Here is a 72,089-nt window from a genome sequence, read left to right as displayed (position 1 = left end):
GTGTAAAAAGATGAATCCATATGTTTTTGTATGAAGTTGATATATATATATATATATATACTATGTCATAAATGGTACCATTGTGTGACAAATGTAACCATGCATGAGTTGGGTGAGATGTGGTGTCCGGCTATGTGCACGATGTGGTGGGATGCACATGAGCTGGGTGAGATGTGGTGTCCGGCTATGTGCACGATGTGGTGGGATGCATATGAGTTGGGTGCGACGTGGTGTCCGGCTATGTGCACTATGTGGTGGGATGCACATGAGCTGGGTGAGATAAAATGTTTTCTTGAAATTTCCTCTCTTTTCGATTTCATGCTAAATACGGTTCCTTCATTATGAAATGATTTAATAACCAGGGGTTTGATGGAGGGATTTTAATAAGAACGTGAACTAAGTTGCATTGTTTTCAAAGATGTGCATCATGATTTCTAAACATTCCTTAACATTGCTTGTTCCCTTCCTATGTTCACTCACTGAGTTTGTACTCACGTTTTTAAAATTTATGTTTTAGGTTTTTCTGAGTCAAAGGTGATTAGATCCTAGGATGAGGTGCTCCTCCCTATCTATTGCTCTGTAAGTTTACCATGACATTAAATGTTAGCAACCATGCCTAGAGTCACTCCGCTGACGGTCAAGTTCTAATTACGTGTATATGACTACTTGTTGTGAAATGCTGAGATTCACTTGTCAAATTATATGTATGTATATAATGGTTGATGATGCCATTATGAATACATGACTGGGTTTTATGAGTTGTTTTCAAAGGAATTGTAATTGGGCATTATGAATTTCGGATTCTAAAGGAATATGGATTAACGTATAAGATCATGTAAGTAGGCTTGCTTGGGCTTGGTGGGCTGAGCTCATTGGTCCCTTGCGTCGGTCATGGCCCGAAAATAGGGCTGTGACAGTGATTCACTTCAAGGGAATGATAAGTCTCAAATCATCGAAATGGTTGACTTCGAGTAATGACACTATAACATAAAATGGAATCATGTGAGAATCAAATTTAAGTTTAACCATTACTCAAACTTGATCTCACACTTATGCATTTGCTTATAATAGAACCAAAATCCTGATGGATAGTGGACTCATGTTTAATCTCCTTATAATCTTTGATATACCATGAGCATGATCATCATAAAATGTTGACCTAGACTCCATATGTTGAGATTATAATCGAGATGAACATTTGGGAACATATATCCAAATAGTGGAGTTCATAGCATTAACATCACTTCTAGTGATTTTAGGAAGATTGGTGATTAATCTGGGCCAAGTGGATTGATGAATTAGCTACTCATCACATTTGGATACTCAAAAGATTATATCTAGAGTATTGAATCACTAATTGGAAGAAATTTGAGACTAAGGGACAAAATTGACATAAATGGTAAAATGGTAATTTCACCTTTTGTCATTGGATGGTTATGAGGGTTCACAATATAAGGTTTGGACAACTAATAATTAATATCAAGTATTGAATCATTTCTTGTAATTATAGTTAATCCAAGAGTGTAACCATGAATCTATGATGGAGTGATTTCATGGTTAATAAGCTTGAATTATCTTAATGAGATTAAGAATAATTCTAAGTTTATTGGAGTTTGGAATATCTGTCCAAAGAGATTCCCCATTTAGCTTCGTAGAATTCAACTTGTTTATGTTGGAATGCATGTTTTATTTGATTAATTAAATTGTGTATAAAAATGAAAACTTTAAAAGGTTTTGTCTTAATTTAGACAAGAAAACATGTTTGTCTTAATTTAAACAAGATAACATGTTATGTCTTAATGTAGACAAGAAAACATGTTTGTCTTAATTTAGACAAGAAAAACATGTTTGTCTTAATTTGGACAAGAAAACATGTTTGTCTTAATTTGGACAAGAAAACATATTTTGTCTTAATACAAACTAGAAAACATATTTGTCTCAGAAGATAACATATTTTTGTCTTAATTAAAGACAAGAGTTGTCTTAAATTAAGATAATGCTAGGAGGATTCTTGTAAAATGAATCTAGACATCTATGTTGATAAAAGGAAACTCCATGTTTGAGTATCAATTTTTATTTATTATTAATTATTTTTTAAATAAAGAAGGATAATAATAAAATAAGAGTTATTATTTAACAAGAAATTTTATTTTGTCAAGAAGTCTAAATGATAATTAAAGAATTAAATTATTTATTTTTTAATTTTAATTTTGATAATTATGGAGCATATTTGATTCTTCGTAACTCTATATGGATGGTCAAGATTGATTCAAAGGTATTTGATTTTGATTAAACTTTTGAGTCAAGAGTTTTAATAAAAGGAGAAGAGATTGAAAGAAAAAAAACGTACGTGCCTTTCTTGAAAAAGTTTCAACCATCACTTCTGTCCTCCTCTTCCTAACTTTGCAATATCTCTCTTCCTCTTTCCCATTCTTGGTTAATTTCTTAAAAGAAAAATAGGCATTAATTTTTAGGAAGAAAAGAGAGACAAAATCGATTGCCATCTTGTAGCCTAGCATTCCAGACCTTGTCCTTACAAGGTTCAAGTTGAAGCATTCTTGAAAAGTAAATGGTAAACTTGTTTGGTCGAGAAATGAATTGTTGGTGTGGTGGCATTCTAAAATAAGAATCTCAAAATAAAAGGTATGTTTTATCTTACTTAATAAATTTTTATTTTTTAGGATGTGACTATGTTATTTGCAATAAGAATAATGTGTTTTTTCTCTTGTGTAACTGGATTGCTTGCTTCCTTTATAAAAGAAATTTTTTTAAATCTATTCTTTACACAATCACATCAATCCTCTTATATCCAACTCCATCATCAAGTGACTTTTCATCATTTTTCTCAATTGCCTTAAGAGTAATGCCTTTCTTCTTATCTCTTTGACAACTTCATCCCTTTCTTCTTCATGTTTTAGAGCCATCTCATATGTAAGCAAGGATCTTAAGAGATCCAGCTTTAGAGCATTTAAGTCCTTAGCTTCCTCTATGGCAGTGACTTTAGGTCTCCATGACCTTGGTAAGCAGTGAAGAATTTTCTTCAATATTTGTGCATTTAAAAACTCTATTCCTAAAACTTTTAATCCTTCAATAATTTTGGTGAACCTCTCAAATATCTCTTTGATGGACTCCTAATGTTTCATTTTAAATAACTCATAGTCAAGTATAAGCATATTCATCTTTGATTCCTTAACTTGACTAGTGCCCTTAAAATAGTTTTCTAAAATATCCCAAATCTCTTTTGTTGTAGGGCACATAATTGCTGGAATTCGGCCTCATGCTCAAACATGGAAATAATCAAGAAATAAAAGTATAATGCAACGAAAAAGGAAAATAAACATTTAATAAATGAAAGAACCAAATCCCACAAGATCAATGTTTGTGTTTTTCATGTAATTTTCAAATTAATTATGAACATTCAAATTAATTATGATGAGCCTCTTAGTGCAATACGATCCTTTCATCAAATATCCTGGATATGTCATAAAGCATGGCTCAATGTCTGCTTATGACATTCCATATTAGTTCTCATAATTCATGACTAACCTTAAGAATTTAGGAAACTAACTTTCCTTAAATTCATCATGCTTTAGCTAAAGACTTTATACAAGTTAATCAAGAATTGAGAACAAGTGAGATACATCCCCTCATATCGCTTGTAACAACCCGTACGCTCATATAGAAGCCAATAAGACCCTATCGAATAAGACAAAGGGTCAGTTGACATAAATTTAAGTGTCAAAGAACGGTAACAGGTGAAAAGAATACTTTGAAATAAAATATTATTTTATTAATAAAATAATATTAAAATATTAATATTTTATTTATTATTGAGATTAGTTATGGAGAAGGATTATATGACTAATCTAAGTGGGAAAGAAGAAGTAAGAAAGAATTTGGAAGAAAAATGACATTTGTGGGGCTCGCATGTCTTTATTAAATAAAGTTATAATGGGTAAGTATATATTTAAATATTATGGTGATACCTTGGTGAAGTGAAAATTTTATATTTTGTTTGCACATGTGTAAAGGAAGGAAAATAGGAGGAAATTGAAATTAAAGAAAGGTTGGAAGGACCAAATTGTAAAGGATGAAAAGTTTAGAGGGGCACATGGTAAATAAGGAAAAGTTTGAAGACTTATGTGCAATTTCAATATTTGAAGTTAAATGGACATTTACTAACCAAGGGAAATTAGATTATGTGGGATATGAAATGTACATGTGACTTCACTATTACATGCAAATTATAGCATGCAAAAAGGAGAAGTTAGTGGGGAACATGTGGGACCCCCACCACGTGAAGTAAAAAGAAGGATAAGACTAGGTTTATTTGCATGTAATGAGATTGGTGCATTAGGTGGCCAAATAAGGAAGGATAAATATGGGATGCATGTGACTTGAATGGTTTAACAAATGGCTAATTAAAATACAAGTAAAGCTTGTGCATGAAATATGATTGAAGGGGTAAGGTGGTGCATGGAATAAAGAAATGAAGAAAGAATGGAAAGTGAAGGTGGAGGTTGGAAAGGTTTCAAAAGCCTTTTTACCTTGTGATTTTAACCACATAAAAGAAAAAGGAAAATGCCAAAATAACCAAGCTTTGGGCAATCCGCCCATGAAAGTAAAGGAAAGGAAAAGAAAGCTTTCACAAGGCCATTTCAAGTTCTTCCTTGTGATATCCGCCTATGGCAAAGAAAGAGAAAACAAAATGGCCTTGCCTTGAGGAAACCGAACCTTTGATAAAGAAAGAGAGGATCAGCTTGGAAGCAAAAAGAGAAAGGAAGAAAGGAGAAAGAAGAAAAGAGGAAGAAAAAAAGAGAAAGGAAGGTTCGACCTAGTGAACTCGAGACAAAAAAGGTAAAAAGATTGTCATTTTTGTTGAAATGCTTACTTTGTAAATCAATTGTAATGTAGGATTTTGTTTGTGGTAGCAAGAATCTAGAAAGATTCAAAGAACCCGAGGCATGCATGTAGGTAGATCTTGGAATGCATGGTGATTTTGGAGCTAAATAAGCAACGGGTAAGTGTTTTAGTCTTGAAATCACAAGTAGAAAGGAAAAATGAGATGTATATTGATTATCTATGTTTGTGGCAGCCATGGTGACTGAAGATGTGAGGAAGTTGTGAATCATGTGTGGAACTCAAGCTTAAACTGAAAGGTAAGCATGTAATGTGACTACATTGTGTTGTGTTGGCTTTAATTAGTTGATAGTATATGGATTGTTTGTGAAATGATTGTGAGTAAGGTTGATGAAAACTATGAGATTAGGTTAAGGATTTATTGATTGATGTGCTGCCCGTATTTTAGTACAATTAATTGTGCTGAGTTGAATGGTTGCTAGGAAGTGTATAAGTAAGGAAAGTTTACCGTGGTGGTGTGCTGGAGGAGGTAACGGATGACCGAGAAGTAAAATTAGCTAGATACACACTCAAATTAATAGCGACGTAGCGTCCCATTATTATAGGGTGAGTAGGGGGTGTCTAGTTCAAAACGATTTCGTAACATAAAATAACGTTTTATATACTACTATTTGTGATCGATTTATAAACTGTTATCGTGGAAAGCATAAGCTAGTAGAAATGCTAGGCAATTGTGTATGCCATAATGTTTAAAATTGTTTTCACTTATATAAGTTACATATGTAAAGGATTTTAAAAATCGGGAAACAAGAGTTTTACTACGATTTATGTCAAAATGTGCCTTATTGATTGTGCGATATGCATTCATGAATGAATTTCATATTCACCATGCTAATTTGGCATCTAAACCTCATGCAAAGGTTTTACATTGCGAGTTTTACTAAAAAGGGGTTTTTACATTGCTACCATGTTGAATATTCTAGAAGTGGTTTTGAAATGAGTTTTTGAGAACCCAACTTGATTTTTTAAATGGTTTGTCAAACTGAGAGATTCGAGAGAAGGCCGAATCTTACATCGAGATGGTGTGATCCTTGTGCACAAGTGAGCTCTAGCTAGAGAATCTTTGGGTTACCAATGAGCTGTTAGACATGGCTGGGGCCACACGGTCAGTGATTATACATGGCTAGGCCACAAGTGATAAATGCGGTTGTGACCGCTTGAATTCTCTAATGTCGACCAACATTGTCGAGACTACCATAGCTGTGGGATCCAGTGGAGCGGAGCTCTCGGATGTTATTTCGTGGAAGTGCATCCACTGGTTGTTATTTACGATTACCTACTCGATAGTGATATTGTCACGACCCAAATTTCGGGCAATGACCGGTGCATGGGCCTAATGGACGCAGTCCACTAAGCCCAAGCAAGCCTAATAGTCCGATGTGTTCACCATTCCATCATAAAACTGCTAAGTCATTTTTCAAAACTTAAAATCAAAATAGTAATAGACATTGCCAACTCGTATTGGCATTTCTCATTTATTATATACATACATTGTCTACAACATGTATTCCAATAATGTACATTAGGTTCGCCTATACATCTCAAAAAGAAGACTTGACCTCCAACGGAGGGACTCGATGAATGTACAGCTACTGAATGCCGAGACACCTACCAAAATATGGACACAGGTCTACAAGGATACCTCGTCCTAGTTACCGGCTGCCTCGTGATCTGAAAATATGAATTTGAAATGGTGAGTATAAACCCAGTGAGTGAACAAGGAAAGGAACAAGCAACAACAAAGGAAAATTTAAAATCATGATGCACTAGTTTCAAAACAATGCAATTTGGTTCATTCCTAATAAAACCCCTTATCGAGCCCTTAAGTGATTAATCATTTGAAAATCATGAACCCATACATAGCGAATCATTTGAAGAATGAAAGCTTCAATATTTCATAAGCAAGTCAAATACAACAACAAATCTTCGCTGCAGCGGAAAGGCATTCTCGCTGTAGCGTAGCTGCAGCGAGAATGAATTTTCGTTGCAGCGACGTTGGAATTTAGTTATTAACCGAATGAGGGTTTCTCACTAAACCTCCTCATTTTAAACTTAACTCTTTTAATCCTTAATATTGGAAGTCCATGCTCCCATATGGTAGCAAAGAAGTGAAAGATAGGGCAGCAATTGGACAAGATAAGAGACCAAAACAGAAAGCTTTTCACTGCAGCGAGATTGAGCGAAATTTTTACCCAGAAACAGAATGTTTCTCACTGCAGCGAAATTACAACCCAAAAAACAAAAAGTTTCTAGCTGCAACAAGAATGCATTTCGCTGCAGCGAGAAGCCACAGTTTCATTCTCGCTGCAGTGAAAATGCATCCTCACTGCAGCGAGTTTCCAGCCAGTGTACCCCTCCAAACCCGAGAGTTTCTCGTTGTAGCGAGAATCATTCTCGCTGCAGCGAAATACAGGGCATCAATGCAAAATTTACCCTTCTCCCAAAGGAAAAACCACCCTGTTTGAAATGTTCAAAACCAATATGAAACACATAACAATTTCTCAAGGTTTAACATGTCAAGTTTCACATGCATTACAACCATAAACCATTATCCATCAATTTCTTATAACACACATATTTACATATATATATACATATATACCCATCATCATCATCACACCATACCATCATCATCATCACCAGCTCATGCGCACTCCCTACTCGCACATGGTTGGGTCATCACCAGGTTATACGCACTCCCTACTCGTACATAACCGGGTCATCCTCGGCTTATGCGCACTCCCTACTCACACATAGCCGAGTCAATATAATTACACAACATTATACTCAAACATATATGTATATCAACATAATGCAGCCACATAGAAATCCATAATAATCACATTTCATAACATAAACCTTTTCTCAAAAGCTTGTTCCCAAGGCATTCATTTTCATGAAAAATTGTATAAAATCATTCAAACACTTTGTCAAATCCATCATATTCCCAAAATCAGTTTTGAAGGTAGTCCACTCACCAATTGATTGTAGAACTTTTAATTGACTCAAATTCCCTTAATGATCCAATTGGAATGATGGTGCTTCCTTAAAAACCTAGGATCACATTAACATAAACAATAGATTAATTTACACACTATGAAATCTAAAAGCTATCTCTTAGCTAGTTTTCAATTGCCACTTTAAATGGCTATCTATGTTCACTATCTTAATCACTAAAAAGTAATGAACATACTAAACAATAAAACAGCTCATAAATCACAATTACTAGCCATTTTCTGCAGCTAAAAATCAAACTTGGTGCATCACTCACCCTAGGGTTCCTTTGTAGTTCGATTCTCTTCAATAGCTTCCAAATCAATAGAGTGATTCTCTCTCTCTCTAGAATGCCCAGCTAGTGAGAGAAAGTATGAAAACAAGATATTTCAAGGTTTTTGAAGTGAGAAGATGAAATAGCACAAGGGTTTATAGAAGGGTGCACCAAAAGCATGAAAATTAGAGCTAGAGAGAGAAAGTTGTGGAAGTTTGAAAATCAAGCTTCTACGGAGTTTGAAGAAACACGAGAGAGGAGAAGAAGAAGAAGAAGACCAGCTACTGGAAATTCAAGAAGGTGCTGAAAATTTCTAGATATTTATAGGCCAACTTATCCATTCCCATAAAATTATGAAAATGCCCTTCCACCAATTAACTTATTCTCCTCCAATCTTTTATGCAATCTTTTTGCTCTTTTAACACTGGGACAAGATCCATAATGGTCTAAACATACTCAGGTTCATAAAAACATAAAATTTTAACCCGAGGTGAAAAATGACCATTTTGCCCCTGTTATGAAAATTCTTGAAACTTCTAGTTTTCTTCATGTTTTCATCAGCACACATCATTTATACTGTCTTATGCCTATTTAGGCCTTAAAATATCATAAAACTTTCTTCTGGAAGCTTATTAGAGAAAATGATGAAACTACCCCTAGCTCATATTATTACATCTATACTTAGCTACAAGCCTATAGAGGTTGGGGTATCACAAATATCTCTTTGGGGTTTTCAATACGTATTCTTTCGTATGGTAAGAACTATAAGATTTTTCACAGCTCCCCTATTTATACTATGATGTTGGATTTAACTCCTCATGTATGTGGCGATTTGCAAATTATGTATAGGCTTTGATAATACTTGATTTCACAGGAGCATGCATGTTTATGTTAGATTGATTTGAGTAATGTTGTTGAATGATTTCAAAGATAGGAAATCTTATACCTATACTGTTTTGGATACATTTATTGTTAAATAATTACGTTGCACTAAAATTCTTGGTTTTACCAATAAGGCATAAATGCATCATTTTATTTTAATTGGTTTATGCATACTCTTATGTTTTAACATTCAAATCTTCTAGCCTTAGCTTGTTTCCCATCTACACCCTGCTCATGGAGTTGATGATCACTGAATCTATGAGACTTACCTCTTTATCTTCTTTTTGCAGATAAGTAATCAGCTCAAGCGTATTGCTCAGCACATCAAGATTTGCTGCAACGTAGGTAATGGCATCTCTTAGACTTCCACTCCGAGTTGCTCCGCGGCATAGGGGTCGTGTCGTGTAAAAGTGTTAGACTTATAAAACTTATTAGTCTATCAAAAATGTATTTACTAAAACTTTGAGGTTGTGTAACGAATACCACGTGTGATGTTGAAATTTATTTGGAGTTTATTAAGTCTGGTTATTAGTATCTAGATGTTACTTCTTAAATATCGTTGTTAATTTGGTTTAAGTAAACGATAGTATTAATATTGCCAGTTGATTTTTAATTATCCGAAATCTCAACTAAGGCTTGTTCGGGATTTGACGGGTTTACTCTCAAGTCTCAAACGCTAGTAACGATCAGGGAGAAGGTCTTTACAGATCACTTAGGGTGATGAATCCTTTCTTGACCACTCATCCACTTTGCATCCTTCATGGCATACCCAAAAACACCCTGTTTAGGCATTTGGTCACCTCTAGACCCATAAAGGTTGAATCAAAGTATGTCTTTGTCACGATCCAAATTTCGGGCCATGACCGGTGCATGGGCCCAATGGACGTAGTCCACTAAGCCCAAGCAAGCCTATTTATATGACCTGTTCACCATTCCATCAAAAGTTACTAAGTTACATTCCATAACTTTGAATCAAAATAATACTAAGCATTGCTAACTCATAGTGGCACACCAATCAAAATGTACATATATTGTCAAAACGTGCAATTTAATAATTTACATCACTTATATATATTTACAACAAAATGACTCTGGGCTTCTAGCGGAGTGACCACAGTGAAGGTGTAGCTACTGAATGCAATTGATACTTACCAAAGATACGAATCTACAAGGACACCTTAACCTAGCTACCGACTGCCTCTTGATCTGAAAATATGAAGTTGAAAACGGTGAGTATAAACCCAGTGAGTGAACAAGAAGGGAACAAGTAATCAATAACGAATGTTTACGAAATCATGATGCATTCATTTTTCAAAACAATGCAATTTGTTTTAGTTCTTATTAAAGCCCCTCATGTAAACCCGACATGAGTAAATCACTTTATGAAAAAGGTCTATGCTCAACAAAGGATTTGGAGAGTGAAAACTTTAATAGCAATCATGCGAATCAAGTCAAATAAATGACTGGTCCTCGCTACAGCGGAAAGGCATTCTCGCTGCAACGTAGCTGCAGTGAGAATGAATTTTCACTGTAGCGAAGTTAGGATTCAAGTTATTAACTGGCCGAGGGTTTCTCACCAAACCTCCTCATTTCAAACTTAACTAATTAATTTCTTAAAGTTAAAAGTCCATGCTCAACTATGGTACCGAAGAAGTGGAAAATAGGACAACAACCAAATAAAATAAGGAGCAAAACAGAAAGTTTTTCGCTATAGCAAGAATGATTCTCGCTGCAGCGAAATTTCAGCCATAAACAGAAAGTTTTTCACTACAGTGAGAATCATTCTCGCTGCAGTAAAATGCTACAATAACGTTCTCGCTGCAGCTAGATTTTGACCAGCGTTACCCCTCTATACTCGAGAGTTTCTCACTGCAGCAAGAATCAGAGCACCAAGAAAAAAGTTTCCATTCCCCTCAAGAAAAAGCCATCCTGCTGAAATAACAAAATCAACATGAAATACATAAAGATTTCCAAAGTTCAACATGCCAAATTCATATGCATTTCAACCATAAACCATATTTATGAGTTTTTATTCTCTAAACATATATACATCTACATACATGGATAAATACCAATACCACTATCATCTCATCCAACTCATGTGCATCCCCTCACATCGTGCACATAACTAGAGTCATCGTGTGTATTCCCCCACATCGTGCACAATTAGTGCCATCGTGTACATCCCCCCACATCGTGCACACGGGCACTTTCATCATCCAACACCCTCACCACTATCATCACCGGCATGTGTATCCCCCCACATCGTGCACACGCACGGTTATCATTATCACACAATGTTAGCCATCAATGCACAACATACAACATATATGTATATCAACACAATGACATAGAACAAGAATCCATAACAGCCACATGTCATATATAAAGACAATAATCAAAAGCTTGTTCCTAAGGTACCATTTTAAGAAAAGTTCAATAAACTCACTCAAAGGCATTGTGCAAATACATTCACATTGCCAAAACAGTTTTGAAATGCAAGTTCACTAACCGGTATCTTGTTGAACCTTTAGTCGACTCTACTTCTCTAATTGTCCAAATGGGGCGATGGGGCTTCGTTGGAACCTATTATCACATTAACATCACAATTAACTCAATTCTCATAATTACAAGTTCTACAAGCTATCACCTACTAGTTTCCAAGTGCCATTAAATGGCTATCCATTTCCACTATCCTAATCACTCCAAAGTGAATTTACAACCTCAACTACCAAAACACCCACAAGTCTAAACACTAATCATTTTCAACACTAAAAATCAATTCTAGTTCACTACTCACCTTGGTATCTTTGTGCTTGAAAGTCTTTCCAAAAACTTTCAAGCTATTATTGAAACTTTCTCTTTCTCTCTCTAAAACACCTTACTAGAGAGAGACTATGGAAATAAGATTTTCTTCAAGGGTTTTAAAGAGAGAGTAGAAGAGCACAATGGTTTATAAAAAAGTGCACCAAAAGCATGAAAAGTGGAGCTATTTTGAGGGAGGTTATGGAGGTTTGTATCAAGCTTCCATGGAGGTTGGAAGCAAAGTGAAAGAGAAGAAGGAAGAAGAAGAAGAAGCTGCTGGAAAATGGGAGAAGAAGCTGCTGGAAGAAAGAGATATTTATAGCCCAAGCTTATCCACTCCACTTAAATTACCAAAATGCCCTCACAAGTTAACTTGTTCTCCTCCAATCCTTTATGCAATCTTTTTACTCTTTTGACGCTGGGACCAGGTCCATAATGGTCTAGAAATGCTCGAGTTCATGAAAACTTAAAAATTTTTACCCGAGGTGAAAAATGACCATTTTTCCCCTACCATGAAAATCATCACCATTTTTATTTCCTTCATCATTTTACCGATATTTTCATCATTCATTTATGCCATAGGCCTACTTAGGCCTTAATATTGTTTAAAACTTACTTTTAGTGGCTTACTAAGGAAATGACAAAATTACCCCTAGCTTGTGTTATTGCGTCTATGCCTAGTTACGAGCCTTTAGAGGTCGAGGTCTCACAGTCCTTACCCATACAAGATGACCTGATGTCTCAAGTTCGAGGACTAGTTGCACGACTATCACAGAAAACATATTCCATCAACATTTGAGTGAAACACCAAATGGAGTTCTCATAGTAAGTCATGTTCAACGAACTTGTGCTCTAACAAGCACCCATTTGCCATCTTCAAGTATCCCATACACTTCAATCTATGAGATCAATTGCTTACTTTCCAAGTAAGGAGGCTTAACATGTACCAATCTTTGAGCATTGTTAATGCCCTATCTTGACAATACAATGACCAAAAACTATTTTAGGAACATGGCTTTGATGCATAGAGATCTCATAATTGTAATAACTATACAATTCTCTTACAAAGCCTTTATGTTTCATGGGCTTCATCCAATTAGTACGTAATAACTCTTTATTATTGTACTAACATGAAGGAAAACCTCTATCACATAATGTTATGCGATTAAGTATGTATTAAATGAGACTTTATCCCTTGATCAATCTAATTGACTCTAGGGCATATACCAATAATTTTCCATTTACACTTGAGTCAATGGTTAACATATCCAATACCAAACTCTTTCGCTAAGCAAATGTTTCTCTAGTAGCACAACTCAAATTGCAATATTTGGGAGTATGTTAATTTATATGTTTGACAATCTCCATTACCATAATCGAAATACTAATTTAGATCACAATGAGACCTTGATTCCATTATTATGGCTCTTGTTGTTACTTTAATAACTCGGAATTGTTTATTGGTTTGTTAAACCAATGATCCAAATATCTCTCCTTTTGTAGCCTAAACAAAAGGTTTGTATCCAATTAGATATAACCATGCGGTTAGCCTTTGTTTTGGAACCATTCCAATACAATTGCCCAATCATGACTTTTTCCAATTTAGCATAAGATTCTCTCTATGTTAAACTCCTTTAACATGCCATCCTAAATTCTTTTATTGAGTTGCCTTTTAGGCTCTAACTCTTTAGTCTTATTATGTTTTTCTTAGATTGGCAAATGTATTTTGTACACTTTTAATGAGTAACTTATCTTACTCCCACAAACCTTATGATTTGCACGAAACTTGTTTGTCTCATTTAGTGTATGCAACTACTTTGAATTTATCCCACTGAATAGAGATTATTATCCAATCATTCATGTTGGATCATTTAGTTGACTCATCTTATATGAGCGGTGCACCAATATGCATCCTACTAGTAGTTTGTATTTAATAGATCCATCTCACGATTTATGCATCCTTATGCATCCCATTAAATCAATCTTTGTGTATAGATCTTATCTATTGGATTTCATAATTTCATGACCTTTAATCTTTAAAATGTCATTAGCTCTCACTATTTCTATCATATATAGAAATCTTTCCATGTAAACTTATTTACTTTCCTTTGGTGCGTTATATCCATAACTTTTATGTATATTTACATAAAATAAGTCATTCATCATTGGTTATAAGAGGAAATCCTCTCAAAGGTTAGTTCATGTGATTAATTAGGTTTGGAATGCTTTGTGATTCATCTCTTATGAATTCAATATGATAATCAATTTTTATTTAGTTCTAAGCATTCTAAATTTAGATCTTTTACCTTAATAAAAATGCTCCTTAACTAAATGTGTTCATAATCCTATTATGAATTCATTGAGTTTAGACTCAATTTTATTTAAGTCATCTCATTAATTTCCTTTTTGATTCATAATCAAAAGAAAAAAAATCTCACAATGATCTTATGACTTAATATTGGTTATTATTTATGCAAGGTTATACTTAAGGATAACTAATTTATAACAATTCCAAAATCAAATGAGATGTAATGTAAATATAAATATATAAGCTAAGCATCTTGTGCTAGCAAAATTTAAATCTATGTTTCCCAAACATAAAATAAAATATTCAGCCTTAAGCCCAAAACAAAACATCTCATCGCCATGAAAACATTCAATGTTCAAAAATTATTTATTGTTCCACAATCTAATCTAGGCCAACAAGCTTGATCACCATCGACTGAGGTTCCCACCTTCATTGTCTTATTATTCACTGCTCCTTGTCATTAATTCCTACAATATGTTATACATATTAGAACCATTAATAAAGAGTAAGGTATCATATACCGAGTAGTGAAAAATAAATCATCATATTATTCATACCTGAAATGGAAGCTTCCTTTTTGTTTCTTCCCTTTGATGGATTCAAGTAAATCCTTGCAATTGTGCCTTTAATTCCCTAGTTTGTTGCAAAAATGACATTTATCATTGTCCTTGTCCTTCTTCACTACTCTACTAGGCTTCATACTTTTTGAAGTTGATACCTTTTCACCTTTGTCTTTCTTAGAAAATTTTCTTTTCTTATTTTTATTTTTCTTTTCTTTTCTTAATTAAAAACATGATTTGGAAAGGTAGGACACTCAAAATCGGGAGGTTGTTCAAAATATACTTCTTCGTTTATGAGTCTATTTAGAAGGACACTCTTTACATCCATTTGATATAGTTTGAAATTCATGTAACATGCAAAGGCTAAAAGCATTCTAATGGCCTCTAGTCTAGCTACCGGAGCATAAGTTTCATCATAATCTATTCCTTCCTCTTGACTATATCCTTTAGCAACTAATCTAGTGTTGTCTCTAGTTATGGTTCCATTTTCATCCATTTTATTCCTAAAAACCCATTTAATACCTACAATTGGATAATCATTTGGCCTTGGAACTAATTCCCATACTTGACATCTTTCAAATTGATTTAATTCTTCTTACATAGCTAGTATCCAATAATCATCATCTAAGGCTTCGTCAATATTTTTTAGTTCAATTTGAGAAATAAAGGCTAAATATTCACAAACATTTGGAACTTTAGCTATAGTTTTTACCCCTTGATTAGGATCACCATTGATTTTACTTTTATCAACCTCTTTTCTTACCATTGGATGACTAGGCTCACCTTTTTCAACAATTTGTTTAATTTGTTGCTCTTTTTTAGTGTTTCTTCTTCATTCACTTTGGATCTTTCAACGTTGAGATCAAGTTCCTCAATTTGTTCTTGAAAGATACCTACATCATCATCATAATTTTCCTCTCTAGGAGGAGGGTTAAAATCATCAAATAAAACATGAATAAATTCTTCAACAATTAATGTCCTCTTCTTGAACACTCTATAAGCTTTACAAGTCAAAGAATATTGTAGAAAGATTCCTTCATCAATTTTAGCATCAAATTTACCAAGATTGTCTTTTCCATTGTTCAATACATAGCATTTACAACCAAATGTATGAAAATAAGCAATGTTAGGTTTTTTCCTTTGTAAAGTTCGTAAGGAGATTTCTTCAATGTTGGTCTAACCATTGCCCTATTTACAATATAACATGAAGTATTAACTGCCTCATCCCAAAAGTACCTAGGTATATTGTTTTCACATAGCATGGTTCTAGCCATCTTTTTTAGAGTCTTATTTTTTCTTTCCACTACTCCATTTTGTTGTGGAGTCCTAGGAGCCAAAAAATTATGGCTATACCCATTTTCATCACAAAGTTGCTCAAAACCTAGGTTTTCAAATTCTTTTCTATGGTCACTCCTAACATTTGTTATTTTGTAAAGTTTTTCATTCTTAACTCTTTTGCAAAAAGAGGTGAAGATTTTTAAAGCTTCATCTTTGTAAGTAAGAAAGAAAACCTAAGAAAACCTAGTATAGTCATCCATAATTACAAAACCATAATTCTTTCCACCTAAGCTAGTGATCCTAGTTGGTCTAAAAATATTTATATGAAGTAATTGTAAGGCTTTAATAGTAGTTACATCATTTTTGGATTTAAATGAACTTCTTCTATATTTGCCTTTAGCACAAGCATCACAAAGTTGATCATTTTCAAAGTTTAATTTAAAGAGCCCTATTAGAGGGTCTAAAGATAATATTTTTGAAATGATATTCATACTAGCATGTCTTAGTTTCCTATGCCATAACCAACTATCCTCATTCTTCCTAGCCATGAAACATACATTGTAAGAAGATAAATCATCCAAGAAAACAACATATGTATTACCTTGTCTATAACCAACAAAGAGAGTTTCATTGGTTGTAATATCAACAACATGACAAGTCAATGATTTAAATATGACTCTAAAGCCCTTGTCACAAAGTTGACTAACACTCAACAAATTATGCTTAAAACCATTTACAAATAAAACATTTTCAATTTGAGAGGAGGAATTTTTACCAATGGTACCAATACCTTCAATGTGACATTTTGAGCTGTCACCAAATGTTACATTTCCTCCTTTCTTTGGCCTTGATTCCTTGAAAGACTCCTTGGTTTCAATCATGTGTCTAGAGCATCACCTATCAAGATACCATTTTCCTTTTTCTTGTGCCCTTGACTTTAAACAAATGAATTCCTCTTACAAAAACAAAATTCAAACATTTGACTTTGGTACCCAAATTTTTTTGTGTCCATATGAGTTAGTGTCTTTAGTTCCTTTTAGAACCCACTCCAATTTTATCACCTTACCATGTACGGGTTTGGTTCCTTTTGGAAGCCATACACTTTTGAATTTCTTAGCTCTATAAGTGGTAGTTCTCAAATGGCAAGAATGAGTAGAATTTCCTACTTTGTGATAATAAATACATCTAGTGAATGAGCAATGTTTTTCATTTCCTTTACCAAAGAAATTCTTAAACTGGGTTTCCTTTTTAGTACCATCATAGCCTATTCCTTCTTTATCACAGAATGTTCTTTGTGTTTCTAGCATGTCATACAATTTTTGTTGACTCATGTTTAATTTTGAAAATGTGATATGCAAGTTCTCTTTTTTCTTTTTCAGCTCATTTCTCTCAATTTTCAAGTCTTTGATTATGTTTTCTAGTTTTATTTTTTTCTTGACTAAGAATTCATTTTTGTAACACCCTGTACTTGGATACATTGGCTAATAAGGCTTATCGGATGCCAATTAAGGTTAATTAGAGTGTTTAAAAGTGACAAAAGGTGAAAGGCATGGTTTGGAATAAAATATTTCGCACACGAGAAAATAGTAATTAAGTAATAATATTTTTATCAAGGACAAATTAATGATATAAAAAGTGATTTGGAAGTGAATCAGGGCATAATAAGACATTTTGGGTGCCAAAGAGACAAATGAAAAATTTTGAAATAAAATCATATTTTATAAATAAAATAATATTAAAATATTAATATTTTATTCAGCGTCGAAATTTTTCACAAAAAGGACTATATGGTCAATCTAAGTGGGGGAAAAAGAGAAGAAGGAAATTTCGAAGAAAAATAACATTAATGGGACCCGCGTGTCTTTATTAAACAAAGCTAGCACGGGTAAGTAAATATTTAAATATTACGGTGATATCGCGTTGAAACATAAACTTGATATTTTATTGATACAAGTGTTAAGGAGGAAAAATGGAAAGAAATTGGAATTAAAAGATTGTGGGAGGATACTATTAAAAAGGGTGAAAACCTTAGAGGGTAAAATGGTAATTTTACCATTAATTGGTCAAAGCTTCCATGACTATTCATTCTTATCACATGACTGGTTCTTATCTCCAGCCACAAGATATTTTTCTCTTCTCCTCTATGCTCCACGCCATTTTCATGCTCCCACACCATTTCACCTTGCCACCATGCATTTGAAAAGAAAAATAGCTTTGTTTTACAAGGAAAACCATACTCTTGAAAAGAAAATAGATGATATCAGTTGGAAGAAAGGAGAAAGGAATGAAAGAAATAAAGGAGAAAGAAAAAGAGAGAAAGGAAGAGTAAGCTTGGTTTTGGTGATTCAAGCAAGGAAAGGTAAGGATTCTTGTTTTTGGCTTGAGTAATCTTTGAAAATGAGTTAGTGACTAAGAGAAATGTCTTGTGGCATCAAAGATTGGCTTGATTGGAGAAAAATTGGTGACATACAAGCCAATAAACCCGTGGGTACATGATGGACTCAAAGTGGAAAAAGAAAGCGGTAAGCTTAACACTATGTTTTAAAGCCTACAGTTAGTTGAATATTGTGAGGAATTATGGTTGTTGAAAGGATCTATTTGCATAAGCTAGTTGAAAATTGTTAAGTTTGTATGGCATGTTGTTTGAAAGAAATGAAAAAAAAAAGGAATATTGTAGATGGAGGATTGAGAAACAACTTATTGAAAGTTAGATAGATAAGGATGCATGTAAACTTCGAAATAATTGAATGAAAGTGGGAATGATTATTACCGCCATATATGTGGGTTATGTGTGAAAATATAAGACGAATTTGAATGAAAATGGCTGGAAAAGGTTAATATAGGTGCTAGAGTCATAAATAAGTTACCGGTAATTATAATTTAAAGAATTATGCAAGCGAAGGATAAAGGCAACTTTGGTAAAAATGTGTCAAGATGTATATGAATATGCAATGTTAATTAAGGAAAAGTGGCGATTCTAGCATAGTATGAGTTATTAACATGATGGTAATGTTTGAATAAGGAGGAAAATGGGAATGATAAACACTAAGATTATTAGATTTGGTTTATTGCTAGGAAGTGTGCAAATGGAAAATGGACACCGTGGTGATCAAATAAAGGAGAAAACGTACCCGGATAAGTGGCGAAGTGATATCCCTCCATTGTAAGGTGAGTGGGGGGTGCCTATTTAAAAAAAATTCCATAGCTATATAATGTTATACGTTTTATAAACATTGTCGGATTTCATTAAATGCAATTGTGGAAAGCATGAGCTATTAGCCTCGATAAGAGATTTCTAAATGGATTTACAATGATTTATTCATTGTTATTGTGGAAAGCATGAGCTAGTAGAACTCGTAGGAAATTGTGGATGCAAGTTGTTTTGAAAATTGTTTTGGATATATCTATAGATGAGCTTAATACGTAAAGTGTTTTAGAAACTGAGAAACAAGCCTTTTATACTGTTTTGCCTTCAAAATCTGTGCCTTGTATTTGTGGGTGATATGCATAGTTTAAATGATATAGTTAAATGATTTAAAATGCAAGTTTTGAGCATCGGTTTTAGTTTGATCTTTGAATAAGAGAATACACCATGCCTTTTTATGTGAAAAGTTGAAAGGTTATTGAACCTTGGTTTCAAATAGTTTTAAGCGAAAGACTTGGAAACCTTAATATGATTTTTGAAAATGGTTTTGATAAACCAAGTGCGTCGAGAGTAGGCCAACTGTCACTTCAGTTAATTGTGACCCTCGTGCACGAATGAGCTCTAGCTAGAGAACCTTTGGGTCGCTGACAGGCGGTTAGGCGTGGCAAGGGCCACGACCTGTGATATGTATACGTGGCTAGGCCACAAGTCACCCCAGTTGAGTAAGACTCTCGGATGTGCGCGGTAGCGACCGCTTGATTCTCTGATGTTGGCCAACATTGTGGAGACTGCCATGGTTATGGGAATCCGGTGGAGTAAGACTCCCAGATTGTTATAACGTGGAAATGGGTCCACGTGTTGATATTATACTTTCCTACTCGAGAGCCTTGTGAGTTTTCAACTCGTGCTCTCTTGCATGGTGGAGAGTTAAGATTTTCTCTACAACTCCCATTGTTTAAATAAAAGCTTTCAATGTTTAAATAAAAGCTTTCAATGCTTACTTAACAAACATGAGTTGATTTAGGTGGTCGTACACTTGATTTCTTTACATGCCACACATTTTGAAAGCGTGCTTACCTTTATACTATGTTTCATATTTAGATGGAAATGATGTTTTCGGTAATTGAAACTCTTTCTGTTACACTTATTTTCGACACTGTTTTGCCGAAGAAACCATTGTGTTATGATTTTAAGATATTATTTTTACAAGGCACAAATATCCTTCTTGTTGTTTGGTTTATAAAATTAGCATTTTATATTGTGGTTTTATCATTCAAATGATCTGTTTATTGCTTGTTTCCCATCTACTCCCTTCTCACGGAGCTGATGATCACTGAGACTATGAGACTCACCCCCTTATTTCTCTTTTGCAGATACTGATAGGCCTAGCGTGCAATCATCGACACTTATGGTCCATCGCAGATAGGTAAAGGCATCTCATAGCATTTCATTCCAAGTCACTCCACTGCTAGAGGTCGAGTCATAACACTTTTTTTATTTAATTGTAAATGGATAATGGCCTTGGTATAAGTATTAAATTGGAGATTTTAGACTTCATTGTATATACTTATGAGTATATGTTCTAAAGATTGAATTGATTATTGTAATTATGGTTCAAGTTATGATACAAAAATATATGGTTTGAGCACTAATATGGATTGGTGAACGAATATAATGCATTATCGGGAATCTTTAAAAAGGCTTGCTTAGGTCTGGTGGGCTATGCCTATTAGGCCCATGCGCTAGTCATGGCTCAAGATGTGGGCTGTGACAATTTTTTACCTTAAGCTTGGATATGATGTTTTTGTATTTCAATGTATTTTCTTCATATTTAATGTCAAGCCCAGTCCTAAATTATCTACCATGTTACACAGGAGACTGATAGAGTGATTGTATATTTGAACAGTCTCGGAAGAATATTTAAAAGTCGATATTGTGCTTAAAAGTACAAGTAAGTCGATTTATACCTCGAACTAATTAAAATAGGGATTTTAAGGTGAAATTAAGAGTTTCACAGTCCAAGGATGACTCAAAATGGTAATTCGGAGTTCGATGATCAATTTAGAGTCAAATTGGAATTTTCACTATCTAGGGGCACAATGGTCATTTGCCACTTAAGGACAAAATGGAAATTTTAGAAAATATTTTTTTGGCCCCATTTGACTTATTGGAGTATGATTTGAGTATTGGAGTATGATTTGAGGTTTAGAAGTGAAAAATTTTCAATTCTCGTTATTTCTGGAGTGTAGGGGCAAAACGGTAATTTTGCCATACCGAGGGCAAAATGGTAATTTTGCACCACCAACACTTGTCAAATTTGTGGAATTTAATTATGGTGGGAATGGATAAAGATGGAATAAAGGTGTGGTGGAAAATTAAAATGAAAAGTCAAAATTAAAAAAAAAACGAGCCAATGACATGATGCCACGTGTCATGCTTTTAATAATTTATTATTTTTTCTTTTAAAAAGGCACAAAAACCAGCCCATCTTCCACCCCATGGTCGGCCAAACCAGCAAGAAGAGAGAGAAAATAAAAACCAAACCCTAGAGAGAGAAAATCAAAGAAAAAGTGTGAATTTTCAAGGAAATTAAGTGAAAAAGGTAAGATTTTTTCTATGAAGCTTGAATTTTCTTATTCCCAAGCATTTCTCCTTATTTTCCATGATTAAATTGCATGTTTTCATGCTGATTTCATGGCTGGTCATATGGGTCTAGAGAGAGAAAATTGTTGGATTGATTTGATTTTGATATATGTTAGTGGTTAGCATGTTAGTAAACAAAATATGTAGAAAAACATTCATTTTTCCCATTACCTAGCCTTAGCTGAATTTTCAAGTCAATGGTCAGGAAGAATGTGATGTTATTTTAGGTTATTTGATTATGAAATCATGGTTTTTGATATGGAAATTAATGAATTATGGAAAGAAAATCAAGTAGGAAATATTGTGACAATGATGCACCATTTTGGCCAAATTTTTCCAAGAAGGAATATGAATGTGGCTTTGCTGATTTTTGGGTTATTTGGCTGGACATTAGTGATTTGAAGCATTAGAAAAAGAAAGAGGATCAATTGGAGCTAAATTGGATGCGTATTTCAATTTATCGGGTAAAAGACCGAAATAGGTCAATACGGTGTTTAGGCAAAATTTAGACCTTTTGCATTTCATACCATGCATTAGTGATCTAAATTAGTTATTTCAATTTAAGGGCAACATAGTAAATTCCTTGATTTTATACTGTGTCAAGGTGGTGTGCCCTTTGACAAAGGCAAGGAAATTACGCTTAGGGATCACTAAGCTGAGTACACCCGAAATCTGACCTTTTGAAACCTGTGAGTAAACCTATTATCGTCTGAATTATCTAGAGTAGTTTTTATTCAATTTTGTGATTTGTGAAAATTATTTTAAATGATGAATTTCTTGTTTTATGAGAAAAATATGAATTTATAAAATAAATGGAATTATAAAATAAATTGAATTTTTATAAATTGATTTAAAAATAGAATGTTGGATTGGAAAATTTGAGTAATTGGAGACCATGTGATTTATTGTAAATTATGATTTGAATTAAATGGCTTGTGATAAATTGGCATGATTGGCTGAATTTATACTTGTATTGAAAAATATGAATTGTTTGTTTTGCCTTGATAAATTGGTTAGTAATGTAATTGCCATGATATGCCATTAAGATTTAATCAATTGGTGGATTAAAGATTAGCTACTGTAATGGTGGGGCTTCGTGGACCAGCCTATTAAAGGGGCACGGTAAACTCCTTTATATTCTCACCTCGATCATAGAGGCGCGTAGGGTATCTCCTGAGGTGGGCTTTTTGAGTGCACTTCACGTTAACCACCACGTGAAGTGAGACTCAGTCAACGCCAAGGAACAATTGCTTTTTTTTTCAAAATAAAAACAAGTTTTATGATTATATAAAATTTTTTCACAACCTTGGCGGACTCGGTTGGATACCCCTGGTCCAGGTGTCCCCGAGTACAGGATTTGGCATGAGCCAAGTTTTGAGAAATTCACGAGCCATATTGATTATTTGGTTGAAATGAATATTCGTGTTATGAAAAATTTGCTGAAATGAATTATTTTTAATTGTCTCCCTTTACTCGCCTTTAGATTATTTAGATGGTGTTTGTTTACTCACTGATATTTTATAATCTCACCCTTTTTTTTTATCCCATCATTTCAGGCCGGGTTAGCCTGTAGATAGCAGACATCGTCGAGAACTATAGTTGGTCATACTACTTCAAAAACTGTAGGTTTACTGTCTTTACTACTTTTGTTCATTTGTGGGCCCACGTAGCAGTGTAAATTAAATTTCATACTTTGGTTTTTCGTATTATAGTTTGTATAAATATATTTAACTTTTACGCTACTAAAAATCATTTTCAAAATACTCTATAAATATTAATTTGTAAGAAAATAGAATATTTTGTCGAATATTTTTATTTTATTTAAATGGTTATAATTCCATTTTAAATCACGTTTTAGACATTTGAATTTAATTTCGATTTCGAAAGATGCATTTCTTGCTTAAGTACTACATTTTGGTCGAATTTGAAATTTTTGATGAAAAATGACCAAAATACCCTTATGAAGTGAAATTTATTTTTCCACTGTTTTAAATCGAAAAAAGGTTTAAAAGCCCCTAAAATATGACATTTTGCAATGATTAATCACAGGGGAGATAAGTAACTGATACGAAAGCCTTGCGAGGTCTCGATATGATTTTCGGGGGATGAGTACCTATCGGGACATCGTAGCGATTGTCACGGACTCAAGGATGGTTTCGGGTCATGACATTTAAATACTAAGTCATCACATGCATCTAGTAGTTCATCAAATGAATATGAGTTTTGGTGTAAAGTGCATGAACTAGAATTATGAAAGGTAGAGCGTACCTTAATGTCCTCAAGTGCCATGAAGTAAAGGTTAGTAACTTCATCTTCTTCATCTTGTCCTCAAGTGCCATGAAGTAAAGGTTAGTAACTTCATCTTCTTCATCTTGAGAGTCGTCACTATCACTCCCAATGGCAACCATGGCTTTCTTCTTGAAATTCTTTAAGGCACTCATCTTGTTTGGGCACTCATATTTAACGTGTCTCATTTTCTGCATTCATAGCATATCAAGTGGTCCTTACTATGTTCTCCCTTTGGCATATCTCTTCTAAAGGGTCTCCTACATCTATAGTTTCTTCTTAAAAAATTACTAAACCTCTATGCTAGCACGGCTATGTCCTCATCTTCTTCACTCTCATATCTTGTGTTCCTCTTTTCTTCTTCAATTTTGACTTTTAAGGCTATCCCTTTCTCCTTAATGTCCTTCTTCTTTTCATCATTTAAAGCACTTTCATGTTTTAGAGTCATCATATAGGTAAGTAGGGATCTTATAAGCTCTTCAAGCTTAAAGTCATTTAGGTTTCTTGCTTCCTCTATGGCTGTCACTTTTGGTCTCCATGACTTGAGAAGACTATAAAGTATCTTTTTAACTAATTGGGCATTTGGGAAATCTTTTCCTAAGGCATTCAATCCTCCAACTATGCTTGTAAATCTCTCATACATTTGGTTTATAGTCTCACTTTCTTTCATCCTAAATAGCTCATAGTCATGTGTGAAAAGTCATATTTTAGATTCCTTAACTTGGTTTGTTCCCTCATAAGTTGTTTTTAAACTATCCTAAATTTGCTTAGCGATTTTACACATGGATACTCTATTAAATTCACTAGCACTTAAAGAACAAAGGAGTGTATTAAGGGCCTTGCAATTTGTTTGTATCATCTTCTTTTCTTTGTCATCCCACTTTTTACTAGTTTTTACAATTGTTTTTCCATCTACTTCCTTGGTGGGGAAATAAGGACTATCAAAGATAACATTTCACACAACAAGATCTACTAATTGAATAAACATCTCCATTTTTTGTTGGTCCCAAGTAAATGTGCTAGAGGGGGGTGAATAGCAGTTTTTGGCTCTTGGCAAGATGAGGAACTAATTTGAAAAGCAATGAAAATAAAAACAGAGTAGATAATGCGTAGAAATTTAGAGTGGTTCAGTCCAAGACCTACATCCACTACCTTGATTGTTAAACCAAGGATTTTGCAAACAACCCACTAAGAACGGTGAAATTCACAAGCTTTCACCAAGCTTTTACAATGACTTTTACCAAGCTTAGCCAAAACCTTTCACAATAGTTTTTACGGGTATCAACTAAAATCCAACACCTAACTTTTCAAGGCTAAGTTAGAACCTATACTCATTCAAGCAATCTTAGCTTGAATCAATCCCTTAGAGTGACTCACTCACTCTAAGAATACAAGAAGAGAAGTGATAAGAGTGTACCTATGGTCACACAGTTGATCTAAGTGGTACAAAGTGAAGTGCATATTACAATTACAAAGATAGGAGTTGAGTGTAGTCAATGAGAGAGAGTATTTGTAGGTTTTTCAACTCTTTTGTGTTCTTGGAAGCCTTCAAATTACATTTCTAGCCATTAATGCCCTTTTTTATACTAGGAAAATCAGCTATGAAGTGAGTTAGATAGTTTTTTACCATTGGAAATAGTTTTGTTGCAGTTCTGGCAGTTAATCTGTCTTATGGTGCATAATTCAAATTTTCTGGCAGAATGCTCTTAGTCAACTAACCGATATCTTAGTCGACTAAGTCGTCTCTGTCTTCTGATCCCAATTTTTGGCAATGTGCACTTAGTCGACTAACTTACTTCTTGGTCGACTAAGTTGGTTCTGTCTCTCAATACTCTTCAGCCCGCTAACTTTTGATTTGAATTTTAGCTGACTAACTCCTCATTAATCGACTAAAGGGCTTCTATCTTTTTGATCAATTGTGACTTCCTTATTCCTTTGCTCTTTGATATGTGCATTTGAATGATTTATAAATTATTTGCATACAATTTTTGTCCTGCACACTCAAGTAGAGATATTAGACACAAATGAATGAAAATGTTTTATTATCATAAAAAACTAATGGAGCCAACATTTTTTTCTTCCAATAAGGGTAATTCGTACCTGAAAAGAATGGAAGTATTTGAGTTGAGTGTCCTTCAGCAAGAACAACTGAGGTGGATTCCACCTTGAAGTTGAGCTTTGCTTTTGGATCACTCAAGATTGTTAGACCAACAAAATTGAGCCCTAACTCTGATACCAATTGTTAGTATAATAAGCTCAATGTGAATAATTCAAAGAGGGGGTGAATTTGAATATTTCTATAATTTAGAAGATTCCTTTTCAATTTTGAAAAAATAGAATTCTCTTAAGTCAATTCCCAATTTGAAAATAAGCAAGAGACTTGATTTCTTGCAGAGTGAGAGAGGTTGGAAATACAAGTGAAATTAAAGGAGTAAAAAGAAAAAAGAATCAACACATTAATTTTTACAAAGGTTCAACCTCTTTGCCTACGTCTTCTCCTTAGATTCAATAAAGAGTATAAAATCCACTATTGAAATAGAATTCAATACAATGCCCTTTATGGATCAAGCACAACCTTTCAATACACTGCCTTATATGGTTAAAGCACAACCACTCTACCTTTTATCTTGGTTAAGCTATAACCTTTTGAGTAAATATAATGAGAGGAATGTAAGTGTAGCTACAAAGCCTCTTGAAGGCTGAATAACAAATTAAGTACAATGTTTGGTGAGGAAAAGAACAAGCAATGAAGGCTCAATAAATGCTACAATAGAAGGCGTAAAAGCTAGAAAAAGTGTACAAAGAGGAATGAATGATTTTTGCTGAATTATTCTCTTTGGAGTTGTATTTCAAAGTCTTCCAACCTTCATAAATGTTATGAGAGCTTGAATTTATAGTTTTTAAAGCTTCATAGGTAGTTGAGGATGCATTAATTGTGGAAATAGTTGTTCAACACACTATCTAAGTGTCACGACCCAAATTTTGGGCCATGACCGGCGCATGGGCCCAATAGGTATAGCCCACTAAGCCCAAGCAAGCCTATTTATATGACCTGCTCATCATTCCATCAAAAGTTCCTAAAGTCACATTTCATAATTTCAATTCAAAATAATGCTAACCATTGCCAACTCATAGTGGCATTACCAATCAAAATATACATATATTGTCTAAAACATACATCTTAATAATTTACATCTGGTTTGTCTATACACAACAAAAGGGATACTCAATTTTCAGCGAAGAGACCCGGGTGAAAATACAACTATTGAATGCCGAGATACCTACCAAGGAGACGAATCTACGAGGACACCTTGACCTAGTTACCGACTGCCTCCTGATCTGAAAACATGAAGTTGAAAACAGTGAGTATAAACCAGTGAGTGAACAAAGGAAGGGAACAAGCAAACGATAAGATAAGTTTAAGAAATCATGATGCATTTATTTTCAAAACAATGCAATTTTGTTTAATTCTTATTAAAACCCCTCATTAAACCCTTAATTGGTTAATCACTTGATGATGAAGGATCCATACAGAACAAAAAAATTTTAGAGTGAAAACTTTAGTAGCATGCAAGCAAGTCAAGTGAAATGACGGGTCCTCGCTTTAGCGGAAAGGCATTCTCATTGAGGGTTTCTCAAATTATCAGCTAGCCGAGGGTTTCTCACTAAAACCCCTCATTTCAAACTTAATTAATTAATTCCTCAATATTGGAAGTCCATGATCAACTATGGTGCTAAAGAAGTGGAAAATAAGGCAGCAACCAAACAAGGTAGCAAGCACAACAGAAGGTTTCTCACTGCAGAGAAATTTCCTGTAAACATCTCGCTGCAGCGAGAATGTATTCTCACTACAGCGAGTTACAAGGCTGCAACCAACCTCCCAACCCGAGAGTTTCTCAATGTAGCAAGAAATAGAAAACCAAGAAAAAGTTTTCATTATATCAAGGAAAGGCCATTCTCTTTTCAAAAAAACAAAAGGCCTGATAATTCTATTTTATAGAATTATTTTACTCCAATTTTGTTATTAAATTTAACTAAGTCCTCAATTTTCAATTATTATTTTATTTATTTTTAGTAGTTTTTATAATTAGGGTACTTTAAGTTGGTTATTTTAATTTTATGTTTTTCTTGTTAATTTCGTTATTATTTATTGGTTTTTATTTCTTTTGTAGGATTAAAGGTGATTGAGCTTAATTTTGGAAAGTAAGGTGTAGACAGACCCAAAATCTGCTTGCATATACTTTGGTATTTTGGCCATATCTCAAGCTACAGAACTCCAAATGATGTAATTCTTGAACCAGAGGAAAAATAAGAGACAGAGCTACAACTTTTGTGCAGATTACTTTGCCCATTTTTGCTTCGAAGATTGACAAAATCGTGTTGGAAAATGGCTGGACGTACTGTGCCGGGAATGGAAATTTGTAAAGACTGATAATTGATTTTTGAGCCTTTCATTACACTTTTAAGCCCAATTAAACCCTAGGTCAGCTGAAGGAACTTTAGGTTAAGTCTTAGTACAAATAGGATATGTTTAACAACATTAGGAAAGAACCTTTGAGAGATTCAAGAAACTAGAAGTTGAGGCTGAAACTTGGAGATTAAGTCGGCAATAATTGTTTTGTGTTCTTCCTTAGCTTTTAATTTTCTTGTTATTTTCAATGGTTAAATTTATTATAATGTTATTTGTTTTTGCAATTATGAGTGGCTAAATTTTCTTTTTCTAGGATTGCAATTGAACTCACATGTAGTCTAAATTTTTAAATCTCTTTCTTACTTATTTTAATGGGATTTAAATTGTTTATCCTAATTTGTTCTTACTGCTTTTAATTGCCTAATCACCAATTAAATTGATCTAGGAACCTAAAGAAACTTGGGAAAAGGAGTTTAGAGTAAACTAAAATTGGGATAGCATATGACAAATTGATTGATTTGCGTATAGGATAGGGATATACCTATAGGCCGTATGTAGCCAGATTAGAGCCTAAACTTAATGAGTCTGTTTTAATTTCAAATCACATAGGGATATACTGTTTTGGTTAAAATAGATATTTTTATAGGTTGAGTTGGGAGACCCTTATAAATAATTTAGGACTCTAGGTTAGGAATTCAACCCATTGAAATAAGTTAAGTAAAAGAGGTAAGATTTAGATGAAGTGTGAGGGACATTATAATCCTAGGCTTGTTTGATTTGATATTTTCTCAAGTTATTATTACTTCAATTTTTCTTGTGGGTTTTAATTTTAATTAATTAGTTTTAGTTAATTAATAAATTTTGATTGTTTGGATAAGATTGAATTGTTCTAATTTTAGTAATTAGTAAAGTTTTAGATCAATTCCCTGTTGGATCGATACCTTGCTTGCTAATATACTATCTATTCGATATGTATAGTTGCGTAATAGGATTTTAATTGACAAGTTTTTGGCACCGTTGCCGGGGAATTATTTCTAGATTTATTACTAATACTAATTCCAAGCAATTTAGTCTTACTTCAAATTTTGTTTTCCTTGTTTAAATTTTAGCTTTTGTTTTCTTGCAAATATCTTTGGTCATTGTATGCAAAGAAAAGACAACTTGAATCTTGTTCCTTTTGATCTTGAGATAGAAAGAACTTTCAGAAGACGTCGAAGGGAGAATTTACAAGTTGCAGCTTTAAATCAGACAATGACCAAGGATAACATTAATAATGGTAATAATGCCATTAATGTGGTTCCCGAAGCAAATGGAGCATTGCAAGATTATGCAGTTCCTCTACTACAAGGTTTGCACCAAAGCATTAGGAAACTTTCCATCAATGCAAATAATTTTGAAATTAAACCAGCCTATATTTAGATGATTCAGTCTTTAGTCCAGTTTGGTGGGTTACCCAATGATGATCCTAATGCTCATTTAGTAAATTTCCTGGAGATTTGCGATTCTTTTAAATACAATGGAGTAACTGATGATGCTATTAGATTGAGACTGTTTCCATTCTCATTGAGGGATAAAGCAAAAAGCTGGCTTAATTCACTGCCTAATGGGTCTATCACTACATGGGAGGAATTGGCTCAAAAGTTTCTCACAAAGTTCTTTCCGCCTGCAAAGACTGCAAAGTTGAGGAACGATATCACCTCATTCACACAATTTGATGGTGAATCCTTATATGAAGCTTGGGAGAGTTTTAAAGAACTACTGTGAAGATGCCCACATCACGGGCTTCCTGATTGGCTGCAAGTTCAGACATTCTACAATGGGCTGATTGGGTCAATTAAAACCACAATTGATGCTGTTGCTGGTGGGGCATTGATGAGTAAGAATGCGGCAGATGCTTATAATTTGTTGGAAGAGATGGCTTCAAACAATTATCAATGGCCTTCAGAAAGGTCGAGTTCGAGAAAAGTTGTTGGAGCCTATGAAATTGATGCAATGAGCAACTTAGCCGCGCAAGTAGCTGCATTGTCCAAGAAGATTGACACAATGGGTGTTCATGCAGTTCAAAATTCAATTTGTGAGATGTGTGGGGATGGCCATTCAAATGATCAATGTCCATACAATTATGAATCAGTCCAGTTTGTAGGGAGCTTTAACAAACAACAGAACAACCCATATTCCAATACTTATAATCCTGGTTGGAGAAACCATCCCAATTTTTCATGGAATAACAATGCAAGGCCTTCCAATCCAAAACCCAACATGCCTCTGGGATTTCAACAACAAGTTAAACCACCAGTTCTTGAAAAGAAGCCCCAAGTGGAAGAACTTCTCTTGCAGTATATATCTAAGAATGATGCGATAATTCAAAGCTTTGGAGCATCCTTGAGAAATCTTGAAACCCAAATGGGACAGCTTGCAAATTCCATCAACAATAAACCTTAAGGTTCTCTACCTAGTGACACACAAATCAATCCTAAAGGTAAGGAACAATGCCAAGCAATCACTTTAAGGAGTGGAAAAGAGATTGAAAGGGTGAATGTAAAAGCAGTTGAACTTGAGAATGAAGTTATTGATAGTGAAGGAATGTGTGAAAAAGAGAGTGAAGTCAAACAGAAAGAAGATGTCAAGGCTGAAAATCATGGAACTTCTTAAGTCATCCATCCTCCACCACCTTTTCCCCAAAGGCTCCAAAAGCAAAAGCTTGAAAATAAATTTTAGAAGTTCATCAATGTCTTCAAGAAATTACACATAAATATCCCTTTTGCTGAAGCTTTGGAACAAATGCCCAGTTATGTCAAGTTCTTGAAGGACATCTTCTCCAAAAAGAGAAAGCTAGGTGAGTTTGAAACTATCTCCCTTACAGAAGAGTGTAGTGCAATTCTCCAAAACAAGCTGCCACCAAAACTCAAAGATCCAGGTAGTTTCACAATCCCTTGCACTATTGGTAATTTATTTTTTGCAAAAGCTTTGAGTGATTTAGGTGTAAGTATCAATTTAATGCCTTGGTCAATTTTTGAGAAACTTGGTTTGGGTGAATACAAACCCACTTCTGTAACTTTGCAATTGGCTGATCGTTCTTATGTGTACCCAAGGGGAATTATTGAAGATGTTCTTGTCAAGGTAGATAAATTTATTTTTCTAGTTGATTTTATAATTCTTGACATGGAAAAAGATAGGCAAATTCCAATCATTCTTGGGAAGCCATTCTTAGCAATTGCTAGAGCCTTGATTGATGTTGAAAAAAGTGAGCTCACTTTGAGAGTTCAAGACCAACAGGTAACATTTAATATTTTCAAAGCTTTAAAATTACCTGTGACATCTGAAGACTATTTTTCTGTGAGTGTAGTGAATAATTTGACACATGATGTTTTCTTAGAAAAAAATCCCAATGATCCTCTTGAAGCATGTTTAGTTGCTAACTCTGACAGGGATGATGATGAGTTTATTGAATATTCAAATTTGTTGAATGCTCACTCCAGATTTAGAACTAATCATCAATTTGAGTCTTTAGATATTTCAACTTCTTTGGTGCCAACTTCTAAGCCTTCCATTGAGGAGCCACCTACTTTGGAACTCAAACCTCTGCCAACACACTTAAGGTATGCTTTTCTTGGAAAATCTTCCACTCTTCTAGTTATTATTTTTGATGCTCTTATTAGCTTGCAAGAAGAGAAGTTATTGAGAACACTTAGAGAATTCAAGAAAGCAATAGGGTGGACCATAGCTAATATTAAGGGAATTAGCCTTTCTATTTGCATGCATAAAATTCTTCTTGAGGAAGATCACAAAGCCACAATTGAACAACAAAGAAGATTCAATCCCATCATGAAGGAAGTGGTCAAGAAGGAAATCATCAAGTGGTTGGATGCCGAAATAATTTACCTTATCTCTGATAGCTCATGGGTAAGTCCAGTTCAATGTGTTCCTAAGAAAGGAGGAATGACTGTGGTGGCCAATGACAATAATGAGCTCATTCCAACAAGAACGGTGACTGAATGGAGAGTGTGCATGGAATACCGCAAGCTCAACAAAGCTACAAGGAAAGATCACTTCCCTCTTCCATTCATTGATCAAATGTTAGATCGCTTGGCTGGTAAGGAATATTATTGTTTTCTATATGGTTATTCTGGCTATAACCAAATTGCTAGTGCTCCTGAAGATCAGGAAAAGACTATATTTATATGTCTTTATGGCACCTTTGCTTTTAGAAGAATGCCATTTGGATTATGTAATGCACCTGCCACTTTTCAACGATGCATGATGGCCATATTCACGGACATGGTGGAAAAATGCTTTGAGGTATTTATGGATGATTTCTCAGTCTTTGGAAATAATTTTTATGATTATCTTTTAAATCTTGTTAAGGTACTCAAGAGGTGTGAAGAGACAAATTTAGTGCTCAATTGGGAGAAATGTCACTTTAAGGTGCGAGAAAGTATTGTTCTTGAGCACAAGATCTTTAGTAATGGCATTGAGGTAGATAAAGCAAAAATTGAAGCAATCGAGAAATTACCACCTCCAATAAATGTCAAAGGTATTAGAAGTTTTCTTGGTCATGCTGGTTTTTATAGAAGATTTATTAAGGACTTTTCAAAAATTTCTAAACCACTTTGCAATTTATTGGAGAAAGATGTGCCATTTAAGTTTGATAATGAATATCTTGTTGCTTTTGATGAATTGAAGAAAAGATTAATATCTGCACCTATCATAATTAGTCCCAATTGGACTCTTCCTTTTGAGCTAATGTGTGATGCAAGTGATTATGCGGTGGGAGCTGTTTTGGGACAAATGAAGGATAAAATCTTCCATTCCATCTATTATGCTAGCAAGACTTTGAACGAGGCTAAGAAAAATTATACCACAACAGAAAATGAGCTCTTGGCTGTAGTTTTTGCTTTTGACAAATTTCGCTCCTATCTCTTGGGGACAAAGGCGATAGTGTACACTGATCACTCAACTATTAAGTATTTGATTACCAAGAAGGATGCTAAGCCAAGATTGATAAGGTGGATTCTCTTACTTCAAGAATTTGATCTTGAGATTCGTGATAGAAAAGGAACAGAAAATCAAGTTGCAGACCGCCTCTCAAGATTAGAGATTGAAGCTCAAGGTAAGGATTCAACCTTCATCAAAGAGACTTTTCTTGATGAACAAATCCTTCAAGTTGGTAAGAACTCACTTCCTTGGTATGCTAATTTTGTAAACTATTTGGTAAGCAATATTATTCCCTTTGATTTAAATTTTCATCAAAAAAAGAAATTTTTGCATGATGTTAAATTTTATTTTTGGGATGAGCCTTACTTGTTCAAATAGTGTAAAGACCAGATGTTCAGAAAATGTGTCCTGGAAGAAGAGATTCAAAGTGTACTTCACCATTGCCATTCTTCAAATTATGGAAGACACTTTGGAGGAACTAAGACTGCTGCTAAAGTCCTCCAATCAGGTTTGTATTGGCCTACATTATTTAAGGATGTTCACAGTGTTGTTTTACATTATGACAGGTGCCAAAGAGTGGGAAACATCTCAAGGAGACAAGAGATGCCTCTCAACAACATAATAGAGATAGAAATTTTTTATGTATGGGGTATTGACTTCATGGGTCCATTCATATCTTCATATAACAACAAATACATTTTGCTTGCTGTGGATTATGTCTCTAGGTGGGTTGAAACGACAACCTTTCCTCATAATGATTCGAAGGTGGTAATGAATTTCATCAAGAAGAATATTTTCACTCGATTCGGCACTCCAAGGGCAATCATTAGCGATGGGGGAAGTCACTTTTGCAACAAGTACTTTGATGCACTTCTAGCAAAATATGGAGTTAAACACAAGGTTGCCACTGCGTACCATCCTCAAACTAGTGGCCAAGCAGAAGTATCGAATCGCGAAATCAAGAGGATTTTGGAGAAAATCGTGTGTCCCACAAGAAAAGATTGGTCAAAGAGATTGGATGATGCACTGTGGGCATATAGGACTGTTTACAAGACCCCGATTGGTATGTCTCCATATAATTTGGTCTTTAGCAAAGCTTGTCACTTATCGGTGGAACTTGAACACAATGCTTATTGGGCTGTGAATAAGTTAAATTTTGATCTACAAGCAGCAGGTGAGCAAAGCTTATTGTAATTAAATGAACTTGATGAATTTCGCCTTCAAGCTTATAAGAATGCCAAACTCTACAAAGAGAAAACGAAGCAATGGCATGATAAGAAGATATTGGCAAGAAGCTTTGAGCCAGGACAATCAGTGTTGCTCTATAATTCTCATTTGAAATTATTTTCGGGAAAGCTCAAATCAAGGTGGTCTGGTCCTTTTATTGTCAATGAGGTATTCCCACATGGAGCGATCGAAGTCAAAGGGACAGACAATCGAAAATTTAAAGTCAATGGACAAAGATTAAAACATTATTGGGGAGGCGAAATTAATCGTCAAAAGTCCTCAATTCGCTTGCTTGATATGGCCTAAAGTCTAAGTTAGTCCACCAAAGACTATAAATGAAGCGCTTCTTGGGAGGTAACCCAAGCTTCTTAACCTTACTCATTTTTATTTTATTTTATTTTTAATTTTTTTACTTTATTATCATTACTATTATTATTATTATGTTAATCTATTTTTTTTTCAGGTCATTGGATTTAAAAAAAAAAGGGTCAAAGTTGCGGCCCTCAATTTGAGAGTCGCGGCCATGAAATGTGCTAAAAAGGGGCTGAAACAGATAGTTCCAGCGTTGCAGCCCTCACCTTAAGTGCCGCGGCGCTGAACAAATTAGAAAACTGGCAGAAAGGTTGAGCGTCATTGTGCTCAAACCCGAAGCGTGATGCTTCGGGATAGTGTAGCTAAGTGCCGTGACCCTCACAAGTGAAGGCCGCGGCGCTGGGTCAGGGCCCATCTCCAACCTGTTAAAAACCCTTTACTTTTTTGTTTTGTTTCCTGCTTTCTTTTTCTCCTGCCGCCAAACCACTCTCCCCATTCCTCAACTCCTTTCAACTCTCCTACATCTTTCTTTCTCTTGCACTCAAAATTTCTGCACATATTTCTGTTCGATTTTTTTTTGATCTTTTTCACTTAAAATCTTGCATTTTCTGTCAAGCATTTTTTTTTCTGCACTTTTTACATTCTCAAGGTAAGCATTCCTCCTCCCCTCCTTTAAACATTTGGATTGGAATTATTTGTCGTAGAATAGGGATGAGGTTGGTGTTAACTTTTCTTAATTTTTGCACTTTAAATGAGTTCATTGTACCTACTTGTTTATGGGTCTTTTCATACTTCCTCATGTATAATGCTTAAAGTGCAGAAAATTTAATAATTAGTGCTTAATTTTTGTTACCCATATAATGGATCCATGGAATTTTTTTTGCTGCTGACAATAGACTTGATACAAACTTTGTTGATGTGAGTACATGATGGGTTTGATTCATTTTTTTTTATGCTGGGTTGAATAAGTAGAAAAAAATTTTGGAATTATGATGCAACACATGGCATATCTAGTAAGTTTGGATGAGTACATTGTCATAGAATTTTTTATTTTATTTTGTGAATTGTGGCATTGTGAAAACTATGATTATGAGGAGGCTATCTTAATGTTCTGAGGCATAGGGACTTTAGGCTGCATCTCAAGAAATAAGATTGTCAATGGAAATCTTGAATTTGATTTGTTACATTGGACAGGCACTAATTAAGCTCATACTTATAAATCTTTCATATTTTCATGCTTGTTGATACAATACTACTTGCATATTTTTCCTCAGAATTTATTTTGATAATTAACTTTCATTTGTAGGAATGGCACCAAAACGATCCAAGCCAAGTTCGAGTGGATCTTTTGATAGATTGAAGTTTATATCTGCCAAAGCCTCTGCGCGTTATCATACATTCTTGATCAACAAAGTGCCCATTCCCGAACGAGGAATAGAGATCCCCATTCTGCCTTACAAGGAGATTAATGACATGATTCGTGACAGATATTGGTGTCAATTTTGTCACCAACCTGATGCAGCAGTGGTTCCTATAGTACAACCGTTTTATGCGAATGTGGTTGAGCATGTTGATGGTGTGGCATTTGTTCGTGGTAAATGTGTTCCTTATCATAGCCAAGCTATCAACGAATTTTTGAGAACTCCAAATGTTTAAAATGATGAATATGGGCTGTATTTGGGTGATCATCAGGATTGCAATGAGATTATATCAACGTTGTGCGTTGAAGGAGCCCGCATGGTGAGCCAGTTTCATTAAAACGGAGTGTCATGAAAAAGGAGATGAAAGTTTGGTTACATTTTGTAGCGGCACGGTTACTCCCTTCCACTCAAATCAGTGATGTCACGAAGGATCGTGTAGTGCTTATTTATGCCATTGTCACACATAAATCCATTGATGTTGGTAAGGTTATCTCTCATGCCATCCTACATATGGGTCGCACTAAACGAGATGGTATCGGTTTTCTTTCCCTCATCACTGCTTTATGTGCTCGAGCTAGTGTGCAATGGAGTGATAAAGAAGAGCTTCAACAACCAAAACTTCCTATCACCATGGGCATTCTCCAGAGATTAGAGGAATCTACACAAGTTGCTAGTAGGTCTTCCCAAGCTGCTCTCCCACCTCCACAGACAACACCCACACGTAGTGTTGCTCAATGAATGGAGCGCATTGATCGTCGTTTAGATCGTCAAGAAAAGTAAAATCGGGCAATTGAACAGATGATGCGAGCCTATGCTACACACGTTGGGATGGATATGTCTACTTTTCCATCGTTACCCATGAATTCTGACTTTGAAGATGATTTTGGTGGTGTTGATGTGGCAGACTTGTAGACTACCGATTAGGAGTGAGGGGAGTATTCTTGTCCCTTGTCTTCTATTTTTGTTATCACATTAAGGGCAATGTCCATTTCAAGTTTGGGAGAGTAGTTTAGACTTTTGTTAGTTTATTTTTTTGTTGCTTGCTTTTATTTGCATGTTTTGTTGTGTTTTCGAAAAAAATAATAATAATAATAATATTTTGAGATAGTTGTACCTCATTCATGATTGTCCCAATCCTAGGATGATATTTTAATTATTTTTTGATTCTTAACTTTTTGGAAGCATATAGTTATGATTCATTTTGCATATGATATTTTTGTGTTAACTTTATTATAGAATATGACTTCCAATAATTTGAGCACTACACTCTTTTACTTAGAATCTTTTGTGTGATTTAGAGAAAGTTTATGTTGAATAGAAAGTATAGTGAAGTCAAGAATTCTAGAATTTGTTTGATTCTCTCTCGAGGCGAAATCTTAGATAACACTTAGGATAGGAAGTGATTTAGGCCATCTTTGAATTGTTTGAGCCTTTTTAAGCCCACCTTGTTATATTTATCCTTAGTTACCCTTTTTGAGTCTAATTTACCTTTTCTTTATAATTACATAGCTATATTAGCCTTGGCCTATTCATTTAATCTCAATAATTTGAACCTTTCACCCTCTAAGTATGATAATCTTTCTAAAGAATGGTTTGAGCTTAAAGATAAATTGAGGGAGAGAGCCAAAAAAAAAGTGTGATGGCTATTGGCAAAAATTACCCATAGTTTATAATTGTCAAAAAAAAAAGTTTAGGGGTAAGAAAAAAAAAGTGAAATAAAATGTGTGGTACAAAGAAAAATTTACTTCAAGTTTGAAGGTGCTATAAAAATTTTTTGAGCTCTTTATATAATTTAGATTGATTAAGTGCTTAGGGTGAAGTTGAGCTTAAATATATCCTTTATCATACCTTGACCCTAGCCTTACATTACAAGCTTGATAAAGACCTATTGATCCTTGAATAAGTGTTCATCTACATTAGTGGAGAGAGAGATGAAAAGCAAACTTATGAAATCTTGTACTAATCTATGCTTAGATTTGGCATAAATTGATTTGAATTGCATGATATTCTTTGTAAGAGAGCATTCACACACGCACACAGAAGTCCAGTCGAAAAATAAGTTTTCACTTGAATTGATGCATGAATTTAAGGATTAGCTGTATGTTACCTTAAGTTGGAATTGGAGTTGATTTCTGAGGGAAAATTGAGAAATCATGATTTGGTATTTCTATCTCTTGTTCAAGCAATTTTTTTTTTTATGTTCAGTTTTCTTTTGTGATTTTCTTTTGCTTGAGGACTAGCAAAATCTTAAGTTTGGGGGTGTGATAATTCTATTTTGTAGAATTATTTTACTCCAATTTTGTTATTAAATATTAGCTAAGTCCTCAATTTTCAATTGTTATTTTATTTATTTTTAGTAGTTTTTATAATTAGGGTACTTTAAGTTAGTTATTTTAATTTTATGTTTTTCTTGTTAATTTCGTTATTATTTATTGGTTTTTATTTCTTTTGCAGGATTAAAGGTGATTGGGCTTAATTTTGAAAAGTAAGATGTAGACAGACCCAAAATCTGCTTGCATATACTTTGGTATTTTAGCCATATCTAGAGCTACAGAACTCCAAATGATGTAATTCTTGGACCAGTGGAAAACTAAGAGACAGAGCTACAACTTTTGTGAAGATTACTTTGCCCAGTTCTGCTTTAAAGAAATATAAAATTGTGTTGGAAAATGGCTGGATGTACTGTACCGGGAACAGAAATTTGTAAAGATTGATAATTGATTTTTGGGCCTTTCATTACACTTTTAAGCCCAATTAAACCCTAGGTCAGCTGACGGAACTTTAGGTTAAGTCTTAGTATAAATAGGATATGTTTAACAACATTAGGAAAGAACCTTTGAGAGATTCAAGAAACTAGAAGTTGAGGCTGAAACTTGGAGATCAAGTCGGCAATAATTGTTTTGTGTTCTTCCTTAGCTTTTAATTTTCTTGTTACTTTCAATGGTTAAATTTATTATAATGTTATTTGTTTTTACAATTATGAGTGGCTAAATTTTCTTTTTCTAGGATTGCAATTGAACTCACATGTAGTCTAAATTTTTAAATCTCATTCTTACTTATTTTAATGGGATTTGAATTGTTTATTCCAATTTGTTCTTACTGCTTTTAATTGCCTGATCACCAATTAAATTGATCTAGAAACCTAAACAAACTTGGGAAAGGGAGTTTAGAGTAGACTAAAATTGGGATAGCATATGACAAATTGATTGATTTGCGTATAGGATAGGGATATACCTATAGGCCGTATGTAGCCAGATTAGAGCCTGAACTTAATGAGTCTGTTTTAATTTCAAATCACATAGGGATATAGTGTTTTGGTTAAAATAAATATTTTTAGGTTGAGTCGGGAGACCCTTATAAATAATTTAAGACTCTAGGTTAGCAATTCAACCCATTGAAATAAGTTAAGTAAGAGAGGTAAGATTTAGATGAAGTATGAGGGATATTGTAATCCTAGGCTTGTTTGATTTGATATTTTCTCAAGTTATTATTACTTCAATTTTTCTTGTTGGTTTTAATTTTAATTAATTAGTTTTAGTTAATTAATAAATTTTGATTGTTTGGATAAGATTGAATTGTTCTAATTTTAGTAATTAGTAAAGTTTTAGATTAATTCCCTGTGGGATCGATACCCTGCTTGCTAATACACTATCTATTCGATACGTATACTTGCATAGTAGGATTTTAACTGACAAGGCCATTCTGCTGCAATGACAAAATCAACTTGAAAATACTTAGCAATTTCCAAGGTTCAATATGCAAGATTTCACATACATTACAACCATATACCATATTCATGAACTTTCTATTGCATAAATATATATATATATATATATATATATATATATATATACATATATAACCACCAATACCACCACTGTCTCACCCAGCTCGTGTGCAACCCCCACATCATACATATAGCTGGAGTCATCATGTGCATCCCCCACATCGTGCACAACTAATACCGCTGTGTTCATCCCGCACATTGTGCACAGGCAATATCATCATCTACAATCCCGCACCCGTCATCACCGGCATGTGCTCCCCCACATCACACAGATGCTCGGTTATAATTACAAATAATATTACTATCAATACATATCATATATATATTTAGAGATATATATATATATATATATATATATATCAACATAACACAAGGCACATAGATTCATCACAGTCGCATTCCACAACGCAAAACGTTTCATTAAAAGCTTGTTCCCATGCATATTTTTAGAGAAAAACAGATAAAATATTTCAATGGATTTAATCAAACACTTATGCCCTAATCCCAAAACATTTTAATGCAAGTTCACCCACTTGTATTTGTTAAATCTTTACCCAGCTCCAACTTCCTCTAATGGTCCAAATGGGGCGGTGGGACTTCGTTGGAACCTTGGTAGCTTTGTAATTGAATTTCTTTCCAAAAATTTTCAAGCTATTATAGAAGCTCCCTCTTTCTCTCTCTAAAACACCTAGCTAGTGAAAGGAAGTATGGAAGTAAGACTTTTCAAGGGTTTTAAAGTGAGAGAGTGAAACAGCACAAATGATTCTATGAAAAGGTGTACAAAAACATGAAAATTGGAGTTAACTTGAGAGAAGTTATGGAGGTTTCAAAACAAGCTTCCATGGAGGATGAAGGAAGAAGAAGCTGCTGGAGAAATGAAGAACTTGCTGGAAAAAATGATATTTATAGCTAAAGCTTATCCAAACTCTACTTAAATTACGAAAATGCCCTTAACAAGTTGGCTTGTCCTATCCAATCCTTGGTGCAATCTTTTTACTCTTTTGATACTGGGACAAAGTCCATAATAGTCTAAAAATACTTGAGTTCACGAAAACTTAAAATTTCGACTTGAGATGGAAAATGACCATTTTGCCGCTACCTTGGAAATCATCATTATTTTTATTTCCTTCGTCATTTTACCCTTATTTTCATCATTCATTTATGCGTTAGGCCTACTTAGGCCTTAATATTGTTTGAGAGCCTACTTCTAGGGGCTCACCATGAGAAATGATGAAATTACCCTTGGCCTGTGTTATCGAGTCTACACCTAGTTACGGGCCTATAGGGGTTGAGGTCTCACACCAAGCTTCAACGATCATCATCTATCGATAAATTTGTCGACCTATTGATAGATTTCTCGATCTATCGATAGATTGCCTTCAATAATTTTCAAATTCACACCATCCATCAATAGATGTAAGTACATATTGATAGATTTAACTTAAAATCATTTTTAATCATCCTGGGATGGCTATCTATCGCAAAATGTCGTGCATCTATCAATAGATGCAAGTCAAGGGCCTTTTGAAATGTTCTCGAGTGCTTATCAATTGATAAATATTGTGTATCAATCGATAGATTCAAGTCAGAGTCCTTTTATATTGTTCCCAGCTGACTATCTATCGATAGATGCACTCATATTTATCGGTAATTGTTCACAATCTTTTATGTCCAAGTGCTAAATTGTTTGTTCAATCAAAACTTAGACTCAAATGAAACAGTAAGTTTAACACTACCCTTTTCAACAACTAGCTTAATACACTTCTTAAAATGATATGCATACTTAGGAGTGAGGGATGCCAAATTGAAATTTCATTTAAAAGGCTAGGCTAAAATAATTATGTTGTTAAATGAAGAAAAGGGAAAATTAGGCTCAAAGGGGTATACTAGGGATAAAAATATAACAAGGTTGGCTTGAAAGACTTAAACGGTCTAAAAATGGCCTAAGTCATCTCCCTAACTAAATATTGCCTAGGATTTCACCTCAAGAGAAAATCAAGCAATTCTAGAATTCTTGACATAATTCAAAATTCTCATCAATGTAAACCTTCTCTAGATATACACAATAATTCAAAGTAAAAGATAGTGCTCAATATATGGAAATCACATCCTAACAACGACACTTAGCAAAAGAATTTAGCACAAACCAAACAATACCCGCATTTACCAAGAGCTAAGATACAAGACAACTAAGTTCTCATTATTGGATTAGGAAATAATCAAAAAATTTAGCACTAATTACTCTAGATCCTAAAATTTTCAAATAAGAGTAGTGAAAAGTAAATGATACTAACCTAAAACATGCATGCAAATAAATAAAATCTCAACTTTTACAGAAAAATCAATTTCTAGAAAAATAATTCTTCCCCTCAAACTTAAACTTAACATTGTCCTCAATGTCAAAAATAGATAAAGAAAAGGTAAAAGAATACTCCCCTGGTAATTGAAGGACTCGGAAGAGGCTCTATTCCACTTCCTCATCTTCATCATTATCACTAATGCTTATAGGAGGTTTTTTTTTTAACTGTAAAAAGAAAATAAATAGAGATTAATCAACAAATAAATGAATATATAAAAACAAAAGCATAAGTTTCAAAAGCTTGGGTTGCTTCCTAAGAATTGCTTCTTTATAGTCACTGGCTTGACTAGGGCATCCTTTTTTGCACTTCTTCATCCACAACATAAGGCTTGAGGCTTAGTTTATTAACCTTGAATGCTCTGGTAAGCATTCTAAAAATCTAAATAAGGCCATAAGACAAAACCTTCACCACTATAAAAGTTTTCCACCAATATGGTTGAAGTTGCCACGATAAAATTTGGAAGTGTGAACTAGAGAGTCCTACTTATTGTCCAATCTCAAAATCAAGATCAATGGAAGGTGGTGGTTCTGACTCTAGAGTTGGTGCTTGCTTGATTAATTGTCACGACCCGGAACTCCCATCGGGCCCGTGACAACCGCCGCGACGTCCCGATAAGCACTCATTACCCCGAATGCCGATCGAAACCCCGCAAGGCTTAGCATCAACTTCCGCATCTCCCCGGTGAGCGACAGTTATTAAATCTCGCATATCAAGAAATCATAAGTTGTTTCCAACTCAAAACAATAAAAATATTATTTTCTAGCTCACTAGGGCATTTTCGTCATTTTTTTTTTTAAATTTCGAAATCCGAAAAAATGTAATATGTAAGTGGAAACACATATTTCATGATTTAAATTAAATTTTGAAGTCTAAAACATTCGTTTAAAGTAAAATTATAGCTATTTGAATATAATAAAAACATTAAATAAAATATTCTATTTTCTTAAAACACAATATTTTCAAAGTCTTCCTAAAATAACTTTTGTAGCGTAAGAGTAAAATAAATTTATTCATATAGTAATAAAGATAATTAAAGTATGAAATTTCGTTTACAGTGACACGTGGGCCCCCAACTAACCAAGAAGGTGTAGAGCTACGAACCCTTACTTCCTATGATGCAACTCCGAGATTAATTCTCGTCTTAATCAACTATCAACAAACTGTCCTGAGCCTGAAAAATGGATAGGAAGAGGGGTGAGATTAAATAATCCCAGTGAGTAAACAATTACCATCAAAAGCATCTAAAGCCGAGTAGATGGAGACAATATAAAAACGTTATATCTCAATAATGTTCATAACACAAAATTCGTTTCAATCTATACCAAATAATTTCTTTTCATCAAAATTTCCCCGACTTATGAATTTTTTTTAACTTAGCCCCTGCCAATATCATTCTCGCGGGCACCTTCGTCAAGGTATCCCACTGAGACCGCCAAGGCTGTTCAATGACCCATACCCATAAACATGTTTTCACATCTGACACACAGCCGTTCCTTGACGTTGGCTGAGTCTCACTCTCACGTGGTGGCCCGAACGTGAGGTGCACTCAAATCATACCTCAGGAGATACTTCACCCAACATCTCCCCCCCAGAGGTAAGTATATAATTGAGTTACCGTGCCCCTCTCATAGGCAGTCCACGGAAACCCCCACCACTGCAGTGACCGTTTAATATACCACCAGACCCATAAAAATTCCAGTAGCATAATATGGCGAATAAAATGTAATCCAGTCTACCGAGACCAATCCAAAATTGTTCATATATTTCATGCCAACCCCAAAAATTTAGCCATCATGCTACCATAGTGTCATAAGCCCCAATTTCAATAACATATAAAATCAAAAATTTCAACACAGTCTCCATATACTCAATTTTCCCAAAACAATATTTGATTTCAAAACCAGTATAAATCTCATTTTTATTAAAAAACATTTTAATTGGAAAACATAATATTTTATAATTTAAATTCACCATTCAATAAAAGCATCAAACAGGTATAATTACTCTAGATATTTAAGACGATAAACTGTCCACTCACAGTTCTAGGAGTCGATGTACTCCTACTCCCAGTCTTCAAGCACAATTTTGGTACTTTTACCAGTGTAATTTGCTCACCACCTATCAACAATGTACAATACATAATTCACCACATCAATGCTTGACCATTATAAAATCAATTCAGGCTCGGTATATATGCATGATATGACATGCAACTTATCCGACTACCGCTTAAATGCGGTGCTGACTTAATTCGGCCTATTACCCGATTGAATTACTAACGCGTTCAATTTAATCTCAAATTAATTTTTTTTAGTTTCTATACCTCAATTGCACCCAAATTGACTTAATGTCCCTCGGTGTGGTGCAAATTATCAGTCCTGATAGCAAATTACGAAAATACCCCTAATGGGTAAAAATTCATATTTTTGCTCCAAAAATTTCCATTATTTTTCTAGACTCATAATTCATCATTATTCATCATAATTCCTCAAATAAACATCAAGATCATCAGCCAATATTCCCCTAGAAAATTCAGCCAATAATGGTAATGGAGGAAAATAAATTCTTTTCTTGTTGTTTTGTTCCTAAATATGCTAAACTAACTTAAAACACTAACATAACTTAAAATCAAATTAATCTAACAAGTTTCTCTCTCCTAACCCATTTTTCCAGAATTGAATTCATCCTCAAATCACATGATTCAACCATGGAAAATGATGGGAAATGCATGGGAAAGGTAAAGCACAAGTCAAAATCAAGAAATTTTACCTTTGGTCACTTGTTTCCTTGAATTTTCACCAATTTTTCCTTGAATTTCTCCCCCTAGGTTTTTGTTTTTCTTTTCCCCTTTGTTTTCTTGCTATGGCCGGCCATAATGAAGAGAAAATGGTGGTGTGGGCTGATTTTTATAGTTAAATAATATAATAATCTAAACTTGCCACATGTCACTACATTATTGGTCCATTTTTTAAATTCTTATCTTTCAAGCTTTAAATCTCCACCACACATTATTCCTTAAAATATCCATAACTTAGATAAAATTCTCAAACTTATCCAAAGTCTTGGTGAAGTAATTTTTGATATTTACACTTTTGCCCCCGTAAAAATCAAAAATTACATTTTTGCCCCAAAAACTGAAAAATTGCCCATAGAAATATTTTTTATCCCTTATACTCATATCATTCCCCAATTTGTCAAATGTGATCTAAATTCTCTCAAAATCTCAAATTTTGTTCGCAGATGGAAAAATTACAATTTTACCCCTATATAGTGAAAATTTCAATTTGACTCCGAATTGATCCTCGAACTCCTAATTACCATTTTGAGTCATCCCTGAACTGTGAAACTCTTAATTTCACCTTAAAATTCCTATTTGAACTAGTTTGAGGCTTAATCGACTTAATGATACCATTAGGGGCAATATCGTCTTTTAACGATTTTTCGAACTTCCTAAATATACAAACATTCTATCGAGCATGTGAATGATATTATAATTATTTTACAAAGCAGGGTTTGACATTAAATGTGGTGGAATAGGCTTATCTTTACCTTTATCAACTACATCCATTCTATAGTAACTTTCTATAAAGGAAAGATACTTAGTTAATTGAATATATTAAACTAGGCTACCCCTTTTCCAATTTTGAAAGTTATCTTGCCATTATTCACATCAATGATTGCTCCAACTATAACTATGAATGGCCTTCACAGAATAATAGGAATTTTAATATCCTCTTCCATCTCAAGCATTATGAAGTTCATCGGAATGTACAACTTCCTGACTTTAACCAAGATATGCTTTGTAATCCCAACAAGGTACCTAATTGTTTTGTCTACTAATTGCAAAGAAACTACAGTAAGTTGTATCTCATTCAATCCAAGTTTCCTAGCAATAGTCAAAGGCATTATTGAAACCTAGCACCCAAATCACACAAAGCTTTAGAAATTTTAAAACTACCAATAGTGCAAGGAATAAAAAAACTCCATAGATTCTTAAGCTTTGGTTGAAGCTTATTTTGGATCATAGCACTGCACTCCTCAGTTAAGTGCAATTATCTCAAACTTTTCCAATTTCCTCTTTTTGGTCAAGCTGTCTTTCAAAAACTTCACATAACTTGGCATGTTTCTAAACTTTAGCAAAAAGGATATTAATATGCAGCTTTTTAAATACCTAAAGAAATCTCTAGAATTGTTTGTCAAGTTTCTACTTTTGAAAATGTTAAGGAATAGGTGGTGGAGATGATTGTAGAGGCTTTATATTTATTTTTCTGCACTTAATTTTTCACTAGAATTTTCAACCATAACATCTTTTTCAGCATCTTTCTCAACTTCTTTTTCATTTTTTTTTTCAATTTCTCTTTCAACAAGCTTAACCAAATTTTCAAAATTTAAATTTTTACCACTTACCTCTTTTCCATTTACCTTTTTTCCACTTCTAAGTGTGATTTCATTGCAGTGCTCCGGTCTTTCTCTTTTAGGATTGGGTTTAGTGTCACTAGGTAAAGCACATTGAGGTCTAATATTGACAATATTAACTAACCGATCCAATTGTGTCTCAAGATTTCTGAGAGATACTGATTGGCTTTAGATTAATGCAAATTGACTTTGAATGATAACATCATTCTTTGCCATGTATTGCATGCACATCTCTTCCATTGTTGGCTTGTTCTCTAGCATAGGAGCTTAAGGTTGTGGTGGAAATCCTATAGGAAAATATGGCTTAAGAGCTTATGAAGATGCTTGGTTGTTGTTCCAAGAAAAATTAAAATGATTCCTTCACTTCAGATTATAGGTGCTGGAATAAGGATTATTTTGTGGCTGCCTATTGTTGGCTCCATTAGTTTTTAATGATAATAAAATATTCCCATACATTTGTATCTAATGCCTTTACTTAAGTGTACAGGAAAATTAATGTATGAAATTAATAAATCAATCTTTCAAAAGTGTATATCAAAACAAAAAGAGAGATAAAAACGATAAGACATGACTGCCTAACAAGGAGGAAGCTCATTAGTTGAATAAGGAAGAATGTTGGTTGGCCAAGATTCAAATTGGAGAAATGGTGGGCTGAAGATTACTGAGAAATAGAACTAACTTAGTCGACCAAGAAATGAGCTAGTCGACTAAATGCTTACTGCCAGAACTACCAGAGACAAGAAGCAAAAAACATAAACAACTTAGTCAACTAAGATATTGGTTAGTCGACTAAAAGCATTCTATCTGCAAGTTTGAAAACTACACTAAAAGACAGAGTAACGGCTAGAACCGACTCTCAATTGTCTTCAACGGCTAGAAAACTATCAAACTGCCATCAGAGTTGTTTCTCCAAGTATAAAAGGGTCTTCCAACAATTAAAAAGTAGTTCTTGGAAGTATTAGAGAGATTTGAACCACATAAGAGCTGAAAAACCAGAAAATCTCTCTTGTGCCCTGCTGCACCTTAATGCCCATTCTTTGTACTTGTATTCTGCACTAAACCTTGTGCCATTTAGATCAACTTGTGATCATAGGTACTTTCTTTTACTTCTTTTCTTGTATTCTTAAAGTGAGGAAGTCACTCTAAGGAGTTATTCAAGCTTGGGATAGCTTGATTGTTATAGGTTGTGGTTGAGCCTTGGAAAAACCACTTTGGGTTATAGTTGAGCCAAGAAAAACTAGTGTAAAAGGTTTTGGTTGAGCCTTGTAAAAGCCATTGTAAAGCTTGGTGAAAGCTTGTGAATTTCACCGGTTCCTAGTGGATTGTTTGGAAAATCCTTGGTTGGATAATCAAGGTAGTGGATGTAGGTCTTGGATCGAACCACTCTAAATTCTACTGTCTTGTTTACTTTGTTTTTGTTTTATTTTCTTTCCTTCATTTGTCTCACTTTGTCTACACTTAGAGACAATCTTTGAAAGAGCCAAATTGTGCTATTCACCCCCCCCCCCCCCCTCTAGCACATATTATTGGGACCAACACCTATTTCCAACATAATAAGTTTTTTTAGTGTAAATGGGACAATGGTCACTAAAATGTCCTTCCCCACATAAATCATAAGTCATAAAGGAGCTCTAAACTGCATTAACACTTAAACTATCAATTTTCTTGATGAGAGAAGCCAATTGTGCAATCAAAACATTAATTATGTCAAGCTCATGGATACTAATAATTTTTCTTGCCCTCAATCTTTCAAATGTCTATAGGTAATTATTTGAAGCCATCTCCTTTAGCAAATTATAAGCCTCATCAATGGATTTACTCATAAATGCACCTCCAGCTCCAACATCAATTGTGGTTCTAATTAGTCCCAGTAAACCATTATAGAAAGTCTAAACTTGCAGCCATTTAGGTAACCAATGGTGGGGACATCTCCTTAGCAAGTCCTTATACCTCTCCCAAAGACTCATACAATGTTTTAGAATCAATTACACAAAATAGGTGATATTAATATGCATCTTTGTTCTTTTAGCTAGTGGGTCAAGAATTTTTGAGCTAAATCATCACAAGTATTAATTGAATCAGTTGGAAGCGAATTCAACCAACTTTTTGCTTTATCTCTCAATGAAAACAAGAAAAGCCTTAATCTAATGGGATCATCAATAACACCATTACTTTTAAAGTATCTCAAATCTCTAAGAAATTCACAATATATACATTAGGATCATCATTTCGCAATCCCCCAAACTGAACAGAAGTTTGAATCATTTAAATGATTACTGGCCTGATTTCAACATTGTTAGTTCACATGACAAGTCTACAGATGCTAGAATGAAGGTCTTGAATGAGAAGCGCTGTATATTCTCACAAGGACTTATTTTCTTGTTCTAGTTGCCCTTGAATTTGCTGATCTCCTTTTTGTTCAGCCATTGTTTCAAATTAAGTTGACCTTTGTAGATTTTCTTTTCGAATTTTTTGAATAGCCTTTTCGATTTCTAGATCCAAAAGAACAATCTCCAAAGTTCTCACTCTTCGCGTACAATGACCAAAACTACCTAAGAATAAAGAAAAAGAAAGTTTCAATTAAGATTAAGATTGCTTGGTATTAATATTAACAAAGACAATTTAACACAATTCCCTGACAACGGTGCCAAAAACTTGTTTGTTGGATAAACCATGCAAGTGCACATATTGTAAACTAGTAATAAAATGAAAGTAAAGTTCGTTCTCATGGAAAATTGCACTTAATCTACTACTATTCTTGCCAAGTACTAAATTTGACACAACTTAATCTTATTCAAACAACCAAAATTAAATATACTTAAAATTAAAGAGAACTAAAATTAAACTAAAACTATAAACAAAAACTGGAGCAAAAATAACTAGAATCAATTAACCAAAAGTCTAAAACCACAATATCCCCTCAATGTTTCATTTGAATTTCTTCTATTCTCTTTTTACTTACTAGATAGCTGAGTTGTTAACCTTGAGTTTTAATTTATTTATAAGCCTCTATCAAGTTTCTTATAAAAATATCTATCCTAACCAATTTACTATATATCTATGCAAATTGAAATTAAAAAAATTCATTAAGAACAGATTTTAAATTTGGCTACATATGATAGGTAAGTATATGTCTACCATACACTCGAATCAAATCAATCATCTCATGCAATTGATATCAAATATATGCTATTTCATCCAAGGCTTACTCTAAACTCCATCTCTCGATTCCATTGAGGTTTCCAAATCAATCTAATTGGTGATTAGCTAATCAGACACATTAAGAACATGATTGAAATAAACAACTCAAACACTATCAATCATAAGCAAGAAAGAATATTAAAAACTTAGACTACGCGTTGGGTTTAATTGCAATTCTAGATTAAAAACTTAGTTCAACATAATGTATGTAAACATCATCCAAAAAAGTATAAACATTAAAACTAAACAAGAAAGTGTAAAGAAAAGAACTCCAAGATTTGGCAATTATTTTATCTACAATTCCTTCTTTGAATTTCTTGCCTTTTTGCTAGCTTCAATGCCTCTTTTTCTTCATAAAACTCTTGCTTAATTCATGCTAAAACGTGCTTTGAAAGGTTTCTTAAATAGGCTCACAATTGTGTCAATATAGAAGTTCAAGTGCACAAAAAGTCTTTTCCCTCGTTTAAACCTCTTTCTATTTTTTTTTTTTTTTGCTTTTTTTTCTCTTCAGCGCCATGGCACTGGCTGATGGTGGCCACAACACTAACCATCCTAGAAGACCTTGAAGTGTTGTTTGACATCAGGGTGTCACAGTGCTGGCCCCATGGCGGCCGCGGCACCAAGGCCTCTGACTTGATCTTCAAGCTTTACTATAATGTTTCAATTTCAACATTATTTTTTATCCTTTTTCATGTTGAACTGGGAAAATGGTAAACATGAAAGTTGTAGCTCTACCTCTTCGATTTCCAATCGTTTAAAAATCACTTTAATTGGACTTCTGTAGTGAAAGATATGCAAACAAAACCACAACATATGCAGTTGAAGTCTGCACCTAAAATGCATCTCTTTCACAAAATAGGCCTTCTTTTCAAAGCACACTTACAAAAACATAAAACTTAAATAATAATTAAACTTAAAGCAAAATAACATAAAATAGCCTAATGCAATTGAACCCATAATAAATAACTGAAATAATATAAATAATTAAAAACAAGTAAAAATAATTAATACTTAAGCTAAATCTCAAAAACTTAGACAAAATATATTGAAAATTAAGACCAAAGAACTCTATAAAATAGAGTTATCAATGAGCCTAGGTAGTGATTCAATCTTGAAACAATCATTTAAGTACAAACATGAAACATATTTCAAGAATTGTTCTTAGACTAAGCATTTAAATATTTAAATTCTCAAGCATGATTTTTCAATGTAAGCACATGAGAAATGATAAAATCAAGTACTTATAAACAATTTCTCATATTTCAAATTTTTTCAATTAAGCACAATAGAATTAATAATATCAAAATGATTGCCATGTTTTGGAATAAACAAATTCAAGCATTCATGAGAATTTTCCCATTTTCCAACAAGTTTTGCAATTTCAAGAACATGTATTTGCACCAAATGATCATGAGAGTGTTCATAATGCACGTTTTTAAGGGCCAAGATCTTTCTTTTTTTTTTTAAGCTGACACAGAACCACTTTATTCGATTAAACTAGCTTTAATTGATTAAACTGTACTGTAAAAGCAAGTTTAAAAACACAAAACAGTTTTAGTCGATTAAAGTGAACTTTAATCGATTAAAACTCTTATGACTTTAAAGCTCAACTTTACACATAAGCAAAGTAATCAATTAAAAGACTTTTTAATCAATGAAAATGAACACATTTTATTCCAGAATCATTTAAATCAATTAAAACATGATTTTTATCAGTAAAAATCTTACTTTAAGTACTTAAATCCTACTTTAATTGATCAAAACAAGAAATTAAAGCACAATAACCACACAATTTTATCAAAAACATATTCAAATCAATTTAATCGAAGTTCATTCACATTAAACATTCCTAATGATGTCAATCTCAATATGCTTAGTTCTAAAGTGTTGAATAGGATTCTTTGAGATGTTAATGACACTTGCATTGTCACAAAAGATGCGAATATTATGCATGGTCATGCCAAAGTCATTCCACTAAATAATATATCAGGTCTACTTGTTGTTAAATAAAGAAGTGAACTAATCATACCTCTATAGAGCTTTTGGTTTACATCTTTCCTTTCTTATCTTTATCAAGCTTTTGAGGAGCCCATTGGTGTTTCAATTGACTTCACATTCATCATACCAAACTTTTCAGCATCTCTTTAGTATATTTAGCTTGGTTGATGAAGATCCTACCCTCACATTGCTCGATTTGTAGACCAAGGACGAAACTTAATTCTCCCATCATGCTCATTTCAAACTCACCTTGCATTTCCTTAGCAAAATTCACACATAATTTTTCATTAGTAGCATCGAAGACTATATCATCAACATATATTTGAAGAACAAGTAAATCATTTTTACTTTTCTTAATAAACAACGCAGTATCTACACTTCCCTTAGAAAATCCTTTTTCAATCAAAAATTTGAAATCCTTTTATACCAACCTCTAGGAGCTTGCTTCAATCCATATAAAGCTTTGTGCAATTTATAAACATGATCAATCTTTTCAAGAGCATAAGGTAACTTTTTGCCATCAAGTGTTATGCACATAATTTCATTATAGGCATCAACAAGAGTCATCATTACATTTTGTCAATTTATAGCAATTTATCTTAATCAAGTATAAGAAATATTTAACAAATACATAATCAACATAATATCACCAACAAGCCAATATCATATTTCACATAAGGTTGGTGGAACATACTCCAAATTTTGTTACAAATAGTCAAAATGCAAATGTCATAATGAAAAATAATAAAACCAATAAATTTAAGTCATGAAAAATTTCTCATTTGTCAATTTCATTAATGTAAGCACAAAAAATATAAATTTACACCAAATAATTATGAAATAATCATAGTGCATATTTTAGGAGCCAAGAGTCATGATTAGAATGAAATCCATGACGTAATTTAATGCAATGGACAAGGAATGGAGTAATGAGTCATTTTAAAGCATAAAAACTTGCCCATTTTGGCTACTATCTTGGAAGTATTGATACTTGCACTTTTGTTGCTCGAAAATGCAGAAAATTTTTACTTTCAAAGCTTGTGCAAAGAGTCCAAAAATAATAAGTGAGTAAAAGTAAATTCAAATAGCTTTAAAATATCATTTTGGACATGTATATCCTAAAATTCTTCAATAGAAACATGTGAACTCAAAATTTGGCTCTCATTTTTCTATCTTTGCTTATTGTTCTCAAACTCTAAGTAGTTAAATAGATCATTTAAAAACTTATGCCTCTAATACGCTCAAACATGCTCAATTTTCATCATGATGCATGAATATGATTTATAAAATGCACAACAAATATATTAAGCAACATTTAAGCATAATAAGCATCAAATTTAACATTTTCAATATTTTTCCAATATATGGATAGAAATGCCCTTGAGATCATCCAAGCATTAATTATGCATTCATTTGCAATAAAAACAAGATATAATAGCATTTTCAGCACAAGGTACACTTGTTCAAGTTATATACATTGAAATCATTGTAACCTCAAGGACGTCAAACTCAAGATCATGCTTAAAAAAACCCTTTCAATTAATTTCACCAATCATGAGAGAAATACCAAATAACGTGGAATTTGTGCAATTTATATAACTATATCAAATCAATTTTGCTCAACCATATTATATCATCAAAAACAAAGAATTAATAAATCAATTTCAATCAAAATGGGCAAAAAGGTTTTCCAAGAAAATCATTTGATAAAGATTTAATCTCTCTTTTCAAAATTTTGCACTTAAAATATACAAAATTTGAGTTAGACATGCTTTGCATAAAATCATGAGCTCAGTTCGCTCAATTTTGTTTAATTATGCTCTAAATGATTTATGAAATATGCAATAAGCATAATGAATCATGTTTATACATGTTAAGGTTCATTTTCAAATATCTCAAAATCATGTGCCAAAAATGCTCTTATGAACATTCAAGCTTACGAGCCAGCATAAACATCCAATAAGAACAATCAATAAGTATTTTCATCATGAAACAAACTTGTCCAAGTCATAAATCATTATAAACTTAAGGATGGCAAACATTTTTCTCATATAAGCTCATCTTGCTTTAAGAATACCAATTCAAGCAGTCAAAGCTTATCATGCTCAAGTTTAACCAACTTAAAACATTCAAATAAGTCTTAAATGACAAAGCAAAGTTGTTGAAGTGATCAAATTATCTTAGACATAAGGAAATCACAAAGTCAAATCTTCAAACTCAATTTACCTTGTTTATGCTACTAGAATAGGTAATTATGTAAATCAATCTATTAATCACATTTGCCACTTCACATGCCATCAACATCAAACCTTTATGCTTAAAAATATGCTCAAAAATTATTTTCCTCAGAAGAATATCAAATCAGTTTCACAAAACATGAGGAAATGATTATCAAAACAACTTTCCACAATCAAGCAAAATCAATAAAACTTAAATAATATAAGAAAAACAAGCAATTTTCTCAAACAAATGAATAACTTTTGGCATAAGCATGAAGATCAAACATAAGCACATCCTACATATTTAGGCTCATACTTCCTTCAAGATTACACAATTTATAGCATGTATTATAACAAATCAAATTGCGTAACCAAAATTTATCAACAAAGATCAAATGAGAGTAAACTAAGAATTATGCACTTAAAATTCAAGCAAGAAAATAAAATCAAAGTTTTCAATTAAGAAAAGTAAACAATTTTAGAAACCAAACTAAATCAATGAAACATTCAATAAATAAGCAATCAAAATACTCATTTAAGCAAACAAAAGGCTTTTAGCATAAAGATCACCCATTTTCCTTTACGTGTGACTAGAAAGCATTCATTCTTCAAAAATTGTTCCTCCTTTCTCTAGCACACCTACAAGAGACATTTTTCACTTGATCTATGGTATCCAAACTGTTTTGGATCTTTGAAAGTTAGTCTCGTCACACAAAGTTCCTTTTGAAACCCACACTTGTCGAAATTTGTAAGGTACACATTTTCTAATTAGACAAGTGTATGAACAATAACTATAAAATGTGTAATGATTGCATTTGGTCATTTTAGAAGCTGAGAAATTCATGAAAGCCTTTTGTTTCTCACTTAATAAATCTTCAAATTTCTTTTTCGCATCAAAATTTCCTTTTTCTAAAATATCAATTTTCTTTCATTAAGCTTCAAAATCCTTTTTTTCAAATTTTCATTGTCTTTTTCCAATTCATTTTTTTCACCAAAAATTCATTTTCAACATGGAAATGGTTTTCTTGTGCTTCAAGTTCATTTTCTCAAACTCAAATGCTAATCCACAAAAGCATCATGTAATTCATCAAAAGCATATAAATTAAGTTCACAAAATGAAGACCTTACCTTTTTCTCTTCAAGAGCCATGAGGCATAATTCAATTTGATTTGAGGATTCATCTTCACTTGATTCCTTATTTGCATTTGCCTTGTTTTTTGTTGAGCATTGATTCTGACAAGGCTTGTCGTCCAATTCTTTTTCCTTATTTGTTTTTCCGTATAACTCTTCTAATTTTTCTCAAATTTCTTTGGCACTTTTGCACATGAACACTCTATTGTACTCTCTATAATCAAATGCACAAAAAAGAGTGTGCATGGCCTTAAAGTTTCTATGTACTCTATTCATTTTAGCTTTTGTCCATTTATTTCTATCTTTGGGAGTTTTCTCACCATTTACTAAATTGGTATTCATAGGGATAAAGGGACTATCTATAATGACATCCCACATCTCATAGTCATTGACCTTAACATAAATAGATATCTTAGCACTCCAAAATTGGTAATTGGTTCCATCAAATAGAGGAGGCCTGTTTATAGATTGACTCTCAGCAAAATTAGATTTTTTAGCAGACATAGGATCTTCCCCTTAAGATGTTAAGCATTAAATTCAAGGGTTATGCTTTAATACCACTTATTGATCGCAATGGACTATTAAAAGGGGGTTAATAGCACTTAAAAAATATTTTGAAAGCAACTCTTGAGCTTGAAAAACATTTTGTATAATTTTGAAATGGAAGGTTTAAAACTTGTTAAAGTTAAGAGGAACCAAATAAGAAGAAGGTAGAAAGAAGTGGACAAGACACAAATATTTATAGTGGTTTGGTCCTCTTGACTTATGTCCACCGCCTTGATCTCCCAATTAAGGATTTTCAACCCAATTTCACTAAACCAATGAATTGATAGCTTCCACTAAGCTTTTACAATATGAGTTTCTAACCCAAGCTCAAAAATCTTTATAAGATTTCTAAGCTTTTCTAAGCTTATTCTACCCCTTAGAGTGTCTCTCACACTCTAAGGAAACAAAGAATAAAAAGAAAATGAAGTACAAATGATCACTTAGTTGATCTAAGATGTACAAAGTTAAGCTCAAACCTCTTTTACAAAGATAAGAGTGAAGCACACTTAAAAAGAGAACTTTTTAACACTTCTTGGCTGTAAACTTGCCCTTGGATGGTTCTCTTTTACATTTATGATCGTTTGAACCTCTATTTATACTTAGAGGATAGTTTCTAGCCATTAGAAACATTTTTAGAGCAAAAATAGCCATTATTTTATCTTTTAACAACTCTTTTCAAATTTGATGGCAATGCTTTGTTAATCAGTTAAATATGAGCTTTAACTGATTAAAGCTTTTCTGTCTTGTAGTCTACTTGCTTGTGTTACTAGTTAAAGGTGACTTTAACTGATTAAAAACATTCTGTTTTGAAACTTCTCCAACTAGCAGTTTTTCTTAATTGGTTAGTCCTCCCTTTAACTAATTGATGTTTCTTTTCTTTCAACTTTAACTAGTTGAAATAAGCATTAACCGATTAAAATATCTTCAAATTTGAATTCCTTCATTTGGCACCCTTTAATGGTCAACTTCATTTTGAATTTAAATTTTGGCACTTTTTAGGTACTTAAGTTTGATCGTTAATCGATTAACTTCGATTAATAACTTTTTGTTTTGTGTCCAATACCTTCTTAACTGATTAAGCCTTATGTTAACTAGTTAAGACTTTTCTACCTGTCCTTAGTGGAGCACCCAAAATTGCTTTAACTGATTAAGGATTCGTGTTAATCAGTTAAGACTAATCTATCTTTTTTAAAGCTTTTTCTTCTTTGCTTGTTTGACCAATTAACCCATCTTGTAACTAAACAGGCATCGTAACTTGCTTTCAATAACAAATAAATTAATAAATTTAAGCTTTCTTCTACATACTTAAACAATATGATTAGACATCAATGAATAAGGAATGTTTTCTTATCATAAAAAACATATGTAGTAAACAGTCGAAATTTGCTTATGGTCCAACCAATTTCGATGATTCTATACTAGCTCCTCCTCTTGAACTCAAGGATTATCAGCAAATGAAGGACTCAATGAAGAATATGGTTGCCAAGTAATCGAGTATCCAAGCGACCCTTAAAATGATCTTTCATAAGTTTCCACCTACTTTCAGGTCTTCATCACAGGAGTCCCAACTGCAAACATAGCCACAACCACAAGCAAGGTTGTACATACAGTTTTCTGATGATGCGGGAGAGGCACAACCAATAATAGATTTGGGGTATAATGTTGGATTTAAACATTTATATTCATTTTTCATTAGTTTGAAATACCATTTGTGTTTGTTTTTCATTGTATAATAAAATTTAAATAGTTTTAATACATATTAAAACATTTCAATATATTCATGTCAACTGTGACTAGGGAATACAGAAATACAAAATAATAAAAAAAAGTTTTAGGTGAAAACGATTTATCGACAGATAATATAACATGCTGACGGATTTCCATAAATATTTACCGACGGATGTTTTCCATTATCGACAAATATAAAGCTTTACCGACAGAATTGCCAACCAAAAGCATATGTCGGTGATCATTATCGATAAAAGTTGCTAACCAAAAGTTGAGTCACCGACCAGTCCTAATGCTGATGAATCTCAATATTTACTGACAAAATCGCCAACGAAAAACTTTGCTGGAGAATCTTCTGACAGAATATTCCATCGCCCATGAAATAAACATTATTGACGATGGTATTTCTAACAACCAGCCAACGAAAGTTTTTGTCGACAAATCCGTCGGTGTACCGTTTTACCGAGGGATTGTAACTCTTCACTAACAGAAGTTTTCGTTGATAAAGACCTTATTTTTTATGGTGTCTCTTTCAGTTGATCTACCACTTAGTCGGATTCGTTTCTTCAAAAATGCTTCGATTTTCTTAGATCTAAACTAAAAATTCAAAAACCTAAAAAACCCAAGACTTTCTTTCTACACGAGTTCTTTTATACCCATTGCTATTATGTTGGTTTTAAAATTGATTTCTTGAGTTTTGGATTGATGTAAATTACTTTATATAATTTTTTGTATTTTTCCTTATCTTTGTTTAATTTTATTTTCTTCTTTTTCGTTTTTCTGTTTTTTCAAATTTCATATTTCATATTTTAAGATCCCAACAAAATGAGATATCTCCAACTACTACTTGCTAAGCGAAGAAAATAAAAAAAAAAGCAGTTTTTTATCTTTATTCACAAGAACAAATCATTTCAAATTAAAAAATTAAAGAATTACAAGTTTACAAAATTATCTATTTTCTTTCAAATTTTATCTTATAATCTCCACTGACAATGCGTATACTGATGAATATAATATAATTTTTATTTTTCAATTCTACCCAACAGATAGATGGAAAAAATAAATCGGTTTTTCAATTCTTTTTTTCGGCTTTCTAGATTTCCTATCAAGCACACCGAGATAAATCAAGATTATGGTTTCTCCCGATCCACTTTTCTTCTTTCCCATTTTTCTACCCTCCCTACCAAGCGAAGTCTTATGAAATTTTTTGAAAGCTTCAATATTGACAGTAAAATAAGTTTTAAAGAGTAAAGACTGAAAAGAATATAGTAACAACAATTTTAAAAGGAAAAATCAGCTGTGGTGCATATACCGTATACATATGAACCAAGTCTATATTACAGACTCCTTCAGAATATCTCCATGTAAACAAATTAAATCCATAAACCAAGTTAACCAAACTAGGAGCCTTCTCAAAACTTGTGGGGCAGCAAAATTTAAAAATAAAAAATAAAAATAAACAAATAAAGAACTCAAAATAAATATTAGAGGTGTTTCAAAATGCATAAACTAATAAATGCCTACCGATAATATTGATTTCCTTCTTGACCAAATTTGCTGTTGCAGTCATCTCCCAAGGCCCCCACATGCAGTAGAGAGCATCTTTCTAGTTGCTCCACCCGTTTTCTCATTCTCATTTACCAAAAGAGCTTCAGCAAAGCTCTTGGACATTTTTTTTACGAAATCATTAGGAAGTGACACAAAGTTCTGGGATTCACCAACAAAATCATCTGGAGAAGCGACCATGCTACTTAGCTGTCTAGCCTTCCTTTCCTGCATTGCTTTCTGCCGTTCTTCATAAAAGTAAAAATCATCTAGGATGGATGAATGACTTTCATAATTTTTAAAAATGTTCAACATCTCAATACCCTGCTCCAATTCCACCTGCAATATTATTTGATGCAGTGTAAGGCACCATTCAGAAGAGTTGTTGCAATGGAAGATGGGAAAGATTATACCTTACTTGATGTAAGCACAGTCAGATAAAATAAGTGCAATGGTGCGAAAACTAAATTCATTGGATGGCACATCATCAAGTCTTACATATCAGCATTGTACGTGAAATTTTGCTTGCATTCACAGTAACTCCTAACATAACAAGTTGTGCATGCAATACATGCTTACACACAAGTTGTTCAAACAGAAACAAGGGTTGCTTCTAGCTCTGATATGTACATTGTGCCTTGCAGTTTATCGAGTTATACATCAAAACATTTCAACAAAAATTATAAATACACCACCCTTATGACTTGAGAAGTACAGGCAAATAATGATGGTGGAAATGAAGTACACAAATTTCATGTTAGCTTGGCCAAATTCAATTCGATTCTAGACCAACATAATCATCTCAGCAGCTCAAGTAAAACAACCGCGATGTGAGGCCATAATGGCACTAAATTTGAATGTAACCGGAAATGCCAAGTATCACATCACCACTCAAAACTGGCTATAAAGTGTCAATCCCAAATGAATCCTTACCTCTTGAGTATCCCTACTGTTAGTTACTGGCTTGTTGTCATTATTTTCAAGCAGAATGTGGCGGAACTGACTGTTGGGGACATCTTTAATAATGTGCCACTTTACTGGGAATTGCCCCGACCACTTATCCTGAAGCCAATATTCCACGCTTTTGTCAAAGTCAACAGGTCCCACCATCTCAGCCACTCCACAAAACTGAGCACTAGCATTCACCTGCATGCATAACATATAAAGTGAAGCTAAGTTAGTTTCAATCCTCAATCATGATCTCTTCTTATAAATGAACCAGAAGGGAAGCACATGAATAAGGTGGTAAGCATTTCAACCTAATATTTACATTGCTCACCACATCCTAATCCTTGTTCATCATAATGCATTACCAGTTATTGTTATTCAACCAATTGTTTAATTAGGTTATATGACTGTGCATCAACTTTCATGTTTCTTGTAATCCACCTATCACCTAGAATACAATGCAAGGTAGATTACCGAAAATAGCAGAAAGACAGGCGATGTCACTTGTTTCTCTTTTGCCTCATGATAAGCAGTATCCAATTTTTTGTTGCCACTTGGGGTGCTTGCCCAGACACCATACTTTATGCTCTTGTGAATATTATCTTCACTATAAGATTTTATCACAAAGAACTTTGCATCCACATAGTCAGTGACAAAATTCTGTCGGTTGTATGATCCATTGCTAATGCCATTAGTTGGGCCATTCTTGCTGCTATCAACAATAAAACCTTTGGCGGTTATCTGACTTTTAGGCTTAAATGCCCTAGGTCCCTTGTTACGCTCACTTAATGTATCAAGTGTTACAGTACAACTACATGAAAAGTCCTTGCAGTTTCCCCCTTCTCTTGCTTCATCAAGCGAAGGCCAGTTCTGACCATTTATTCCTAAGCTAGAACTGGAAACACTGCCACAGCCAGAACTTTGATCACTTCGGCTACCAGTGTAGCTTATAGAGCCAGAGCCAGAAGAAGAAACAAAACCATAAAATGATCCTTTCAAGAAAGAAGCCTGCATAAGATTTAATTGTTAAATAATAGACTAGAACCCATCACTTGGGAAAGAAGCCAGCATAAGATTTAATTGTTAAATAATAGACTAGAATCAATCACTTAGCACTATCTATTTCAAACACATTGAATATAGTATTGACTTGGAAACCAATTAGAAACATCTCAGAATTAAAACCTAAAGATGAATCAAGGATGTAAATGTCACCAACTCACCATTCCACACAGAAATTCATGATTATGAGATGACATACAGGGCTTAGCAAATAAGCTACTACTTGAGCTACAAGTCCAAGAGGCACTCATAAAAAAGCCTCAAATCTTTTTAAGCTTAAAAAACACATGCTTAAAACAGATGCTGCTTGGAGAAAAGATGTGTAAAGCATGCTCTATACATGTTGATCCATTGAAAAAATTTTGGGTAATTTTGGAAGCCTTGTACAATTGTATCTATGTGTTGTGTCAACTGAGGTATGAACAAGTCAAACCTTTTCACAAACAACTTAGCCTCAACTTTTTCACAGTTGAGCTTGAGTAGGTGAGAGAGCCGAGTTCAAGTGTGCTTATACTTGGAAATACTTGTGTAAACAACTATTGTCCATGAATTTCATAAAGTTTCCCAACAAAAGAAAACATGTGTTTAAATTATTAAACAAAATAGGGATGGTTTTATTGTTGATTGAGAAATTTAAACACAAGGCATGCTTATTGGGAAGCCCCCAAACCTCATGCAATTGAGTCTTTTAGCTATTATTTTCAATTCAATGGAATTAATCAGATTAAAATATTCTGTTTGTAGACAGACTACTACTTGTCTCTACTGAACTGGCATCTAGCAGGATTTGCTATTCCTTTTTTGGGGCTGGGAAATGTTCGATCCTACCGTGATGATGTAGCAACTAACTAGCCAAGTTAAAAGGAATAAAAAGATCCCAGGAGCGCTTGAAACCAAATAGGATCAACAATAAAAACTAAAAACCAGAAGAAGAAAGATTCCTCTTTCTCTCACACCACCTCCATTGCCTCCTGCCTTCCTCCACTCCCTCTCCAGCAATGTGACCGCTACATAGTCTCTTCCCTCTCAACAAATCAAGGCAGAGTCAGATGCTACCAAAGGCAGATGGTTACAAAATGGCAGAAAGCTGAAGTTGATAGCAGCTTACTCAAAAACTCAATGGACAACAGAAAGCTTCCTACCTAAGTGCATAAGAATGAATATGAAACACCTTATTGCAAGAAATTGGAAGAGGAAAAGTGCACAAGTAAAAGAGAGATGTGTGGTAATGATAGGGGGTAAGAAGGAGAAATGAAGGAGAGAAGGTAGTCATAATGATGGTTAGATAGAGCAAGATAGTGCAAGGCACTAGTGATTGTCTTGGTGAGAAGAGAGTACTTGTCCCTTCAACTTTGATCTTTATCATTTCTTTAGATATAACTACTTGTCGGTTCTTGAATTTGAGCTCAGATTTGTTTTCTTTCCCTGCTTCTCCCTTAAAACTTGGCAGCTATACCCAGGAGCAGGTCTGGGATTTATGTTCAGTGGCACAAACTAACATATTTAATATTAAATATACAAAAAATATAAATGCAAATTAACTCAAGTGCAACAAAAATTGCTTTGCTAGGATAAAGATAATACATTACAAATGTTCTTTACAGATGTTTATCATTTGGAAGCATCGTAAAACTTTTTAATTATCTATAGTTCAAAATATATTTTCCTCTATATATGTAACCAAACAATCGTTCATTCAAGAATCCTGCTTCAAAATCAAAAATGTTTTTCCCAAAATATTATTTGGTTATTTCTCTAGATACACCAAATTATTTTAATAGTATAAAAATATTCAAATAGTAAATAAATTCTGTCATACTCACAAACTATCAATATACAAAGAAAGCAAATTACTTGAATATCTTCTAGTTTTGAAAGAAGCAAGTGGGCCCCTTTGTTTTTTTGGCATTTCTTTCATAAACTTACAGGTTCTTTTTTTACATTTGTTACATTTTACAACTTTTCTTTGGATGGGAAAAGCAATGTGAGGTAGAAAACAACTTTTTGGCTTATAAATATTTTTCACTTTTAATGTTTTGTAGTTTTCCAAATCTTTGGAGGGTCCCATGTCAATAAGAAATTAATTATAAAACCTTATTTTATTAATATTTACATATTATAACCTATTATTTTGCAAAGTGAGTCACTCTTTATAATAATTATATTTTATTTTTTGTCAATTCCAGTGGCGGTAGATATAAAGGAGCTAAAATTTCTAGCTATTTTTATAATATAATCAAAAGGACATTAAAACTTCAGTGGGGGCAATTTCCCCCACCCTAGATCCATCCCTGGCTATGCCAGCCAACCACATCATTAATATAAGAACCATTTCTCCTTACAGGTGCCAATTAAGCCAACTTAACAGAGCACATGTGATGTTTTCCATCCATAATCTATTTAATTGTACCAAGATTAAAAATCTATTTAATTGTACCAAGATTAAAGTCCAATAACCTGCTTATTCCCCCATCACCCCTTCCCCCCTCCCCCCCCCTCCTCCCCACAAAAAATATAGAGAAGCTCAATTACAAGTAATAGCATAATGCCTGATTTCATTAATGATATATGCTTTGCTAGTTGCTTATAGCAGACATGCAAAGTTTCTGGAAAATAGGGAATGAATGTTCCAAAATTATCAATGGCCATTTACAATCTCCAAATAATGCTGTTTTTTTTTTTTGGATAATTAAATAATGCCAGCTTCTGACAACCTGAAAATATGTGATAGGTAGAAAACTAACCATTCCAATGTCGTTTGAAGGAAACTCTAGTGAACCAACTCGTTTTGGAGAAGCTGCTGGATATGATGTCTGAAACAAAGAACTCTTCCCAATAAAAGGCTTTGAACAGTCTGAGCAGAATCCAGCAGCCCCAAACCCATCAAATCCTTGATATTGCATGCAATGCTTGCCAGAGTTTCCCAGGAAGTTGCTTCTTCCACCATATGATCCTGATGGAGGGAGATAATTTGGTCTCAGGCCAAATCTTTTTCCATCCAGTTGTTGCTCAATATTCACAGGAAACTCTAGATGAGAAAATTGAGCCTTTGAAGTAACATTTGGAATGTTTAGAGGAACTGATGGCTGGTGATAAGATGAATCTGAGGTAGGGAAATGCCTTGTAGTGGGTAACCAACTAGGATCCCCTACAAGAGGCAGCTGAGATGAAACTGGAACATAAGGTCTATGTGGCATTTGAGAGCTGTGCCTAAAACCATGAAATCCAAGAGATGCAGTTTCATTGTAGATGCCCTGTGTGAGGTGAAGAAAAAGAAATGCCTTTTTAAGATATACTGGTAGAAAGAAAGGTAGAACTAATGAAAGGGAAACCATAGAAGGTTTACACACATGAAAGCCACTTTCCAAGCCCTCAGCGCTCAAATATGGAAGGAATGAACCCTGTTTATCAGCTGCATCTTGCAAGCAGAGAACTTCATGAGTAGTAAGCAAAATAAGAAAGAGCATTATGTGACAGTGAAAAACAGTATTCCGTATTCCATCATCCATGATTGTGCTAACTAGCTATCTAAGCAACCTTGATCCATAGATTTACATATCACGCCTCACATTCAATTTAGAGTCCCCCTCAATGGAATCTAAAAACGGGCCCTTTTACATTCTATATACTAACAACAAAACATCAACCTTAAAAAATCCAACAATCATGCAACTATCAAAGCATTCTAGAAGCACATTCCTGCAAGTTCACTACAGACTTGGAGATAATTTGATGAAAGTTTTACCTAATCCTAGGCCAATATGGAAAAAATTCTACAGTATCAAACATGGATAAATGATAATACTATATCAATCATAAAATAATGATAAAAAGAAGTTCTTTGTTGTGCTGCTTGTATAGATTTTATCTTCAAAGCTCACCAGTAGCTTCCCCACATCACTATAGGTAAGACAAGACATATATTGAAGACATTTTGATTTCACTTTCACCCAAAGGTCCAAAATATATATACAAGAAGAATTGCTAATTGCAAAATAAAATACCCTTGCAATTGGCAAAAGAATGAATATCTCTTTCCTTAAAAATATCCAAGTTGTAATCTTGTATAAAACTACACATAATCAAAGCTAAGTTTATATAAACAAGATAATTTTTTTATGACAAATGCAGAGGACTAACCTTCAAGATGGAATTGTGCCTCGGTGGAATAGGCATTAGACAAAAAGGTTGTCTTAGAGTCAACCACAGTGGGCATGAATCTTGACTGATCCGCACCGTCCCTCAAGGGACCAACTGTAACCAAATCCTGCTTTGAAAAAGAACAATAAAAAAAATTAATCATATCTTCAGCTATAGCCAAAGGATACTAGCAACAGTCAGCAGATTGAAAATGACAATATATAACCCAGTCAAGGCAACCGACAAAAAATAAGCACTGCATGCAATAATATACCTTATCAGTCAACAGGTTGCGATTAGCAAGGTTGTTGTTCCTATCCAGAACCAAAACGTTCAAAGCCTCCGCAGAGTCTAGAATCCCACGAACATTATCAATTTCTTGGATTAACCAAACAAATAATGTGTGCATGTATGCAAACAAGTGCGCCAAACATTGAAACATAAAAACCCAGGAATAGATAAAAACTTTTAAAGAAACATGAATTTTTGACTATGGAATGCAGAAATTCACCTCGCAGGAAAAAAAAAAGTGTGTTAAAAAAAGGATATATTAATATCAGTTGCCAAACATTAATTATTTCTACGATCAACTTTAATAAATCCTTCGGAAATGGCAAACCAATCTCGTACTAGATTCTACATTTCTCATTCGCTCGTTCCTTCAATTCAAACAAAAACAAAGAAAAGAAAGGCCATAATTTGTCGGAGCAACATTGAAAAATAACAGCCTAAAAAGATGGCATCAACTTTCTCTCTTCTTTTTTTCTCTTTTCGTTTGCTGAGATTATGATTTGAAGAGTGACGTACCAGCAGAGGTTAAGCGATCAGAACTTTGGTGAGCCATTGTCATAAACTACAGACCAAACGATATATTTATGTGTATTTGTTAGAGATAGGAAGCTTTTGTTTGGTAAAATTTTGGTGAAATATTTTTGGCTGGGAATCGGGAGAGAGGGGTTTGGGGCAGAGTTGATAGAAATTAACAGGAATTGCTTCGCTTTTTTCGTGTTTGTTTGGTGGAGTGTGGGTATGCTAAGAATAGTGAGGAGAAGGAGAAGAGAGAAGGGCAGACCTTGGGAGTGATGAAAGGAGAGGGAGGAAATAGGAATAGGAAATATCTGCGCGTACGCAGAGTTGGCGAAACTCCACTAGTCCACCTGCTCCCTCTAGCACTCTAACACCCCGTCCCCTCCAAATCCAGCAGTTTTTCGGTTACGTCACTCTACGTTACTAATTTAACTTCTAGTATTGGCATGCCTACATTATCTGAGATAAATGGGAGAAAACTAGAAAATAAGAAAGAAAATTATAATATTCTTGCAAGCTAATGTCAATACTAAACATAATTATTATTTTATTTTATATATGTTAATCCAATGAAAGGAATTTATATGGTCAATTAAGGTTTAATTTTTGCAAAAATTATTTTAAAAATAAAATTTTGAAGACATAATATTTAAAAAAGCTCTTAAATTATTTAAAAAAATTTAAATAAGCTCTTATACTTTTTATTACATTCAATCAAACTCTTATTTTTTATTTCAAGTCAAATAAACTTTTTATAACTAATTATTGATTTAGTCAAAATATTTATTATCATTTTATGCCACATGACGCTACCGTGACATACTAAAATATTATAATTGATGATGATATGACATATTAATTTAACATGAAACTATAATTATGCGATATTTTTCACCATTCACATCAACGTCATGTTAGTATAATATGGATATAAAATGAAAATTAGTATTTTGATTAATAAAAATTAGTTAATCATTACTCATAAGGGTTTATTTGATTCAAAATAAAAGTATAAGCACTTAATTGAATAAAATAAAAAAATTTTAAAATTTTAAAATTTTTTTAATAATTTTGGAACTTATTTGAATATTATGTCAATTTTGAATGTATTAAGTTGACGTGAGATACTGCATCAATAAAATCATTTGACGAGTAACTTAATTTTAGATAAAATTTGAAAATATCTCTATCTATATTAACAAAAAAATATTTATTTATTTTATATAAAAGTTATACCATACATTTCATCATGTATAAACTAATAAATTTAATTTATTAATTATTACATAAAAATATCATTTACTTTTCTATCTAAATGTATTTTCTTTTTTGCTTTTATAAAAAAATCAAGAATTAAGTCAAATCAATTTCGTTTATTTTTTTTTATAATGTGAAGAGATAGGTAGAACATAAATCACTTTTAGATTTTTTTTTCTATTTATTTGATGTATAATACACTTCTTTAGGTCTTTACGAAATATAATGACTTTTAAGAGAAATTAGAAAGTTGATTGTTTAATATGTTTATTTATTGATTCAATAAAAGTTAAAATGGCTTCATTGGATGGTTCAAGAATGCACTTGGGTCGTGAAATCCTACTGGAAGAATCAAAATGAAAAAGAAAAAACAAAAGAGAAATGCAATATGTAAAAATATTTTTATATCATTTGAAATGCAATTTCTTGAAAACCGTAGCAAAAAAATATTAAAAGTTAAATGTTTTCTATCTAATTACTGCCTAGGTTGTCATCATACATCATTATTATACATCATTATAACAATTATTAACTATGTCTCGTTCATTGAACTATGGCAAAATTTTAATACAAATTTTTGCTTCTTAAACATGACTATTATACTAATTGTTCAAAAGTTTGCTTATAAATTTTTGTATTTAAAAAAAAGTAATAAATTTTGAATTTAAACCCTCAATTTTTTTTGTACATTTATTAACTTTAACTTTTTGAACTAATTTAAGGTAACAAACAAATGACACATATCACATTAAATTCAATTATAGACTATTACTCTACAAACCATCGGTAAAATTTTAAAATTCACAAATGGAGTTAAAATATTGTCAGATGTTTTTTTATTTATCATATATAGTTTATAATGTATTTAAGGGTTTTTTTTTATCTAATGATAGTGTATAGTTTAGGTCACTAAATACTAACATCTCATTAATGAGGTAAAACTAAAAATTTTTAAGAACTTAAACTTAAAAATTCAAAAAATTTAGTAATTAATTAAATGGAAAACAAAAAAAAATTCTCTATGACTTCCTCCCAAACTTCTTTTATTGTTCTCCTCTCTTTCATCCCTCCTTAACTCCAACATCTTCTTCTCCCTTCTTCACATTCCATTAAAAATAGATTTAGCAAAATTACGGAACTTCAAGAGATTTCAAGATAATTTTTACTGGTTGATTTTAATGATATATTTTTTAAGTGATGTCTACATTTGATTTAGGATTATTTCAAATACCTAACTCTCTCTCTCTCTTAGTGTGAAACCCCATTTCTTAAATTAGGCTAGAATTGTAACCTTACTTTATTTGGTGAGCTATTAATTTAAAGTTTTTGAACATGATTATAAAACCATTTTAACTTAGAAAATTCATGTTTTGATAACCAAATGTGTTTGATCGAAAGTTGTGGCCTTGGAAGGTCAAATGGGATGATTTTGAACTCAAAAACAATATTCTATACCAAATCAATCAATACATGCTCATTATGTATCAATAGATCAAACCCAGAAAATGATTCTGAAGAACATCTATGGACAGATGATCTCATCTATCGATAGATGGCCAAATCTATCGATAGATAGACTCAATCTATCAATAGATTAGGCCTAGACTGAAAAAATAAGGCATTTTGATCTTTTCCCACTCATTTTAAAAGCCTTAAACCTTTTTTACTTTTCTCCATTTGGAAAACAACGAAGTTTTTCCTTGAAAACCCAGCCACCCTCTTCCTTTTTTCTCTCAAATCTTGTCTTCAACAAAACTTAAGGATTTCAAGCTTTTAAAAGTCATTTTCAAGCTTAGACTTTGATTCTAAAGAATGGAAGGTAAAGTTCACTATTTTAGACTTTTAAATTTAAAGATTGATTTGTAGAGATTTATAAGTTCTTATAAATTTGTTTTACTCATGAAAACTTAGGTTTTGAGTTGGTTTTGGAACTCTTAAGCTCACCAAGGCAAAGTTGCTTAAACTTTAGTGACGAGCAGACTTAAATCCTTTAGTTGGAGTTAGATTAGCTACTGATTTGTTGAGTATGAGTTGCTAGATAAAATTTATGGAAGGATTAGGTGATTATTAGTCTAAGATTATGTTATAGAACTAAGTGCCAATGATGGAAAACTTAATGATAAGTGTTGTGGAGAAGGTTTGAATTTTTGAAAAACCTAGTGTCTAACGAAAGGTCTTAGAGAGCAAGACACGCTTCTGTGGGGTGGGTAAAGGTGGGCAAAGGCTACGTTTTTAATTATTTTAGTATAATTAAGCATGCCTATTCTACAACCTTGCATATGAATGAATTTCAATGAGTTTGTGCTGTGAATAAAGGTTTACAAGTATGTTTTGATGAAAACCATAGACTAAGTATATTTAGTCTACTATGTATTAGTTTTGAGCATAGAAAACAAACCTTTCAAAGTTTTGTCATCTCAAACATCTCATTTGTCTATGATTGATGTATGGTTGATGGTTTTAAATGTTAATGTGAGAAATGAATTCTCATTAGTAAGGCCATGGTATTTATGGTCATTTTATCTTATAGTTGTTGATATGGTTGATTGACTATGGTTATATGATGTCTTAACCTTTTATTGGTCCCAAAAAGCGTGCTAGAGGGGGTGAATAGCATTTTTGGAATGACACTAAAATTCCTTCCAAGTAAAGAGTTGATTAATGGAATTTGAAAATGGAAGTTTAAAGCTTGCTAGAGGAATGATTTAAGTGCTAAGAGTAAGAAGAAAATAATAAAAGGTAGACAAAACACAATGATTTATAGTGGTTCGGTCCCCTTAACCTACATCCACTACCTTGATCTCTCAATCAAGGATTTTCAAACCAATTCACTAAAATCAGTGGCATTCCCAAGCTTCCACCAAGCTTTTACAATGGCTTTTCACGGGTTCAGCCACAACCTTTAACAATGATTTTTTCCGGGATCAACCAAAACCTAAAACTAACTTTTGGCTTAGTGAGAACCTACCACAACAACAAAGCTAACCCAAGCTTGATCAACCCCTTAGAGTGTCTCTCACACTCTAAGTAAACAAAAAAAAAAAGAGAAAGGATGAAGTACAATTGATCACTTAGCTGATCTAAGATGTACAAAGTTAAGCTCAAACACTTTTTCAAAAGATGGGAGTGAAATACAAATGTAAAGAGAAGGTTTTTAGTCTTCTAAGCTTAAAATCATTTTGGATAACTTCTCTATCTGATTTTTGACTGTTGAAGAGGCTTTAAATACTTATAAAATCACTTCTAGTTATTGGAGACAGAAGTTAGGCATTTTTTGTCGTTATTTTGTCCTTTTTTGATTAAATTCAAAATTTTGACAGTGAGCTTTTAGTTGGTTAACCATACTTCTTAGTCGATTAAGTCTTCTCTGTCTCGCAGTCTGCTTTACTTTCTTAATCAATTAAGAGCTTATTGTTTCTAGAGCAACTAGCTTCACCAACTTTTCTTTGTTTGATTAATTCTTCTCTTAGCTTGTAACACTGATATTCCATTTTCCTTAAATAGCCATGAGATATGTTAGTCATCCGAGACTTTTTGAATTGTTCTTCACAAATTTGATTACCTTCATTTTGGATCTTCACTTTTGGATTTTAGCTAACTAACGCCCTTGGTTAACCGACTAAGAGCTTTTGTTTATATCTAGCACTCGCTTAACTGATTAAATCTTATGTTAACCAGTTAAGACCTTTCAGCTTGTCCTTAGTGTAGCGCCCATAATGCTTTAATTGATTAAGCATTTGTGTTAGTCAGTTAAGACTAATCTGCCTTCATTAAAGCTCTTTCTTCTTTACTTGTTTAACCAATTAACCCATCTTGTAACTGAACAAGCATCTTGACTTGCTTTCAAATACCAAATATATTAATGAATTTAGGTTTTCTCTTGCACACTTAAACAATAATTAGACACCAATGACTGGGAATGTTTTGCTATCATAAAAAATATATAGAGTTAACATTCTCTCTCTCTTATTTTTGATGATGACAAAACACTCCTAGATTAAGCGTGCAATGTTAATGTTCAATATGAATGCTTTAAATTTTTATGCATAATGAGTTACTCCCCCTTAGTCAATGCATCTAGTTTTGTTTAAAGATTTGCAATAAACTATTTATAATATCCACAATAGCTAAGCAAGATATATTGAATATCCATAATAACTAGCACATAATATTCAATAAACCCATAACTAAGCATCACATACATAAATTAAACATGAAAACCTATCACACTCAATTTAACTTAGTTTTCCTTCTCTCCTTTTTTGTCATCATTAAAAAAGATATTCAAAACTCCCTCTTAATGAATGCATCTAGATTTTCCTTTAATCTTTAAATCAAACTTTATTAAATAGGTATCATAAGCACTCATATACTTAAGTCATATAAGCTTATAGATATAGTTCAATAACTTCAAGAGTCAAGCTTATAACTATATAAGAACAGATGTATGGGAGTTAAATCATTTCAAGAACTTGTCAAGGATCACTCAAATAATGTTCAAGCAAATTTGATCACTTTGTCATAATCAAAACTATAATAATTT

At 33.3% G+C, this 72,089-nt stretch overlaps 1 protein-coding gene, 1 non-coding gene and 1 pseudogene across 3 annotated transcripts; 1 reads left to right on the top strand and 2 right to left on the bottom strand.

The window, feature by feature from the left end:
* Positions 1 to 29,757: 29,757 nt before the first annotated feature.
* On the top strand, positions 29,758 to 34,974 carry LOC108660658 (uncharacterized; annotated as a pseudogene).
* Positions 30,184 to 30,290, bottom strand: LOC148764117 (small nucleolar RNA R71). The gene has a single exon (XR_016024987.1). It is a non-coding gene; the product is annotated as a small nucleolar RNA R71 (small nucleolar RNA).
* Positions 34,975 to 59,065: 24,091 nt separating the features above from the next.
* Positions 59,066 to 66,686, bottom strand: LOC18608987 (YTH domain-containing protein ECT2). 2 transcript variants are annotated; one of them, XM_088804054.1, is made up of 8 exons: positions 66,290 to 66,686; positions 65,757 to 65,833; positions 65,483 to 65,612; positions 64,693 to 64,754; positions 64,087 to 64,596; positions 60,755 to 61,288; positions 60,266 to 60,478; positions 59,066 to 59,671 (listed from the first exon to the last, which is right to left on the bottom strand). In XM_088804054.1, exons 1-8 carry the CDS (start codon positions 66,330 to 66,332, stop codon positions 59,354 to 59,356), a joined length of 1,887 nt encoding a protein of 628 aa, XP_088660180.1. In that variant the 5' UTR covers positions 66,333 to 66,686; the 3' UTR covers positions 59,066 to 59,353. The 2 variants fall into 2 exon arrangements, with proteins under 2 accessions (XP_088660180.1, XP_017972071.1); XM_018116582.2 differs by having other exon boundaries at positions 65,483 to 65,609.
* Between the last annotated feature and the right edge of the window lie 5,403 nt (positions 66,687 to 72,089).

The sequence above is a fragment of the Theobroma cacao genome, chromosome 2, assembly GCF_053813885.1.
Source record: "Theobroma cacao isolate CCN51 chromosome 2, ASM5381388v1, whole genome shotgun sequence".
Lineage (NCBI taxonomy): Eukaryota > Viridiplantae > Streptophyta > Magnoliopsida > Malvales > Malvaceae > Theobroma > Theobroma cacao.
This window is presented reverse-complemented; position numbering and strand designations above follow the sequence as displayed.

Excerpts from the sequence above, each read along its gene's own strand:
- LOC18608987 (XM_088804054.1), bottom strand. The coding sequence starts at position 66,332 with ATGACAATGGCTCACCAAAGTTCTGATCGCTTAACCTCTGCTG. Across the intron at positions 65,834-66,289 it reads TGATCGCTTAACCTCTGCTG|ACTCTGCGGAGGCTTTGAAC; the intron begins GTACGTCACTCT and ends GTGGGATTCTAG. Across the intron at positions 64,597-64,692 it reads GCTTGGAAAGTGGCTTTCAT|GGCATCTACAATGAAACTGC; the intron begins GTGTGTAAACCT and ends CACCTCACACAG.